At 36.9% G+C, this 71642-nt stretch overlaps 4 protein-coding genes across 8 annotated transcripts in view; 1 reads left to right on the forward strand and 3 right to left on the reverse strand.

Moving 5' to 3' along the window:
• Positions 1–1690: 1690 nt before the first annotated feature.
• Positions 1691–24978, reverse strand: gabrr3a (gamma-aminobutyric acid type A receptor subunit rho3a). 2 transcript variants are annotated; one of them, XM_038277253.1, is made up of 9 exons: positions 24868–24978; positions 19135–19247; positions 11514–11581; positions 11204–11427; positions 8894–8976; positions 6530–6667; positions 4260–4412; positions 3131–3324; positions 1691–3032 (listed from the first exon to the last, which is right to left on the reverse strand). In XM_038277253.1, the coding sequence occupies exons 2-9, from the start codon at positions 19229–19231 to the stop codon at positions 2730–2732; spliced, it is 1260 nt and encodes a 419-aa protein (XP_038133181.1). In that variant the 5' UTR covers positions 19232–19247; positions 24868–24978; the 3' UTR covers positions 1691–2729. The 2 variants fall into 2 exon arrangements, with proteins under 2 accessions (XP_038133181.1, XP_038133171.1); XM_038277243.1 differs by lacking the exon at positions 24868–24978 and adding an exon at positions 19738–20145.
• A 9458-nt stretch (positions 24979–34436) lies between these two features.
• On the forward strand, positions 34437–58064 carry phldb2a (pleckstrin homology-like domain, family B, member 2a). Of its 2 annotated transcripts, none has more exons than XM_038277267.1 (17): positions 34437–34597; positions 40698–40798; positions 41894–42861; positions 42934–43257; positions 45186–45320; positions 47398–47535; positions 48175–48321; positions 49339–49449; positions 49531–49620; positions 49705–49842; positions 50193–50292; positions 51196–51394; positions 54275–54365; positions 54454–54600; positions 54679–54898; positions 55007–55092; positions 56724–58064. In XM_038277267.1, exons 2-17 carry the CDS (start codon positions 40747–40749, stop codon positions 56862–56864), a joined length of 3087 nt encoding a protein of 1028 aa, XP_038133195.1. In that variant the 5' UTR covers positions 34437–34597; positions 40698–40746; the 3' UTR covers positions 56865–58064. The 2 variants fall into 2 exon arrangements, with proteins under 2 accessions (XP_038133195.1, XP_038133203.1); XM_038277275.1 differs by having other exon boundaries at positions 51199–51394.
• Positions 58065–62897: 4833 nt separating this feature from the next.
• si:ch211-244c8.4 (APC membrane recruitment protein 2) lies at positions 62898–66859 on the reverse strand. Of its 2 annotated transcripts, XM_038277298.1 has the most exons (2): positions 65344–66859; positions 62898–64266 (listed from the first exon to the last, which is right to left on the reverse strand). In XM_038277298.1, exons 1-2 carry the CDS (start codon positions 66655–66657, stop codon positions 63739–63741), a joined length of 1842 nt encoding a protein of 613 aa, XP_038133226.1. In that variant the 5' UTR covers positions 66658–66859; the 3' UTR covers positions 62898–63738. The 2 variants fall into 2 exon arrangements, with proteins under 2 accessions (XP_038133226.1, XP_038133217.1); XM_038277289.1 differs by having other exon boundaries at positions 62898–66858.
• Positions 66860–67757: 898 nt separating this feature from the next.
• The window catches only part of LOC119778171 (organic solute transporter subunit alpha-like), a 6518-nt gene continuing 2633 nt past the window's right edge, over positions 67758–71642 (reverse strand). For both annotated transcript variants that reach the window (XM_038277309.1, XM_038277317.1), the window contains exons 6-8: positions 71424–71570; positions 69406–69511; positions 67758–69305 (exon numbers count right to left, since the gene is read on the reverse strand). In XM_038277309.1, coding sequence (XP_038133237.1) covers positions 69145–69305; positions 69406–69511; positions 71424–71570 — 414 coding nt within the window. In that variant the 3' untranslated portion in view covers positions 67758–69144. The remainder of the gene's footprint in view (positions 69306–69405; positions 69512–71423; positions 71571–71642) is intronic.

Below are 71642 nucleotides of genomic sequence, written 5' to 3' on the forward strand. Positions count from 1 at the left end.
ATTTTTTGTCATTTTTATCCCTGCTGGTGCTGGTGCCTATCTCCATCTGTCAACGGGCAAGAGGCGGGGTACACCCTGGACAGATCACCAGTCTATCGCAGAGCAACACAGAGACACACAACCATTCACACCTAAGGAGAATTTAGAGAAGCCATTTAATCTTACAGTCATGTTTTTGGACTGTGGGAGGAAGCCGGAGTACCCGGAGAGAACCCACACTCTTCAGTATGTGTCACTCTACAATGGAGCAAGTATTAATAGAAGCTTTCTTATTTGTGTACCCGAGTGTACCCTGCTGATTGTCTCTCTCTCAGCCTAAAAGGGAGAACTTACAAACCCCCAGGCTGTGAATTGAACCTGGAACCTTCTTGCTTCAACGCAGCAATGCTACCCACTGCTTCACTGTGCAGCCCAATTTGGGGGGACAAAAAAAGTAAATGAAACAAATGTTCTATAACAAGATACCCGATGAGTTAGACTGATTTAAAATGGAAAAGCTTAGCAGTGAAGTCATGTATTCACTGAATCATCAGCTGTGGAGGTCAGGTGATCATATTAAAAAGGAGTTCCTGACAAACTTACTCTCCTTATTCTCCCATTGGCTGGTCTTAGAGATAGGGTGGCAAGGTTAATAATTGGAGGCAAGCTCAGAGGTGATGCCTAACAACCCACCCTGACAGAACAAGAGGAACAAATGTCACTCCTGTCCTTCGATAAGATGCAGTGTCGCAGGGCAGAGGCGTATTTGGGTCCTCCTGTTAAACCTGCTACACTCATAATGATCCCTGATCAGTGTAAGTGGCAGATTATAAATGGACTGATGGACACAACACCACAAACACGTCTAGGTGGAACAAGATCTGAAATGATTCATGATTAAGGAAAACACTTAAACATGTCCTTTTAATTATAACCATGATCGTTGAGACATTTGTATTCTATATATTAAACTTGATGCATATTGAGCTTCATAAATCAATTCAGATGAACTGTGCTGTTTCCTCCTGCATTACCCCTTTTCTCCACCAGAGGTCCCAAAGTTCCTTTTAAGAAACTTACCTGCTCATAATTTCCTTCAACTTCTTGTGGTTTTTAGTCTGTGCTTTGGCATTCAACATAGCCCTGATATTTTTTTTTTATTTTCTTTGAAGTCCTAATTCTCAGGCCACTGGTTTATTTTAATCCTGACTTTTATTTGTAGGACAACCTGTCAGCATGCAGTAATACCTTTAAGCTGATGTTTTGTGCCGCTCTTCAAAGCCCCATCTGTCTCCCTGTTTTTATGGGTATTTTAGATCTTTTATTTTATTTCTAAACAGCCCGACCTTATAAGTATGAATAGTTTAATGCAAATTCAGAATATAGGGCTTTGTAAATTTGGTCAGAGGGATAATATTGGTGGTAGAGTGGATGTGATTCCCTGACGCAATTTAGGAAAAGATTTTGAGTTTTCAGTAATAATACAGAAGCTCTTTACAGGTACATCAATTCTACTTGCAGTCCAAACTATGAGTATTAGGTTAATTGATCACTCTTAAAGTCCCCTCAGGGTACAAGGCTGTGGGTGCATGGTACTTTGTCTCTTTGTTACCCTAATGGACCAGGTTTCTAAAGTCAGCATTTAATTTTAAGAGCGTAACTAGGAAAAAAAGATATTAACATGATTGGGCAGAAATAAGTATGACACTCACATATGTAAGAGATTTATTTGTAAAGATGTTGAGTAGGATAAGGGTATATTATCCTTTTTGTATAGGTTCCCATTTTACTGATTTTATACATGATGTAGGCTTGCAAAGAGCAAACTATGCAAAAGTCATCATAAGTTCATCCTTTTTGGAGCAATGTGGCCCTCACACATGTAGGCAACCACCTTCTTCCTAATCAGAATCAGAAATACTTTAATAATCCCAGAGGGAAATTGCTTTAAATGATTTGATTTAAATGATATGCCTGAAATCCCAAGAAAAGACACATAAATACCAAAAAGATCATATTGCGTCATGCCAAATAAAGCACTACAATGAATAAAAAAATAGGGTTGAATAATGTTGGTTAAATATTTTTTTCCCTCTTTTGACAATAATTGGCAAATTACACTTGAACACAAAGCCAGCAGCAGATCCTGGGAGAATATATTTAAAACAGCCTTAAAGTAAACAAATCTCCTTTTTCTTTTTTTTTTCTTTTTTTTTACAATAATATGCACAATCCTTACAAGAAATCTTTGAAAATAAATATCCAGAACCATGTGTATCTCTGATTTAAGTTTACAAAAGTGCTAATTAGGCTGTTTCTAGAGCTGACAAATTCATAAAAATCATAAAAATCTTTGCTTCTATTAATATGACATCACAGTGAGATCAGCGGCTACCCGCCTGGGGAAGGACCAATGTTTATCTTGCCAAATAATCAACAGGACAGATGCATGTACAAAAACTTTTTTCTTAACATCAGATTTCATTCCCTCTGAGTGATTGTACTAAAAGTAAACATTTTTCTTTTATTTTAAGGATTTTTTTATTATTATTTCTGTATAATTTTACTAAAGATGCCATTATATGATGTATGCTTTTTATTTTCAGCAACAGCTGATCTCAACATCTTGAATGCAAAAAGACATAAATTTTCAGGAGCAAACGTTCCAACAAACAGTAATAGTGTAGGATTAACCAGCATGTAGTCTTATTGGAAAGATCTTTTTTTTTTTTAAGTCTTTTTAACAAAAACTATGCATACAAACTCCAGTAAATGATGTTGAACAGTAGATAGGCCATAGGAAAGACGACTCTGGAGCATGAGTCGATCATGTAGCTGTTGCTCCGGATGAAGCTCAGGTTGTATTTAAGTGTATTCCTGCGACGGAGACGGGTTCCCTCTGTGGGTGTAGAAGCGGTGGAGTTTCGAGACTGGGTGTTTCTCTCTGTGTTGGGGGTGATGGCGACCTCTGGGAAAGAAGCCAGGTCAATGTCGTTATCATGGAAACACCCGTCGAAGGCCATGGCCTGGGTGGCATCGAAGGTCGTGGGGATCTACAGGCACAGAAGAACAGAGCAGAAAAATGTATAAAACAACAACCCCTAAACAAGCAGAAAAATATTAAGAATAAACTAAGAGGGAACACATAAACCTTTGCATTCTTCAGCTTCTTCATCTCCTCCACCGTGGTGAAATAGTTGACAGCAGCGTACTCGATGACGGACAAAAACACAAACAGGAAGCTTGCCCACAAGTAGATGTCTACGGCTTTGACGTAAGACACTTGTGGCATAGAGGCAGATACACCAGTGATGATGGTGGACATGGTCAGAACGGTCGTGATGCCTGCACAAAAACACACGCACATTGAACACACAGTTTTGGACAGACACATCTATCTAAAAAAGACAGAAAATATCCATTGCTTACTCATACATTCGCAGAAATGTTAAAATTGGTTGCAAAATCCTTGTTGAAAACATATTGTTTCATCCCATCCCTACTAAGCAACATTACTAACTATTGTTCAAAGAGATCCCCTCACCACCACACTTAGGTGGAAGGATTCTTAGTTTCATTTAGTTTGCTCCAAATGTTGACTCTAACAGCTGAGCCCTGCAGATGAAATCATAATTTTTTATCCCACATCATTTTTTACTTTTTTTCAATTTTTCATCCAATTTGTGAACAGTAGCCTAAGTTCTATTTTCTGGGATGGCAGGAGAGGTACAAAGGCTGTCCGTCAGCCACCAGCTATAAGGTTCATCTGATGTTACCTTGAACTAGTAGGTATTAGAGCTAATGTACTCCGCAGTCCTCTGACCTCTGATTATGAGGCAGTTTTATTCCCTTCTTATTTTGATGTTCTTAAATGCTTTATAAATAGATGAAATAAATTTCCTAAATGCACTTGATTGCTTCAATCTGACTGGGATTCAGGTTGGTGGATTTTACAACAATGACTACTTTTCTTTTTCTTTCATTCATTTCATTTTGTTTTTCATTTATATACTTATTTCAGACTTACATGAAATAAAGGAAAAGGTTGGCGACAAAGCTCACATTCATATCCTTAACCTTGTACCTCCTTGGAAACTGAGAAGGGGATAAAAAAAAGCCCTGCTTATCTAACTTCAAGACCCTTAGGCAATACAAATGAACGTTATGTTGTTAAACATGTCGTTATTTTCAGTTTTATATCTCCCCCTCTGAGTGATATTTGACGTTGGAACAGAATTTTCCTTTGTTCTTTTTGCATTTGCTGTTAATTTTCTCATTACCCAGTGAGACACGGGCAGGTACGGCTCTTCTGTCAATCCAGAAAGACACCCATGACAGCATCACCATCAGCATGGTAGGAAAGTAAGTCTGAAGCATGAAGAAGAAGATGTGCCTCCTTAGGATGAAGTTTATGTAGAGTCGATTGTACCAACCTGAAATAAGGCAGAAATGTAATAAAAGTAACTGTAAGAAAAAAGAAAACATGATTAACATAAATCTGGAAAACAAGATATTTAAATAATCTTTTAGTTTAAATGGTTCATTTTCTACTTTAGAGACTGAACTTTCCCTTTTGATCTAGCTTGTAGATGTGTTGGTTTGTTTTATCAGCAGCATACTGTAGTTTTCTGCTAGATGTCATTCTGAACTTTTTCCTCACTTTGCTACTTTCTTCTGTTGTTCTCCAATCAAGCAGTTATTTTCTGCTTCAAACTTCTTAATATAGCGCTTACACCTGAACCAATATTTCCGTATTCTGCCATGATTATTTGTTTAGAGTGAGATACCGTCAGAGGTGTCAAAAGTATTAGTATATATTCCTCATGTAAAAGTATAAATCCTACAGTTTAAAAACATTTTTGTAGAGTATCAACTTAAGTTTTTTACTCATGTAAAAATGTAAAAGTACCATTTTTAAAACTACTTAAAGTATGAACATAAAAGTAGTGCAGGAAAACATGTTCTGACATATGCATTAAACTTTATACTGGTTACTAAACTACCCAATTAAAGGAACTTTTCTGGATAACTTCCTTATACTTAATTTTCTTAATTTTATAACTAATGGTAACAGTGTCAAATTTTACTTTGCTTTACTTAAAAAAAAAAAACTATTTATTTCACCACTAAGTCCAACCATAATGGAATTGTCTGGATGAAACAAATGATTTTGAGTTTTTTGTTTAGCTGTTTTTATATCAAAAGGCGATAATGAAAATGAGCTTAAATGAAACAAAGATAACGGGCCTAATTTTAAACTGTAAGGAGTAGAAAGTAGAGATAATTGCATTAAATGTAAGGAATATAAGGAAAAAGTTGTCCAAAAAATAATCACTCCAGTAAATTTTATTTTAAATTTTATTTTATTCTAAAATGTGTTTTAATTGAAACATTTATCTTATTCTATTTTTATGTGTTTATGTATTTTAGCCTTAGCTTTTATCTCATGTTCCTTAACTGTGATTCCTGTACCGCACTTTGGTCAACCCCGGTTGTTTTAAATGTGCTTTATAAATAAAGTTTGAGTTGAGTTGAGTTGAGTTAAAGTATAGATAGCCAAAATTTATACTTAAGTAAGGTAATGACGTATTGGTACTTTGTTACTTGACACCTCTGGATACTGTAAAGCTATGAAAAGCTTTTAATTGTCATTATCTACCAATGATATGTTTGTTTTGGTGTTTCTTGCGTGACAAAAGCTAAGCAGCAGGCTTTATCTCCACCAATTGTATGCATTCTGCTTTTAAGCCAGTAGATTGTAATTTAACTGTATTTCTTTCCTAGATGAACTCTGAATAATAGCAATGGTTAGAACTTCTTTACTTTTCTAAATTTATCTCAAACATAGAAAGAATCATGAATAAGTGTTTCCACATTTCAGGGCAAATTATCTTTCTTCTCAATAGGCCATACAATCACAGCAGAAAGCTGCTCATACCATGCCAATCTCTGCTGAAGTTTCTGCTTAGCATTTTAAAGGAGTGTACCTTTCCATTATTACAGCACACATGCTCAAAATATGGCAAAGTTAACATCTTAAATTAATCACCAGTTGACTGCGGTTCTACTGTATGCTTGTTCAGGTGGAACAAGCATAAAAGATAGAAACTGAACCTGTAAGCATTTATATGTAGGATTTTTGCTAATTTCTTGATAATTAATATACTAACATCGTTACAGATTTGTTGTGATTTCGCACTTTATAAAAACTAATTTGAAAAAAATCAACAATAGATATTTACCTGAATATTCTTTCAGCAAAAGTCTGATAAATAAATCTTCATTCTCTAAACATGCCAGCAACTGATCTCCCTTTTCCGCTGTTCAGAAATTATTGATTCAAAATAATAATCTGAGCTCTGCTTGCCATCCGTTTTTGCGTAACATAACACAACGTTGAAACTCAAACTACTATTTTAAAAAGATTTATCAAAGAAAATATAATGCAATTACAGCATTTTTACTTGCTTTATTAGAAAAGAGGGCAGGTCAAGAGCTCTCTGGTTGTCTCTGAAGTGGACACAGCACAGAGAGCCCCAGCCTCACATACCAGTGCTGCTGTAGAAGGCAAGCCCAAAGGAAGGCTGGAAGTCTTCAATAAAAAACTGAGAGAGCACAATCTCATCAGTCCTTAATGAATCGTTCCCGTTCTTCCAGTAGAGCATTAGGTCGTTCTCATTGTAAGCATCTTAAAGAGAGGAAAGAAGGAACAGTGGTAGTTTTGCTTCTCTTACAAGAATCATGGATGTGTTCTCAGAGGAAGGACAGTTTTTTTTATTTTCTTTTTCAGTCCAGTGTCTGTCTTTCCTCTAAGATCATGCTCCATGTTATAAATATATAACAGAGTAAGAGAAACAGAACTGAAAACACAAAACAACACCCAGAAAAGTTCAAATAAACAATCCTTAATTGCTAAAACTGAAATATGGCATTACAGTTTGTTTTTTTCAAGAAATAAGTGTATTTCCATTGATTTGAGCACACACATAAGACACTTTGCCAATAGAATAAGATGATATATGCATAAAGTCTAATTCTCTTATTTTAAGGGCAAAAATACAAAGTTCATTGGCAGATCATTTTGTTAACCTGTTCAACTTAAGGGGAAGTCTATACTTATTTATACTTATTGTATTTATTTTCAATTATTCTTTTGCATTGTAAAAGACAATACAGTCAAAAAAGGTCTATTAAACCCTAGATCTAAAAGACAATCATCTACAGTGCCTCTCAAAAGTATTCATACTCACTGAGTTTTTCAACCTTTTATCAGTTTACAAGCAAGACTTCAATGGATTTCATGAAATTTACATCATAAGCCAATACAAAATATTACATATTGGTGAAGTGGGATATTATATCCAAACGTTTTTAAGCTGTTATGAAGCCTAGGTGAAAGTTCAACTGAGGAAACTAATTGCGCTCCTACATCCACCTGCGACACACAATCAGCTTTGAACCACACCTCCACGAAAGCCAATCAGCATCCAAAGTTCATATTAAAAGGTCTCCGATCCGCAACTTTTCCTGCTTCTAGTGCGCAGGTGGTGTATGTGCTGTCTGACTTCATTCAGATGACCCTGCTTCAACCTGTCCGGCAGAAGGCCGCCATGTTGAGCCTGGTTCTACCAGAGGTTTCTTCCCAACAGGGAGTTTTTCCTCTCCACTGTCACTTCATGCTTGCTCATCATGGTCAGGTTCTCTCAACCTGTGTTATCCAAACTGGACTTCCATCTTCCAGGTCCCTGAGTGTAGCTCTAGTGTCAGCTCACGCAGTCCACTGGATCTCCCCATAAAGCTCAGCAGACCGTCTCTCTAACCAGCAGTCTACAGACTGACCAACTTCATATGTCTCCACTCTACCACCAGTTTCAGGCCTAGGGGGGAAACAGCTCTATTCTTTGCTCCTGTTCATGCATATCTATCAAAATTAAGCGCTATGTTTCCTGCCGAGGTCGTAGCGCCAAAGACAAAGTAATGGTATCAATAAATTTCATCTAATTTTCTCTTCATGGTAGTTTTTCAGATTGAAATGTCATTAACAGCTTTATACATCTGTTGGCTGAAATGATTTCCCTGAGCTATGGTCAGTCCGTCGCATGCATATGAATGGCTCCTTTTATTTTTCTAATTCTAACCAGCTTTCCATGTCCTATTATCTAACATAAGTTTCCCTAATGCTGCTAGGTTGTTATGTTACCATAGAGATGTTGTGGTCTCTGCAGGGGAATCTCAGTTTTCCAGCAACCATAACATTTTGCATGTCAGAAAAAAAAGCTTAGCTTCAGATCAAAGCTTTGCATATTGATTTATGTTCTAACCCAGTTTTAAACTTCTCAGTGTTTAGTCTTCATGGTGCTATTTGTCCACTATTGTTTGCCAACAAACCTTAATAGAGGTCTATTGGATTGAGGGGTTTCAGAGTAAAGGAGGTTGATGTGATGGAATATCTTAAAAAAAAAAAAAAAAAAACTATTATTCCATTCATGCTTTTGGTTCCACTTCAAAGTTATGCAATATCTTTGTTGGTCTTTAAGATAAAGTCAGTAAATTAAAGAGAAAGTTGGATGTAACTTAACAGAATATGAAGAGTTTGGGTAGGGATCTGCATACACAGAAACTATACAAACTGATTCAGGTTAAAGACTTTTTTTTTTAGATAACAGTAATATTTCAAGTTTTGTTAGTTATCGATAGTGGTTTGCTGTCAAATACAATGAATTAACAGGAAATTCTCTTGTATACATCTTTAAATAGAAACCTACTGGCTGTAGAATGATTTTTTTTTTTTATCAACAAAACAAGTCTACATTAGTTTGGTTAATAATGGAACTATGTTTGTCACTGAACAGAATCAGATCTCAGAGGAGTTGATTTGGAGGAACTGTTTCCTAGACCTCTGTTTGATACTCACAGCTCTCCAGCTCCAGAGAGCAGTTCTGTGTGTCCAGAGGGAAACTACTGAAGTCCATCGAGCACAGAGCAGTCACAGTGATCCTAAAACACAACTTAAAGTTATATGAACACTCATGTCATTCAAATCATTCAGTCTTTAGTAGAATGCTCATCCAGAAGCAAACAATTAAACTGTGTGTGGTATTATGGGGGCCTGTTCCGATGACACAGATTGGGACTGCAGAGAGAGGAAGCAAGATTGTTGACATCTGCAGATAACGCTGATCTTACAAATCCTGTTAGAGCTAATTTTCCACCTTCTTTTACTCTGCTTACTACTTCTATCTTTTTTTTATACTACATCTTTCTGACAATAGCTGCTTATCTCTAGTACCCAATTATCTGAGACATACCAGTTAACATGTCTCAGTAAGTATTATAAGAGGAATTCCTGTTTTGATGATAATATTTTTTGCAAAGCCAAACAGCGCTTTAGCCATCTTTAGTAGCCATGTACAGATAAAACACTTTTGAGGTTTCTCTACGTATGCGTATAGTGAGAAAAATTAACTCTCCATTTTCCTGAATAAAAAATGTGACTTTGACAAATACGAGAAGGCTAATCTTTTCTCCAACCCAATATCTGTCCCCCAATCGCAACATAAAATACGCATATCATTAGTTTATCAAACAATTGAAGTGTATGAAATAAAAACCCTCCCACACCTTTTGGCCAGACTGTTCTTCACTTGCTCTTGCTCCAACAACTTTTAATTTCAGACTAAGAGGATTTGGTCAAACATAAAAAGGTGTTTTCAAATGATTTCATGGGGAAAAAGGAGTATAAGAAATGTTATCTTATATGAAAATTCCCTTTCTTATGATTAAATCCAATCAACTACGGTATATATGTCTCTGCTTTCATTGGTCACACCAGGTCTGAATATATTACCTGACCTGTAGAATAAACAGATGACTTAAGAAGAACCTGTTGGACAACAGGAAGTAGACTAAAATATATAAAAAATATATATATATACATCCTACTGCAGTTTTTTCAAGAATTAAAGTTTACCAAAAATTTTGGGACTCCAGTGAATGACAATCAGATCCATTATCCACGAATGAAAAAACCCCATTAAACAGTAATCCAAGATTGCCTCAGTTATTCACCAGAAGGACACAAAAGAACCCAGAACAACATATAAAGCAGGCCTCACTTGCATCAAAAGATCATATTTCAACTGTTAAAGCCAGGCTGGTAAGATCGGTACAGGGAGTGGCAGCTTGACCTCTGTCTGGCTGCCTAGGCCAGCTATGGATACAGTGGCTTGTCAACATCGACGTGTGTGTAAATAGGGAATTAATGAATGTAGAAATGCTCTGGAGTCAACAGATTTTATTAAAGCATCATACAAGTATGGACCATTTCCCTTTTTTTAACCTTCATATGGTGAAAATGTCCTTATTCTGCCCTTTCTCCACTTTTTGGTTCTGTTCTACTTTTTGAGCTTTCAGATAGACTTTAATTTATGTCATTCTGTGTTTTCTGGGTCATTGGTTTCACCTCCATTTTCTTTCATTCTCTAATAGTTTTGTAGTTATATTTAAACAGTGTTGTATTTGTTTTAGTTACTTCTGTTGGCCCTTGTGCTAGTCTCTTTTTCGCTAGCTCCCTTCTAGTTGCTTCTATCAACACCTGCTCCCAATCATCTAATTAGCCCATTCTTTTTTTCTCCCATATATACATCCTCCTGTGCAGTTCCTCATTGCTGGATTCTCTTCATTAATTAACACATTCGTTCCTTTGATTTATTCCATTTAACTCGAATGTTGATGTTAAATACAGATGACAAGCTGACTTAACAGGGCTTATTGAAAAGTTTCCAGCATCAGCTTGTGAAAACATAACTGCATGGTTTATTATTAGATTTTTTTAACAGATCAGATAAAATAATTTTTTTTTCTCTAAATAAATTCAATTTTGTCTTTGTCAGTATTTTTTTGTTTGTTTAATAGCCAAGCCAAGTGTTTCAAAAAGTAGGTGGAAATAAGCAGAAGTTCAAAAATATTTTTAGTAGTTGGTATATTAAAGGTTTAAAATACAAATTTCCATCCCTGTTCCCCATCTGTGTTTGAGTGGGTATGTAAAAAGGAGATCTAGCATGAGACATGCTGCAGCTTTTTACCCATTAGAGTTAATAATCAATTACAAGCACCAACAGGATGAAGATGTAAGTCAGCATAATCAGTTCTTATCTATATAATGAGCTAAAGGTTGCTATCAGAGGGACTTCTAAAAGGCTTCTTTTTTTTTTTTTTTTTTTACCTCACACTGTAGAGAATATTTCCATCTGGGAAAACCCTCAGCATAATATTCTCCATAGTTGTATCATGGATAAATGAACGCTTTGAATGGACAAAGAACACGTCTGGGACCCAAATTTTCTTGACAAGTCGTGCATCGAAGGTTCGACTTTTGTTGCTGCTGGAGGGAAAAGCCAGCCGATCGTCCTGCCAGTAATGCCTCAGATAGAGGGTCATGGTGAAATCCTGCAGAAAAGTTAAAAGGGAAAAAAATCAGCACGTAAGCTGAGCGCTTCATCTTGGTTAACTGCAGGAATCACAGAGGTGCATACCATGTTTACTTCAGATATACTGTCAATGCTCTCCACCTGGACATCTATTCCAACTGGAAGAGCGGAACCTATAACAATATGGAAATAAGAAAGAAGAAGAAAAACACTTCAAGAAATATAGAGAGCTGATATTCTTTACATTATCTGTTACTGTACCTTTCGCTGCATTATCCTCTAGTGGGAAAATTACTCACAATAAGTCCTAAAACAGACAAACATACCTAACACAAGAAAGCTCAGTACCTACATAGTCCTTAATGAAAAAATGAAAACAAAAAGTACTTTGAAGATATTTTAGTTTTCTCTTGTTTGAAAAACCTTTAGCAGAAGGATGTAATGGATTTCTTAAAATTTGTTTTTTTTAATGCTGGCAGAACTTCATGACTTCTGCCAGATGGAAACAACTGAAGCACTGAAAACAGAGGATGAGAAATATGCATGAATCGGCTTACTGGCCTAACTGATCTGGCTCATTTCTATTAAATAAAGGCTATTCTACCAAGGTGTTATAATAATGGAGATCTTTAGGGTATTTTTAAAGGGTTGCTTAATGGCATTAAGGCTTATTATTTTCACTGTAAAGGGAAAATACTATGCAAACCATTTTTTTAGGCCTTTAAATGCATTCTATGTATGTAGTTATGTTATGTAGTTATGAGTTGCTAGGAATGCAAAAGAAAAAAAAATCTCTCCAGGTGCTGTGCAAATATAATTTCACAATATGGGGCACAATCTGTTCAGTTTTCTCTACTCCCATTACATTTTTGGACAATATTGTCCCATTTTTTGCTGCAATAATAAAATGGCAATAACACAAAATTTTGACACATTTGTTTAAAGGACTGGCTCTGCAGGTTTGTCCTCTTAATTATCCTCTTGCTCTGTGTTAGACCCTGCCTTGAATATATGTAAAGATGAATGGACAAGCCTTTTTGTTGTTGATATCTTTTGTTTAGATTTGGGAATAAAACGTTTCTTTGCTGCCAGATAATCAGATCTCTGGTCTCAAAATGCAAAAATAACCAAACAGGGTGGAGAGGAGTTGCACTATGTGGAACCCAGCTGAATGGTTAAAATGTGAATAGGAAAGATTTAAAAGTGTGATATATATTCACCTTTAATGAGAGTCTTTTTGAATTTCTTCAAGAATAATTTGCAGGAAATTTGGAACATCTTGGTATTTAAAGATTTACCCAGATATTTAAGTTGAGTTACCTACTTCACCTTCTGACATTTTCTATTTGAATACATTTTGATCCTGTAGCATGTAATATGCCAAGTGTAGAGAGAATTGACTTACTCAACATTTAACTGAGAAGCTCTGGGAACCAGATTGTTAAATTATGGAGTCTTTGTGTTATAAGTATATTTTTGCTAATCAATTATTCCAACATGCCATAACTTCAGTGAAATAAAAAGTATACATAACTAAATGTTGTATGCAGGTTAAGGAAGGACCAAAATAACAAAAAAAAAGTTATTACATTTGTTAGAGATAAATTAAATGCATAATCTCCAAGGATCATGCCATTGATTTGTAATTTATTTATTAACTTTATGGTACAATTCTGCATCACTACCTTAATTTATTCAATCAGTTAGCCTCCTGCTTCACAATTAGTTTGCAGGATTGTTGTCAGAAATTTTTTATCTTTCTTCTATTATGTATTAATTTATCCTATTTACTCACTATAAAAGTTTTCACTCAGTCTGTTTCTCTCTCAAGGCCACACATTTCTCTCCAGGCTGGTGTTTGGAGACCAGACATTGCTTCTTCCCATAACAAATCAGGTTCCTTCTCAAGGTTTATTCATAACATATTACTGTTATCCAAAGTGTGTGTAATTTGTTATGACTCTGACTGCTTTCCATTGTTGTAAGTAGGGGGGGGACGAACCCTGCCCAGATCAGAACAGGGCAGAATGCTGTGCCATGAAGGCTTCATGATGAACTGTTCTCTCTTTGCAAAGATATTAATAAATGTGCCGACTGAGTGAAATCCATCGATCTCCTTTTATTTAACTAGGGTGAATAGTTGAATACTTTTTTCCCACGACAGGATAGAGCTAGATAACATAGAAGTTAAAAAGGCAGTAGTTAATTTCATTGTATACCAAACCATGGGATCTATAAAATAAATAAAAACAGAAGTTTTTATACCCTTAAAGTTTAAGTAAAGTCTTTGTTTGAATTTAAATTTCCTAATAATTACATTTAATTCTACATTAAATATAATTTCATTTTTGAATTGATTATATAACATTTAAATAATAATGCATATTTTCTGTAAAGATAATAAAATATGTAGTCATTTTATTTTAGCTTGAATCTCTTTTTGAAATTTTAATTTGTAGTTGTATTGGTTCTCAGCACTTGACTCACATTTTCACTTCCTTTTAGCCAGCGTTTTATTTGCAAAAAAAGAAGGTTTGCAAAGGAATAAAACAGTAGAGAGGAAGACCATGCAGGAGGGCTGCAGTTTGCATTGATTAATCCAAATTGTCAAGAGTTTTGCATTAAATAATCCAAGAAAAAACATGCTTCAGATTGATCTATCATACTGAAAATAAACGTATCTGCATATATCAAGCAGCAAAGTTGTTATTAACATGTTTTAACCGATATTGTAAAGGCTCAGTTCTATCATTTATTATGAGAGATGTTAGGATCTGAATAGGCTGAAGGATGATGCATCAGTGGTGAACCTATGACTGATTTTTCAGCTCATAATGTTTCCCAAAACTTTTTTCATTCTAGAAATGTGCTCCAGGCTTTTTTGATTAAACATTTAAAAAGATACATAGTCAAAAACCTGCATGGATTTAACATGTTTTATTATTTTGTAGTAAGTTTATGTGTAGCTATTTCAGTTTGAGTCTTTACCTAATCCTTCATACAGCAACAACAACAACAAAAAAAATAATAATCACTGCTTATAACAATCCCATCAGCAAGACTTTCAGCTCACATGACCTGAGTAGACCTGAGGACAACACTGGGAACAAAGGCTAAATGTACAGAGAGGCGGCAAAACAAACAGAGCTGGATGAGCTAAAGCTGGTTTAAAAGAGTTTTAAACACAACAAAAGAGACATCAAATACCACTTAAGCTGTGCATTAAATCTGTAGGTTTCTCTACAATGAACATAATGCTTCCTAAGGGATCATCTAAAACAGAGAACATGGACAACATATGATGTATACTTTATATATACTACTGTATTCTCTAAGTGCCATTACCTAATGAGGATAAACCATCAGTGTGCAGCAGCAATCTAATAGTGAAATAGAATGGATTATATTTCAGCCAGAAGGGGAATAAAAATTAAGTTTATTTATTTATTTATTTTCATCAGCATCAGTGCAGACTCAAGGAAACAGTAGCAAGTTAGAGTAGGTTTCTGCTAAAGCTGAAGTAACACTTTTGACCACTGCAGGCTGCCAACCTGGGCCCCTGAGCAAGACCATTAGCCCCAAGTTGCTTCCTAGGAGCTGCAAGATTCATGCGGCATACTGCAGGGATGCAGAAGACATATTTTGTTGGAATGTACAATTACAATGTCAATGTAAAAAATTAGTGCTGTCAAAATTATCGCGTTATTAACGCGTTAACGCGAGGCCATTTTAACGGCGATAATTTTTTTTACGTGAGATTAACGCTATGTGGTTTTATGGTACAATTTTCCAAGTACATCCCGCTGCAGCCTGCGGGAAGGCGGGGCTATTTTCCCCCAGTGTATGCATTTCACATAGGCTTCTAGAGCGGAGCTCCTCAAGGAAAAAAGACGCTCATACACTGGGTGACGCTAGTGCCTTTTCTTTAAGCCCCACCACCAACAAACAAGTTGAGTGTCTGGTAACTAGTAGCAACCTGAAATACGCTGAGAAAACAGATTACTGAGGTGAAATGGAATCTGCTACGGCACTCTTGCTGTCTGTGTACGCCACAGGTCGGTATCGTGTGTGTGTGTGTGTCGGTGGGTGTGTCTGTGTGTGGGTGAGTGGGTGTGTGTGTGTTCTCATTTTTGTTAAGAGGCTGAAAAGTAACTTTCTAGAGCATAGACTATTTTGATGTATTGATTGAAAATTGTTCATTATTATCTTGGTTAATTAACATCTAATGTTAACTGTACTACATTTTATAGCAGTAGGGTAAAATGCTTGTCTTTGTTCAAAAGACTGTATTAACTGTAAAGACTGTCTTTTACATCAGCCTGTTTTCAGGGCCTTTTTTTTGGCTATATATTTGTTATTTTTTGCTACATGCCTCCCCATCTTCTTGCCATATGTTTCTATGGCATAAATCAGTATCTGTGACCTGTTTTCATTTTAAAAAAAGAACATTGGCACAAACCTAGCCTGTATGTATTTTTTGTATGTCATCGAGAGTATTTAAATGATTTTCAATCAGAAAAAAAATTTGCGATTAAAATGCGATTAATCGCGAGTTAACTCAGGCATTGATGCGATTAATCGCGATTAAAAAAATTTAATCGATTGACAGCACTATAAAAAATATAAAGCTCTGCAACTGAAATGACAAAGAACAGGTGAAATGGAATTATAAGAGTTTGATTATATGATAAACTCAGGGAGCACAACTGTATCCACATGGCAACAGTTTAAGGGGGGCACGTTTTTACCAAATATGTTAAAATCTAATTTTTTTTAAGTACTAAAAGTAAAACAAAAAGTAATAAAAAAAAATCAGAATAAAATAACATGAATAAAAAGAATATGTAAATCATTAATGATTTTAAGCATAAAAATTATTTCATATGTTTTGTTATTAAAAATAAAAGGCATGCAAATCCTTCATTTTTCATGTTTTTGGGATCTAGATATTTGCTGGTGTTTTCTCATCAATAATATTCATATATAGATTACTATTCAACATTTCTTGCGACACCTTGCCTAGTTTGGGTGCAGCCAAGTCAGTTCTAGGGTAAACATTGCTCCGTGTTTGTGGTCCAAAGTTCTATACAGCCAAAATGAAAGAAAATTCATTGCTAATTTTTTCCAATTTTTTTTCTTTTTTTTTGTTTACTTTCACAGGATTTAAATGAAAAATAAACACAAAGGGTCTTTATGGGCCCTCAAAGAGCAGTCATATATAATACATACATAACCAATATCCTGACATATTTGATAAAAATCAACTCAGAGAGGACAGTTTTGAATCAAAAATAATTATGAATAAACATAATTTAAACTTTTAGGATAATAGGCTTTATTAAATAGTTGTACAGTTTTATATTTGTATGGCTCTTTATCCACATAATTCAAGTTTGAGATATTTAACAACAGATGGAAATAAAGTAAAATGTATTACCTAACCACATGTGCACAAAATTATATATTCAAAGTGATGGAATGGAAGTAGGAGGAGACATTGACCCACCTCAGATGTATGAAAAACTCATCAATTATGGAGTTTCTCCCTTTTTAATAAATTCTGTCATTTTTATTCTGACATGTTGGGAATCAAGTTGTTGGAACGCTTCCAAATAAGAAGCCATTCTGGTCTCATGAGGGCTCAGAGTCCATTGTTAGCTTCTAATAATCCTGCTTCTTTTGAGAAATTACCAATGATCCTGAAATCCTTCTGCATACAGCATCACCAGCTTGTATCTTGATAGTTTTTTTTTTTTTAGGAGGAATGTTTTGGTATTTCTCAATATTGTTTGGAGTTTTTTTTTTGTATGATATAATTCAGAATACAGTCATGCTTATTGGTTTGTTGTAACTTTTTGGCTTTTATAGATATCGAGTCATTAACTCCAAATCTTTTTCAAATTTTTCGTATTGTAATAAATTAAAACAATTATTATATTAAACATTAACCAATATAAGCTTACACAACAAATCTTAAAATCCTGATCAATTAATAAATAAGTCAATCAAATGTATTTAGAAATGAAACACAAAATATACAATGAGAGAGTAATTTAGATTGTCTCCATAAAAACATTTAATTTAGGGAAAAGTATTTGCATAGGTTTTTTTTTTTTTATCCACCATGGTAACGTGCACATTATCTTAAATTTAAACTTTATTTATGCAGGCAATCTCATTGAGATCTCATTGATAGAGTTTGCATGCATCAACTCATGTGCAGCCTGTTGCAGATGTTCCCATTTAAAGCTACAGTGTTTAATTTTCAGCAAAATCTAACGTCCAGACTGCAGACCGCAGCAACATGAACATCTCCCCCCCACCGCTTCTCCCCCCCAACAGTACGGCGAGCGTTACGGGACAAAATGTCTTCCACGACGTCCGCATCACCTACCTTCTCAAGTGATGAGGTTTGTTTACATAGATAATTTTACAGATAGTATTTCATTAGTCTGTGTAGGGTATAGATTTCAGTTCATCTCTCTCAACTTGCCGTAGTTACTTTCGAGCGTAATGGGAGATCTCGCAATCGCTAGTTTGTTGGCTCTGCGCTGCCGTAGCACAAAGATGTCTGCCTCCATGGCTGCGAGACCCGCTCCTATGTAATTATAAATAACGAATTCTAAGGCAACGCAAATATTAAGGTTAAGAGGCTGAGCTCGTAGATGATGATAAATAACATAGTTATGTATAATATATTACATTTCTGACTGTATATCTCTGTAATTATTACACACTGTAGCTTTAATTATTTGTTCTTATTCTTATATTATTTTATTCTTATATCTTATTTTACACTGTATAGGAAGGGTGCAACTGTACTTTTTGGATTGTAATTTTATTTACTTATTTTATTCTGTCTTATTATATTATATTTTATTTTGCTCTGCTCTATTTCTGTAAACGGTTGTACTGCAGGAAAAGAATTTCCCGCAAGAGATTAATAATGTAATTCTGATTCCTATTGAGATCAATATCTCACTTTCAAGAGACCTGTTTAATGAAGCAATAATATTTTCAACTGCAGGAACAAAACACATAATAAAAACATTTTTATCAATTCAATAAACTTAAGCAAGTTGCAAGTGAGAATTTTTGTGCTAAAATAAATGTACTTTGTCCCCAAGGAATCCATCTAGATCACTTCAACTTTAGAGTATTTATGCCACACTGAAGAAACGGGTGTCTGAATAGCGAAGTTTGAAGCAGCATCGTCTAAGTGTCAGGTATTAGGTTAGGTAATGCAGCAGTAATGCAAGAATTTTAAAGATGCACCAGCCTATGGATTGCTATTTTTACTGCAATTTGCCAAGAATTTTATATCTGCCAAAAAAAATTACACGTTTTTACTATGCAAAAACCTTGCTAATTAAAGAAAACTGCCTTTAAATGCATATGAAGGAAGGGAGTTGAGAACATAGTTCAGATTCTTTTGCCTGTACAGCTGCTGCCTGAAATCATCGTCTCATGCATGGATAATCTAGGTCAACATGTTTTTTTCTGTGAGGCACTGCTTGTTTAGGGAGACAAACATGATAACCTATATCTAGTTGACTACATGATGTGAAAACGTTAAATCTAAATAAAAGCAATAAATTAAGTTGATGGTTGGACCAGTTGAAAGATTACCTTAAAAAGCATTTTTTGTGACCTTAAAAGTGGAACTCTGCTGTGTATGAATGATATATAGAAATCAACTGAGCTGTATTTTACTCAGCTGTATTACCTCCAAAGCCTGGACGCATTGCAAAGTCATGATCTTCAATCCGAAGTAGCTGTTCAGATTTAATTAGCAGGGATTTTGTGCTGTCCAGCTTTTTCATCTTAAGATCCACCCGTCTGAAAAAACAAGAAAACAACCAAAAAGAGCAAATGACAGTTCAGTCATTCTCTTTCTAACAAAAGCAGATTTAAAGCAGAAGCAAAATCTGGTTGGGAGAGTGAGTGGTGGCTATTTGCACTTTAGCTCTGATTAAAACGAGAGCCTTGACCCGAATAAAATCAGTTCACTTACATTCAGGGTTCTGGCACTTGTAATTGGGTCAAAGATAATGTGGGAGCGCTCTTTTATCTACCTCCTGTGGTGATTAGTGTCTTCCTAGAAACAATCCAAAGCTGACTTTAATCGTACACACGACAATGTGTGACAGAGGGAAATTTCAGATCAAAAAATACCTCAAGAGTCACACGATTTACCGCCTGTTCTGACCTCGACCCATCAACATGGTATTAATGGGGTCATTGGGATCAATTATGCACGGAGATATCAGGAAACAACCACGTAAAAAAAAAAAAAAGTTATGACCAAGAGAAATAAAAGATATCTCACCCTCCATGCTTTACTTTATTGCTCTCCCCAACGTAGACCTCTTTGTGCCTTTTCTTGTTAGGGAAGGTGCTGCTGTTGAGCTGAGTGACAGGCCACAGCCAGGCCAAAACCATCAGTCTCAAGGCCAGGAGGGCCAATCTCATGATTGAGCAGGGGCTTCAGATACAAGAGGAACCCAAACGTCCCTCCCAGTTTGTCAGTGTCTCACCCAGACACGGATCTCCTGGTGTCCTATCGGCACATCCATGTCCCGGGTTCACTCATTCTGTCCCACCAGGCAAACGCCAGCTCATATCTGCCTCATATTTCTCTCTCATGTCTGGTAACATGGCGAACATCAGTGGAGATATCCAGCGGCTCAGCCCCAGTGCACGAGCATCCTCCTGGCTGAGTGAGCCTGTCACTGTGCCATCCCCCCTGTCCTGACGCAACACGTTGCTCCAACCCCCCCGCTCTTCCCACCCCACTGATTTAAAACCAAATATCAATTTGTTCCTATAATGACAAAGGAATACCATTAATTCCTCTCTAATCTTCTTTTCTGCGGGTGGTGAAATCTTTCAGTAACCTACAAACTGGAGGCAGTGCAGGGCGGGGACAGCGCATAACACAACCTCCAGTTTCATCATCGTCCAGGCCAGATGAAAATAAAAGCCCTGTAGCCTAGTTTTTTTCGTTGCAGGATTTTCCAGCACTAAGTTGCAGTCGGCTGTGCAGAGAGGAGATGGATGATCCCATCCAGAGGAGTCAGATGTGAGCATATGTCTGCAGTGGATTCTGTAGAAACTGAACTTATGGCCTCTGGCTGTATAGTATGCAAGCCTAACCATATGATCCCACAACTGGCACTTCATCTAGGATCAGAGAATTGAATCATATTTGACTGATGTCCTCTCTTTACATACTTTTGTTGCTCTTTGTGATTTCAGAAAATGAACTGATTGCATCCTAAGCAAATATCAGTGTGCTTTTAGAGCAGGATTCACTGAAATGGAGGGAAACACTCAAATGATATCAAGCTCGTGCCTGCTGATGGACACATGATGGGAGAGATAAAACCACAGAGCATTTGGATTTATGTAAATTAAAAATCTGCTGGCCGATTTGCCCTACTTAAAACTCCAGAGCTAGTTCAGTGACTATTGGAGTTGTTTGGATTTTGGATCAGGCACAAAAACAACAGCAGCGTGTCCCAATGCTAACAGACTTGCACTTAATGACTTTTGTTTTTCTTCCTTAAATGTGGAATATTTTCTCTTGATTAATTCTGTTTTTTACTTGTAATATACATGTTAAACACTATACAACTAAACACACAATCACCATGGCTCCATCATGCTATGGGAAAGTTTTTTTTCTGAGAAGGGACAGGGATGATAATCAGGGTCCAAGGGTTGATGGGCGGAGCTAAATAGCAGAAAATGATCAAAGGCGAACTGTCAGAAGCTGCAAAGGATTTGAAATTAGATTTACCATTCACACAGCAAATTTAGAACTGTTAATTCAACTCTTATAGAAATAAATTGAACTAAAAATAAAAATTTAAAAATTTTTGAATAGTTAACACACTGACTGACTCTGGTATAGGTATAATTCTAACTATTATTTTAATTCAACGCTTATCAGGTTTGATTTTTTCATACACCAAAGTGAAGTGACAATAGTTTACAGCACACAGTAGAGTCGATCATTCATAGTGATTAGTGGTAGAGCTAGACTGTTTTTGTTTGTGGAGGCAGAGGTTATCTAATGGGAAGAGATTTACACATGAGAATACATTTGTTGATTTGCATTAGCAGTTTGTAGCTTTAGGAATATTCAAGAACATTGTAGTAGGCACAAAGGGGATAGGATTTGAGTAAGTAATAGGCAATAAGCAATGTTATAAAAATTTAATCCGAAAACTACTTGGAATGTCTTAATAACAGAAGCAAAATATAGTGCTGTGCAAGTATGGGCCATTTATCATTTTATACTTTATTAAAACTTTTGTCTAATCAATGAGAGACAGACAATTTTAGAGTTTATAATCAAAGATTTAATATGGTTGTGTTTTATTTTTCACGTAATTCACACAAGAAGAAATGTTTTAGAGCAAATCAGATACAAATACAACATGGTGGTCATGGCGCTAGTGGCATGCTCCCTTTAATCTGGGATTACAGTTGAATGAGGGCAGAGATGAGCAACGCCATCTTTAAGAATCAAGCACGTGGATCTTGGCACACTCATACATGTGACCCTTTAGGAAAACTTTCCACATTGGGATGTGCGCCCCCTAGAGGCCCATTAACCCATCCAGCCATCCATACAAACTTTCAGGATTAAAACATACTAAAACTAGATGCAGAAGTTTAATAAAAGCATTATGACATTGAAAACCATTTTAACTAATATGAAATTAGTTAATTTTGTTCATTTCTGTTGATCATAAATGACATGTCTTTCCAATTTTAATCACATCAAAACTTTACTCTTTTGATCACTGCGGTGCCGACCACACATATTTACTATAGTCATGGTTCAAATCAATTGAAATAAAATCAAAAACTTTTTTTATTATATGCAAATAAACAAATGTTCCCCCATCCAATTAAATTCTTTTGTCCACATTTGATGCCAAGTGGTTAGAGCATTGCAATTGAGGTTCTGAGTTCAAGTCGACACACTCCCATAGACTGCCACTCTCAGTCCATGAGGGAGACCCTTAACCCCAGACTGCTCCATGGGCACCACACAATGGCAGCCCACTGCTGCCCAAGGGGATGGGTTAAATGCAGCTGTGAATTTCTCCAGTGTGAGATCAATAAAGTTAAATAAAAAAAAATTCTAACAAAAAAAAAACACATTATACAACACCATATAATTAATCCAATGAAATAAATGAACTGTTCTTTATGTAACATTCAGTAGTGAGAACGGTACTGTATGTGGATTTATTTGGAGATCAAAACAAAAAAAAGTGTTTTTGTTAGCAAACTATTTAAGAGAAGGTGTTAAGTGTTGTGCCGTGCACCATGAAGCTGGTTAAATTGTAACCTGCCTGGTTAATTAGTCCATGTTTCATTAGTGTTAGGAAGGATGTAAAGTGGAATTACACAGAAACAGTTCACTGCACACTAGTGTGTTTTCACACACAAGCCTAAGACTGTTACAGGTTCAACGCCTTGGCAGAAAGCGCCTGGAATGGCAGAAACACAAGGATTTATCCTCAGCCTGCTGGTTTTCTCAGGGAAGTTTTGGTGGACAAGTTCCAAAGGTATGTACTGTAATGCTTGACAATTGCTGCCCTAAATTTGGAATATTTTTTCACAGATTTTCATTTATATGAATAAAACTGTCCAGGAACTGCAGCATATCTATTAGGACTGGTTGAAAAGAATGATCTAATGTTCTGAGACATGGAGGAGAAAGCTGTTTATTAGTAAGAATGAACAATCAAACTACTCTAAATCAGCACATCTATACTATGGAAGCATATGAACAAAGAAGAGAGCAGGAAAAATAAGCTTTGGGAAGCCAAATAAGTCCAATGTTGAAGCCCAAATAGGTTAAAATGGAAACATTTCTTTGAATTTTACATAAAAGCTGCAATTATTTTAAGGAAATTTGAGCAGAAAAAGAGTCTCGGAGTCATAAAAAGGTAAGAAACTAGCAAACCCAAAACATTGGACAAAGGGTTGAATAAAATCAAAAAGACTTTGATGAAAACCAAACACCAGGCTCAAACTGTAGAACCAGAATTCTACCACAAATAAGAAAAATAGATTTTTTTCAGATGGTAAAAATGAAGCAGGCTTTTTAGATGTCTGACATATAACGAGAGTCATGTGCCTCTTTGGCCTATGATAGGCTAGGCTAATCTGTTTAGGATACATTCTGCATTTCACCGAACGTCTGCTGGATTTAGGCACAAGTTTCTTTGAAGGAGAGTTAGGTATGGACCATCAATAGATTAATGTACATCTCCTGTTTGTATGTAAAGGTTTCTGTTTCACTTTTCTCCACATATTTAGTCTGAGTTATTTGTTTTATTTGCACCATTCCCTAAGTGGACGGCTCTGGCTGTTGACTCCCTTTGTCATTTTAGGTTAAAATGCTTTGCCTGTCTGCATACACCTTGTGCAGTTTTAATCTTAGTTTTAAGGAAACAAAAAACTTTTCCAATTGTTTAATAATCTCATGGCTAAAATGCAGCAAAGTGACGTAGTAATTTCAGTGGGTCACCTTGTTTTGTTTTTGACTTCATCCCATCTCTGCATCACAGAAATTTGGCCTAGATTCACCAAATAGTTTACATTATCCAGACCGTCATCCGTATATCAAAGTGCATTTTTGTTTAGAGTTGTTTGAATTTAAAATCTTCCTTTGTTTTGAAAAAGTGCATTTTGGAATTACCTGCCTGCTTAGAGCAATAACAAAGTGCCATTCATTTTATAATTACTACTTATTATACTATAAATTTAAATGTTATTCCACCTCTGAAATAAACAAATATGTTTTTAGTTGAATGGATGGACCCAAATACAATAACTGGATCACAGTTTTAGAATTTCATTTCAAATCAGTTTAGATTATGATCCATTCATCAACCCAGACTTAGGCTTAGGGGAATAAGCAGACAGGTTTTATTGAATGCAATATTTTATTAAAAACAACTAACCAACTGCATTCATGCTTGTCTATTATTGAGTAACTGCTACTTAGACAGTTATCTTAACAAACACAAAACTGAATATTTCTTATAGTAAAAGCAAACTATAAAAACCTACTATAAAAACTAAACTTTTTACTGTTTTCAAGGCTGCACTTAAAAAAATATGACATTTTCTAGAGAGCTATTCTTAACAACATTTCTTTTTGTTTACACTATATATGTATACAAAATGACAAATAAAATCTGTCTAAACTAATTTCTCATGTCATTCAGTCATTTCTCATGTACAAAATTATGAAATTAAATTAACAAAAATAAGTGAATGTATAACACGTTATATAATCAAAATTACTTGTAGTAGCCTGTCTTTGCATGTTGTGTACAGAATACTTTTAACTAACAGAATAATACAAATTAACTGTGCTGTTATATAACTGCATCTTTTCAGTCTTGTTACCAGAACTGAACGTCACCTGCATCATCCAAGATGACTGTGTCCTGCCGTGCAGCTTCAGACCCACCGGCACCGTGGTTATCCACTGGTACAAGCAACAAATCCCTGTCCACAGCTACTACTACCACAAAGATCAATTTGGACTCCAAAACAAGCACTTCAGCGGCAGAACATCACTGTTTAACTCCCACATATCTCAAGGCAATGCTTCGCTGCTTCTCAAAAGGGTTAAAGTTCAGGACAAGGGCAAGTACAAGTGCTACACAAGCACACGGAAAGGCAACCAAGAGATATTTGTCAACCTGGACGTAAAAGGTTTGTACAGTCTGTGAATTTTATATTTTGTTTGTTAAACAATTTGTCTGTCCTGCAACATCTCAAATAACTATTTTAGTTATATTATAGTCTATATTATAGTCTTTAAAACCGTTAAAATGATATGCTCAGTAACTCTACCCACAAAGAAAAACACAACGCCAATTGTTGTTAGCAGGAACATTCAGCACTTTGCCTATTTCTACAGGATACTGGAACTTTATTGCAACAGATCATTTAAAAAGTGAATTTGTAAACTAAATTCAGGCATTACAAACAAATAACTAAATTCAACCAGTTTTGAATCAAAAGAGATGGGTTCCTTACACCACCTGCTTTAAAATCTTTAGAACCTTTTTTTCAGGCATGAAAATATAACTAATAAAGCCCGTTCCACTGATGCACCTTGTGCCACTTGTCCGTCTGTACGGATCGGGCTGGGTACATCTGGACTGCTCACCAGTCCACTGCAGGGTAACACAGAAAATGGTCTCTGCTTAAAGACCAGAGGCTGGGCTTCAAACCAATAACCCTTTTTTCTCTACTGCAAAATGTTACAAACTGCAATACCATGCATCCCAGGCTGTAGAAATTACAGTACGCATGTTAAGCTTTTGGTAACGACTGCCTCAACTTTGAGTTATCAAAACAGATTAAGATTGCATTAATACCTCACATGTTGGTTCTGTTAATTATTTCTTTGTGAAACGTTAGATTTTTTTTTTTAAAAGTGCCTCATTTATAAATATAAAAGCATAGAAACAAAGTTGGTCCTATATTTGATAATCTCCTGAATGATAAATCATAGATAAAATATAATTAACTCAATTTCTTCTAACACACAAAACTGATTACAGTCAGACTTGCAGAATCAGGAAATTGCCTAAATAGAATCATTCTGACAACATAAAGCAGGCTAAACATACCAGGACAAATCATGTCATGATCTAGAGAAATTAAATTAGTGTTGAGAATAAAAGTTATTGCAATCTAAAGGTATGAAGGGTTTAAAAGTAATTTCTAAGCCTCCATGTGAACCTTCCCATGACCAGTTTAAATTTCTTGTCTGGAACATAACAATTCCTAATAAATCTGAAGCTTTCCTCATGTTCCGACATGTATCTTTGATCATTAATTACTAAAGATAAGCTTCAGGTCTTTGAGGGAAGCCCTCAGTGCCATCACCCTAATTGATTGATCTCTCCATAGATTTTATGCCAGATTAAAATTGGTGCTCCAGCTGGGCAACTTGAAAACATTGATGTTTTGGTTAGCTCTCTATAGCGCTGCAATTTTCCTGTGTTTTTGCCATAGTGTTACATCTAAAAGCCGAGTACTGCATAGGACCCAGTAGAGACCCAGTTATGGCAGAGTTTGAAAAATTAGAGGGCAGATTTCTTGTTCACTTTAATTGTTGTGTAGGGAAGGTCCAGCTGAAATCTAACAGTGGGTTTAAAGCTTATGCGGTTTGTCTGCCCCATTAACCTACTGCAAGAGTAGAAAAGGAGGGCATTAAAGTGCACCATAAAGAGAAGATTAGAATGAAACAGTTGTTCTACTAAAAGCCAGCACTGCAGCTGTAAAGTATATCTGTAAGCACTAAGAATAGAATAAATCTTCTTTGTCCGTCCTTCTTTGCTCCCATTAAAACAGTGTCCTGATTCTGTCTGACTGCCTCTAAAAGTTGCACCAAAATAGATTTGAAAACGTTGACTTTTTTAATTCTGCCTTTCACCTAGCTCCTATCCAGTCAGTAACCATGGAGATGAGTGACGAGATGGTCATTTGCACCTCTCACAACATTTACCCAATGCCGCGGGTAATATGGGCCACAGAGCCCACGTTGGCTCAGGAAGCTCTGGAAAATTCCACCATCAGGACCACAGATCACAAGGGTCTGTTCACTGTGGAGAGCATGCTGAGGATTGTGGGGAATCTATCTGAGCGCACCTACTTCTGCTCTTTCATGTCAGCTGACAAAAGCCAGGTGTGGACAGCCTCTCGGAAGAATCAAGGTGCATTCTGAAAACAGTATTAATTAGTCAAGCAGAGACTTATCTCTAATGTATAGAATGGAATTAATACCATGTTGTTGTTTTTTTTGTTTTAGATGATATAACCCATGAAGAGGGTCAGCCGCTGTCCATCTCATGCATGGCTCCACACAGTCTTCTGAATTTTTCCCTCACCTGGACCATCTCCAGTCCCATGGAGCAAACTCTGATTTTAAAATTTGACAACAGAACAGGAAACATGGTCAACCTGTGGGAGGACCAAGCTGTACTTAACCAGGACCTGCTTCTGCAAGGGGATGGGTCACTCCTACTCAGCAAGCCAGACAGCGAGGAACACTCTGGAACTTACACCTGCACCTTCTCAGGCTTGCAGGGCAGGCACATCGTTCAGACAAAAGTCAACATCACAGTCGCATCTATCAGTGAGTTTTAAATTTTCTCTCTCTCTCTCTCTCTGATGGATTTCTTAATTTCTCTTGTTTAAGTGCTGCAGTGAAGAAGCAAATGCATGGTAGTAAAATAAATGTGTTTTTTGCAGATGTGGATGAAAAGAACCAGCAGAGGTCATGGTGGAGCACTGCAGCTTCTGCAGCTTTTGTCCTGTTCACAATAATTATTGCTCTGCCTCAATGCTTAAGACAAAGAGGTATGTATGCAATCAAACTCAAAATAATACATACAGTAGGCCTACCTATATGCATTTCCAGTACCAGCAGAAATAGGCCAAGGTTTGCTCAGAAGTGTTTGAAGCAATGTTTACCCTTCACCGAAATATGACACCAAAAGATGAATGCTGACGTAAGGAAACATTTGTTCAATTAAAGATTTGGACCTCTCTATCCCCGATTAATGCCAGAAATTATTTCCCCCACTATAAAAATATGCATCATTTGGGTTTTTGATGCAAATCATATATTAGATTAAAGAGCGGTTATTAATTTCAACATTGAAGCCATTATAGTATAAATTTTAGAATAAATATAGGTATGAAGCTAATTAGTGATGCTAGGCATCTAGGGAACAAAACAATTTTAAATATAGGTATATTTTGCTTATACAAAGCCTTTTGAATGAGCATTTACTTTTTTTTTTTTTTTTTTTAATGACCTATTGGTGGAAAGTCAACTTGCTACACAATTCCAGAGTTTTTGAACAATCATTACATTATAATTATTACAATGTTTTATTTTAGCTAAATACTTCATAGTTTCATTTACTGAATTTTCCTGTTAGCTGCTAAAACTCCTTTATAATAAAAAATACGTGTCAGACGTGTAATCAAATTTCTTATTTGACGATCCTTCTTTTTCTTGACACCCAGGGTTTCAAATCCAGTTAGATAATGAAAAGCACTTTACTGTAAAGTCCTAGGAGTTTTATGTTTTATATTAATATTTTCTATTATTGTAAATAATTATATTATAAATTAATCATTGCTGTTTTCTTAATTCTATATTATCATTAGATTCTTTTTTGCATAAAAGCAATAAATGCAGTTAACAGACATTTTATACAATCATATTTGAATTATACATATTACTAATTTTACTAATCTATTTTCCTTAGTTGCCTAGTGAAGTTGAAAAGCTTTGCACTAGAAAATTTAAAATTAATTTGGGAACTTTTTGTCATATATTGTTCATCCTTATATATCAATAAATGTATTTTTTTACTGCACAAACTAATTCAGATGTGGACATTTCACTGAATTTGTCAGCTAAATTCCATGTGGTCTCACAGTGAATTTTGGTTTTTACATGGATCAGTTTTAGTTCAAACTAATACTGAATTTACTAAATACGAAATTATATAAAAAACACATTTCAAGCTTGACTTAGTACCAGAGGCATATGTGTATAGCTAATTAGCTTCACCTGTCCATAGCAAGTTAAGAAAATGGACCTGAGTTAATATGAAATATATTCTACTGACCTAAGTTATAGAATAAGGGTTGATAAAATGTAAATAGCCAGTATGGTAGAGCTAGGGAGATCATTAGGATCACACAGCGTGGTGAGGCTCTGTGAAAAAAAATTCTAGAATAAATGCAAAAAAGTGATCAAGAATGCATAATCAGAACATTGTTCCTGTTCCTAATATTTCATTCCTTTCAGTCAATTAGTTGTAAGGGTTGTCCTGATATTGCTGTTTTATGGCTTTTTAAAACATGTCACTGTAAGAAAAGAGTTGCAGAGAGATTTCCTGTATAATAAAACTGAAAAAAGAAAGAAATGTAAAGGCATGCACATATATATAAAATATAAGAAGTCTGTTTGTTTAGCTGATTTTTGCTTTAGTAGTTGGGCTATAAGTGTTAAAAACCGGAATTTTCCTTTAAGGGTTCTTTACTTTTGAAATTAGTACACATTTGACCACAAGGTGGCACTGTTTGTATAAAAACCTTGGCTTTGTAAGACTGGGACCAAATTTGTTTCTGCACCAAACACAAAATTTATGTTTTTATTTTTTATTTTTTAAGGCAAACTGAAAGTTATAGTCTGGGCTTTAAATGTTTAACTGTACAAACATTAAGTGAAAATACCAAATAATAAAAACAAATACTGATTTTGGCTGCTCAGTGGGCAGTGGGTAGCACTGCTGCCATGCAGCAAGAAAGTTTTGGGTTCCATTCCCAGGCCGGGGTCTTTCCTCATGAAGTTTGCATCTTATCCCTGAGCATGATTTCCGCTGGGTACTCCGGCTTCCTCCCACAGTCCAAAACCATGACTTTATTTTGATTTCTCTAAATTCTCTTTAGGTGTGTGTGAATGGTTGTTTGTTCTGTTTGTCTCTGTGTTGCCCTGCAAAAGACTGTCAACCTGTCCAGGGTGTACCCCGCCTCTTGTCTGTTAACAGCTGGAGATAAGCACCAGCACCCCTCGTGACCCAGCTAGGGATAAGCATGATGGAAAATGAATGGATGGAAATACTGATTTCTTTTCTTTTTTTTATGCAGCTCTGGAGGCCAGAAAACTCTCATACAGATACAATGGAGCTGGGCTCGTTGAAGGCGAACCTAAACTTAACAGAGATCCAAACTCCTCAACCTCATGCAATGGAGAGCAGCCTGGTGCAGAACACACGAAGGAGCAAGCACAGGCTGACACACATGATGACCAATTCAATGATGCTCATAGATCAGCAAGCTGCAACGGGACATTAGGTCCAGATTCAGAAAATGAAGAAGAGAAAAAACAAGGAGAATGTCAGACAGAAGAACAGGATGTTTCAGATTCAGAAAGCTTTGAGCAGAATGGTTTTATCAACACTGAGCCTGAGCTTCATTTAGCAGAAACAAGCTCTAGACCTCAGGCTTAAAGTGTGCAAGCATCTGGTTGTTAAGAAACATGAAGGCTTTCCCTAATTACACCCATCCAAACAGATGAGTCCTAGGAGTATTTATCACTAAATGCATCTATTTATTGTGCATGTCTTTAATGTTACAGTATGTGATTAAAGTTGAAATTTGTGCTTTTCTCTGTACTGCTCTTAAAACGCAAATAAATCTTTATTGCTTATCTGAGTGCAATTTTTCTAAAAATATTGTTGCAGAGGTTTAATACCCCGTGATAGAAGAAAATGTACAAATAAAATCAGAAGTGTGTGCATGCTTTAATATTTGGCATTCTTTACTTTGATTTTATGACATAAATTCTAGTTCAGCCAAAAAGGTCACCAGTTAGAGTCTGTATGTGTGTTATTTAATCTAATATAAATCTGTATATATTCATCTGTTCTGTATAGATGAAGATGTTTGTTGGAGCAAATTAGCAAATAGACTTAGACAACTTTTATTCTCATTTGGTATACACAAAACGAAAATTTGTTTTGTAAAGCTTTCATGACATTTCCATTTCTTAAAGTGCAGTAGTGATCAAATGAAAACTGTGGGAGAAAAAACATGGTCCAGAAAAGATGCTTTGATATGGAAATTCAGAGCATTAAGCATATATGGTGCAATTATGCAGTGTTTTGGTTTGTTGTTATCAGTTTGATGCAGAGTCTGTGACATGATTTAGAGTTTTTTTAACAGTTCAGCTACTGATGGCAGTGGGGATGAAACTGTTGCAGAATCTGCTGGACCTACTTCGAATGCTGAGAAGCCTCTTCCCTGAGGGCAGCAGGGAGAACAGTCCAAGGTGGGGGGGTGAGGGGTCATTGATAATGTTACAGGCTCGGGACACGCAGCACTGGGATGAAATGTCTTTTATAGAGGCTTGATGAAGACCAGGGAACACAAGCTTCTGTATCCTGTTGAGTACAAGGAATGACAAATGACAGGTCACCTCAACCAATAGAATATGAACGAGTGGCAGAGATCCACTGAAGAGGTAGAATAATCTCTGGATAGGACAACTATTATTTCTTATTTTGCTTTCATTTTTCCACTAGCTATGTAATGAATAGAGCTAAATAAAAATTGGTCAGACAGGAGCAAAGGAGAGTTTTTTTACATAAAAAAATTATGGTGTTAGCATCGTGCTAAGGAGATGCTATTCTAAGTAGAGAAAAGAAAACTTGTAAAAGTTAGTGGTAGGATATAGTAGAGGCCAAGCAACAATGGAAGAAAAGCTGTTAGAGAAAGAGTTCACCTGCCCTCTCCACTCACACTAGTCAGAACAGTCATTATTGATTTATGAATTATGAACAGAGCATTACAATAAACAGAAATAGACCATTTTGGTATCATTGTAATTACAAGATCTTTGATTTTATTTATTTATTTCTCACAAGGACATTGCATATTAATAAAGACACTGGAAAAAAAAATCGAAATTAAGTCATTTTTTCTTAAAATAAGTGCATTTGTTCTTGGATTTAGGAGGTAACAGCGACATTTTTCCAATGAAACAAGACAATTTACACTTAAAATAAGAAAACGCAATTGCATTGTCTTATTTCAAGTACATATTATCTAATTATCTTATTATAAGAGTAAAAATACTCACTCCATTGGCAAGCTATCTCATTTATCTAATCAAATTAAGGGTAAATACACTTAATTTAAGAAATTTTTACTTATTTATAAATTGTTTTTCCACTATAGTTCTGTCAATACACCAGAGTTAGCCATAAGGCTATTCTTTACCTGCATTCCCTATAAACAGATGGCAAAAGTCACAATAAAAGAACAAAAATAAAATTACATATTTACATCACAACATAATAGATTGCTTAAGCTATAATGAACACTATAAAACACAAGAGATCAAGAATTACACAGTGAAAGATAAAGAAATGAATACACAGGCACATACATATACACGAGGTACAATAGCAGCAGGGGGCAGTGAAAGAATTTGTTTCTACAATGCAAAAAAAACTCTATAAATAAGTAAAGATTTCTTTAATTATGTATATTTACCCTTAATTTGAGTAGGTAAATAAGAGGATTTGCCAATGGAATGAGCATTTTTACTCTTAAAATATGGTAGTTAGATAAAATGCACTTGAAATAAGACAATGCATTTATTATTTTTTTTATTTTAAATGTAAATTGTCTTGTTCCATTGGCAAAGTGTCTAACTTACTGTAGATCCTCAATCCAAGAAAAAAACCCACTTATTTTAAGAAAATACATTGAAAATTTGACCATGTGTTTCCAGCCCTGAATCTGTGTTTTTGCTATGTTGGACAGTGACAACAATGCTTGGTTTCTGATTCATAATCTGTCAAAACTTTGGAAAGCTTTTACTGTGGGTTCAACCTGACCTTTGCCAATTTCCTTCCTAAACTAAGTTTGGTCATCTAAATTAAATCTGTAAACATCTTTGGGTCACATTATGCTAATTAGGCCATCTGCAAATGCAAAAACTACTTTGTGAGAGCATATGCCTTTCAATGATAGTTTACTAAATGTTTGAGGGCAGAGACGAAAGCTGGAGGTAAAAATGTGAAGATTGATCAGTTTGAGCTCTAAAAATATATATATTTAAAAAGAAAACAATAAGATTTAAGAACATTTTAAAGGAAGCTTAAAGAACTTTCCCATCAGCTTCATTTTGTATATAAACAAGTGACAAAGAATAAACTTTTTGTGCAATGACTCAAACTTCCCTACAATTACCAGAGATGATCAGGCACCTCCTCCCACAATCTAACACAAATCTCCCCCCATATTCCTCTTTCTGACTTTCCCACTCTTCTCAGAATTCCTCTTTCCACATGGTTTAGGTCTGCATACTAAATAAGTCTGCACACACAAGAGTTAGAAAGAATCTGGGCCAAACCTCAAAATGCGCCATTTTTTATGTTTTTGGAAAGGACGTTGTGTAACATTCCAGAGCTCTGTGACAATAAAACCTTTGTTTCAGCAGTAAATTTAGAGTATCCCACTACTATTTTTCCGTCCCGAAGCTGTAAAAAGAGTATAGCTTGTCAGACTTTTGAGTGTGTGTTTTAATGACAAAGACCCTGGCTCTGTATCTGGAAGCAATCATCTCGTCAAGGCCCTGCTCAACAGCCCCCTCCCTATGATGTAATTTGGGGCTGTTTCTTTTTTTTTTTTCGATTATGATCCGACAAAGTTTTAGGGGATTTTTCTAAAAGTTACTGTTTCATTTATTTGATTTCCTCATTGTCATCAAAATATATAAGGTTTTATGGCAGCAGGTATGCCACAAGTTGCATTTTTATCTGGGTTTAGCTGTTTTTTCCCCTCAGTAGTACCCGAGGGATTGAAGTTGGCCCTGTTTCAAACGCAGCCACGGGGCCTCAACCCTCCTCCACATATACTGCTGAAACAACAATCTACTAATGCAGCCACCTTTTCATCCATTAAACACAATGTGGGAGGGCTCCACTGTGTGGTAAAATTCTAATTTGGGTGGAGATAAAAAACCCGCCAGTAACATTTGACAGGAGATTTGGTCTAGATGGGGAGTTTGAAAACAGAGAGTGGACTCTGTCACAAGACGTTTGCACAGTTGGATTATTTCACTCAGAGTCTCTGTGCTGCAATATGATCTAACAGTCACATGATATTGATCAGTGCGAGGTTAAAGGTCAAGACCCACTGTTTTAAGAAACAACATCTCTTGGTAGTAGAGATTAAATGTTCATGTCTCCTCAAATCTTTTGATAACACCACCTTTAAGTCATTCCTTACTATTTTTATTTTTTTATTTTTTTATGGTTTATTGAGCAATTCCCTGCACGACCAGAGCGGGGCAGAAGCTGTGCCTCCTTCACGCAAAGTAAACACACCCACTGTCTCCCTTGCTCCCCTCCTGGAGAGGGAAAATCTCAGCAGTGCTGAGGGTGGGAGGGGACAGGGTCTCCTGTCTGATCTTTTGTCATGGGAAGACTTTCCTCTGCTGCTCCAGAGCAGAGAGACAGACAGAAAGAGGACTCCAGCTTCAAATCTTACAGACGGGCAGCAGAGGATTTTAAACTATGTAACTTGGGGAGAAAACAAAGGTTAGTTAATTTTCTTCTCTATACTCATTGTAATCACTTAATTATGTGTATTTTTTATTAAGAGAGTGATGCTGCTGAAAAGTATCACATTTCACTCTAGCTTGCTCTGCTCTCTTCTGCACTGTTTATATCAGGGATTCATTCTCAGCAGATCTGTGCAGCTCTCAGGCTGCACAGAAAATCAGCTGAATTTTATTAGGTTATTATCATCTGTCTGCTGAATGTGTGCAAAAGGTCACAAAAATTAATTTCAACCACATTTATCGTTTCTTTTTTTTTTTTAATCCATGCTGTTTTTCCTTCACCTCATTTCAAAACAGAAGACTAAAACTATTTACAAATAGGAGAATAAACATGGATTTTGAGCAAATCTCCTAAAACATTGTAATAAATGTATTATTTGTATTTAAAATTAAAAGATTAAGTGAAATATCTGTTTTTTTATATTTATATACATCCATATACTTATATTTAATAAGTCCTTTTGTCTCAAAAGTTCAGAGTACACTCTTGTTTTTTTATGTAAAGCATTTGTTGAATGTATGTTTAGTATCTTTATCACAGCCATTGATATATTTAGGCTATTATTTATAAATTGGATCTGAATATTAAAAAGAGGTGTAACAGTCCTATTTCTCCTATTATTATCAGGCTTTGAACTAGCATGACTCACTTTCCTTAATTCTGATTTTTCTACCATTGCAAAGGTAAATCAAATAAAATTGAACTATCCAGTGTTGTAAGCTGTGTTGCTGGTTTTAGCCCACGTTATGTCCATATATGTCATTGTATCCTTGGGCAAGACACTTCACCAGCCTTGCGTGCTGTTTGTGGTCAGATGCCCCAGTGGCACTGATGTATGACAGCCTCACTCTTTCAGTCTACCCCAGGCCAGCTGTGGCTGCAGTGTAGTTTGCAACCATTAGAATGTGAATGTGTGAATACATGTAAGTACTTTGGACTTGGGCTTGATAAACTGCTACATACATGTCATTATCATTTATCTATTTATCTAATTTCAATTCACAACTCATGTTATCTCAATGCACTTAATAGAGTTGATTTCATATATTTATTAAGACAGATTGGTTAAAAAAAGTTTTCTTTTTCTGGAAAACCCAGAAGATTGCTTGTAACAAAAAATCAAGAAATTGACTCTAAGATGAGCATGTAGCAACATTGGGTGCTACTTGCATTGTATTGTTGACTTTGCAACAATCCCTCATAGTAGGCATGGATTTAGTGAAGGTGGAGAGGAAAAAGTAATCTTTAACAGGAAGAAACCCTCAGCAGAGCACGGCTCAGTGTGAACGCTGTTCTCCCAAAGCTGAATAGGTGAGAGAAAAGCAGAAAGTTAGTTGTATCGGTTGTATCGGTGACTACTGTAGTGGTATCTTGGAAAGCAAACCTGATGGATCATGATGTCACCAACGACAGCAGCCCAGCCAATGCTCTCCTCCTGGACGGACTTTTAGCTGAACAGAACCCCCACCCAGATGTAGCATGGAACAGAAAAAAATCCACTAAGTTCAAGGCGAGGTGATGTCAGTCCTAGTTAGAGACGTCAAGGGCAAACAGAATAAGAGGAAGAGCAGCATTTGGATATTTGTTTCTCTATCTCCCGCCGAAGGCCCTCATTATTTATTAATGTAGCAGAGGAAACCTTACACCATGTGTGAGAGAGCCTTCACTGTAAAACAGGGGTTCATCATTATTTCAAAACAAAGACAACAATTATGACATCATTAGCTTGGGTTAAAAATAAGTGCTCTTCGCTCCACAGTCTTACAACAGTCTAGATGCTTGCCCTAGAGTAGAGGTCACACAACCTCATTGAAGCTATATATATATATATATATATATATATATATATATATATATATATATATATATATATATATATATATATATATATATATATATATATATATATATATATATATATATTTATATAAATGTATATATATAAATAGTTGTGCCTTTTTTTAGGAAGATGCTCAAAGGGCCGCTCATGTGGTCTTTCAGAACACCCTGTTGCCTGACTATGTTGGCGACCCCTGTCTAACCTTTCAAATCAGTGATGTTCCATAACAGGAAGCAGTGATAGCTCAAAGCATATGTAGTGTAATATATAATGAATTCTCTTTGGTGAAAATGCAGCTCTCTCTGACTTTTTCGCAGCTTAAATGAGCTGCAGACATGTCTTAGCAGTTGTTGGAACACCAAGTTTTTTTTTTTTATCGCTTCAAACATTTCTCTGTTTACTCTAACCATGATTGTTTGATTGTGAAGTTTTTTCCTCAATGATAAAATCCTCTAAAGACTGTTAGTGCTTAGTTTGGACATTCCTAAAAAAAACAACAGCTCTATTGAACAAGGTTTTTATGCCATGTTTCTCACAGATGTGCCCCCGAGCTTTGCTTCTCCACTGAGTGAGACAGAGAAGATGCATAAGGGATGGGGATACAGGGTGCAAATTTAACATACAAATACCTCACAAAATTATCTCAGTTGTCAACGCTGCCTTCACCCGAATGTCTACTGTTCAATGGTATTAGGGAGTCTTTGAGATTTCCATCATTCAAAGAATGTCAAAAATTGGCTATAAAAAAGCTAATCTGAGGTGAAGAAAACAACTCCATCTATATAATGGATTATGGAATAATATTTCTTAGGAAAAATATGTCATTTAAGTCTCCTTTATAAATGGTAAATGGCATGTTAGGAGACTTGACCAAAGCGCTTTACACTACATTCATTCACCCATTCACGCACACACTCCCACACTGATGGTGGCAAGCTACATTGTAGCCACAGCTGCCCTGGGGCTCACTGACAGAAGCAGGGCTGCCGTACACTGGCGCCACCGGGCCCTCTGACCACCATCAGTAGACAATGCAGGTGAAGTGTCTTGCCCAAGGACACAAGGACACTGAAGTCGGAGTCGGGGCTTGAACCGTCAATCCTTTGATTTTCAGAGCAAACTCCTACATCTAACGCCACTATCGCCCCATAAAAGTTCTTATAATTTATAATTTCATATAGGCATGTCAAATTATTTGATAAATATTTGTAAGTTGCGTAGAGATAGTTGTAAAATAATTGATATTTTGATTGAATGTTTCAGTGTAAATGCTCTAAACCCAATTATCCATTTCATTATTGGCAGGACCCAATCAGTCACTGGGGGATGGCATCTTGAAATTAAACTAATACACAAAAGCTGTTTTAAACACTGTTATGTTACTATGAGATGGTAGTGATTGGGTATGGTGTGGTCATTAACGGAAACATCATGTTTTTTAAAGATTTTCCATTTCTTATTCGTTTCCAACCATGGGAATGTAATTGTTTTTCACTGAACAAATGGCGAGGAAAGCAAATCAACTGCACTTTGGGGTTTACTTGTAAAAATACTTTTCTTCCAAACAGGAGATGAAAGTAACCTTATCAGACGTAATTCCTCAAACTGTTTACATGTGCACCTCCCCGCTGACCTAAAGCGTGGGTGATACAGCCAACATCTCCTGCCTGCCTGTGATTTGAGGTTGTGTGTGGGGAACTTCTCCCCCACTCTTTTTCTTGGAGGTCTGGGGAATGAACTCATGCTGACTAGATGCTTGACGGTGTAAGAGGATACCCTGTTTCCTGTCTGTGCTCTCTCCAGACAGCGGGACTAAAAAACTCTCAGATCAGTCATCTCTGTCTTACTCTGTGAGTGTGATGGGTGTGCATTCAGGAACAAGTAACGTCTGACTTATTTTTAAAAAAAATGCGTCTCGTCTCTGGAGCTAATTAAATCCTCATTTACTAAACACTATAATGTGCATGGATTGATGATGGATTTCTCATCTGTATTTGAACAAATGCTTACTTGTAACTTAAGGATAATAAAGATTATACTTTTTTATTATTCTAATGAAAAAAATATAATTTCAATAGTGTCACAAATAAAAATGTAAAGGTAACAAATTGAAGGAAAAGACCCAACAGGGAAAGGAATTGTATGAATGTCAGTGGACTCATTATTCACTTTATTGGGAAAACTGACCAGAACCAAAAAAAAAAAAAAAAAGAGAGAGAGTTCTGTTTTTATACTCAGACATTTGGAAAGTCCCCCTCCTCCTTTTACTCTGAAAAAAATCCACATCTGGAATATCAGCACCGGTGTTCAAATGTTATGAAGCATAAATGAAAGGAAGGGATTTTGTTTCATAAATCCATACAATTGATAAAACAAAACTGCTGATTGGTGTCAAGTTGAGATGTAATAAGGAAATGATTCATCTCTGTTACAAATTTTAAGTGGGTAATTTTTAAGGCATCTTATGGTTGAAGAAAGATATCAGTTCTTCAAAAAGTTTACCTCATGAATCTTATGTTTTAAAGGTGTGTAACAGATTTTTTTTTTTTTTTTTGGTGATAAACCTGTCTGGGCTGATGATATTAAGAGCTATGAGGCATAAATATTGCACTACTCTTAGCTCTCAATTATTGTTTGAATATCTCTTTTGAACCACAATTAATCAACTTTCTTAAATCCAAACATGCTGGTAAAGATTCTCAGTCATTCAGGTCATAGTTAATCCAAAAAAGTAAAAAAATCAAACAACAATCCCCTGGACTTTGTTTCTAAGTTTGAAGACCTTTCGCTTCCCATCCAGGATTCTTTTTTAATTCAAAATGTCAGAATTAGCGTTGAGTGGCCTAATTGGGCAACAAAGCCAACAATTGCCCCTAACGACCCCCTTTTAGAGGCATAGCCCAGTATCAGGTATTGCAGGCTAACAAAGAACCCAAAACATCTCCCCGTTCCTAAGGAGGCGGACCCGTTCTTCTGATTCAATTTGCATGTTTTCTAAGCCAAAACAAGTTTTCTGGCTACTATATGAACCTTCGAACTCAACGCTAATTCTGGCATTTTGAATTGAAAAACCTTCCTGAATGGGAAGCGAAACCTCTTCAAACTTGGAAACCAAGTCCAATGAATTGTTTTAGTTTTTTTTTTTTTTTTTTTTTTTTTTTTACTTTTTTTGGAATTAAATCCAAACAGATTCAATATTAAACACCCAGTGCTGTGGAAAAGTATTTTTCCCCTTACACAAATCTAGTGTTTACTTTAATGTCACACTAGTTCAGATAATCAATAAATGCTTCCTAAACCCAATAACTGGTTGTTATATAACTGCCATCGGATAATCCTAACTAGTAATGAGTCTTTTACATGGCAAGTAGAGAAGGAATTTTTTTATCCCACTCTTCTTTGCAAAGTGGAGAATGAACAGGTTACTTTAAGTCTACCTACTTTAACAGTCAGAAGTCCAATCATTTACTGGGCCATTACAAAATATTTACATCAAGGAAGGGTTATTCAATGAAGTTGTTTAAGTCCTGAGGCGACAAAGCACTTGACATCCATCACACTACTACTATTCTTTTCTGAAACGCTGCTGCTTGTAAAAATACCAATTTATCTCTTGTCAGCCTATAGTATTCTTTTCCCAAAAGTTTCAAAAATTTGAGGGGAGGACTTTGAGATGGACTCTTGTTTTCTTATTCATCAGCAGATGTTTTTGCCTCAGGATTTCTCAGATGGATGCAATTTTTGCCCTGCCTGTTATTGTTCAGTCATGAACAATACCCTTAACTAAGGCGAGTGAGACCTCCAGGGCCTTAAACGTTGATGCCCTCTGGAAGTACTTTTGTGAAGCTAACTTCTCCTTGGAGGTTTAGTTGCTTCTCTGTTTGCTCCATCTGTAAGTAATGGTCGACACTTTGGACTATTCCACCAACACGGTTCAGGGCCCGCGGGTTCCTGAAAGTGATTTAGTAGCATATTTCCACAGAAAATAAAGAGGTTCCAGGACATGAAAGGTTTCAACTTGGGGAAAAGAGAATTTTTTTTCCCATGTAAACTGTGGCAGCAGATTAAAGCTGGAAACAACAGAAACAAATATGGCAGCAAAGAAGAAGAAAGTATTATTCAGGAAGCTTGGCATTCATCTTTATTCTGTGGTTTGACAAATTAGTTAAATAATGTCCATTTCTGTTGTTCTTTTGCTCTGTATTTAGTTTGTGTTTTCTGTCTTTTCTTGTGCAGATTTCGCTGAATTCTTCATCCTTAGCTGAGATTCTTTGAGGTCATTGTGATGAACATGCTTCCTCAAAGGAGCGCTGTGGCAACACTGGGCTATGCCTCTGGTAAGACGAAAAAAAACAAAACCTTATTGCTTATCAGTATTTCATCAATTATCAACAGTAAATCTGTATCAGTTTAATCGAATATACATTTCCAAATAGATTAATAAACACAATAAAATGGTTAAAATGAAGTAAGATCGGAAGAATTGGAGCCTAAATTAAAAGGTTTGGTGATAGTTGCTGTACATCGGACTGATAGGTTAGCCAGAATTTCTCAATAGGTCAACAGGTATGGTGTTCAGAAATATATCCATCAGTGTAAAGTTGACCTTCAGATGAATTTGAGCTCAGCTTAAAAAACCACTTATGCTGTAGATATCTGTGTGCAGGGGTCTCCAATCCCTGTCCTCAAGATATGCTCTCCTGCTGATTTTAGATGCATCCCTGCTCCAACACAGCAAATTTAAATTAATTGAATTACCTCTTCAGCATGTTAGCAAGTTTGGCAAAGCCTGGTAGCAAGCCATTTATTTAATTCAGCTGTAATGGAGAAGGGATGTATCTAAGATCTGCAGAGCAGTAGATAGAGGACCAGGGTTGGAGACCCCTGCTCTAGTGTATTGTAGCATGTAATACTTTCTTGGTCTTTGAAGAGAACACTATAAATAAGTGTGGTAACAGAGCCCATCTGTCATTAAAAACCCATAACAGATGACAATAAACTAAAACATCTTCGCTATAAATTTAAATATTGTTAATGTTTGTACTTTATATTCAGCATCTCACTCTGCTGATTCATCAGTCAGTCTACTTTCATCAGTCTGCTTGGTTTGGTATTTGACTCTCTAAGGATATTATTTTCAGTCCAGACTATAAGTATTCGGTCTTGTCTTGATTCACGAACATTCTTCCATTTTTAGAAAAAGACCAATGTCTGTGCCAGTGTTTGTACTGGCCTCAGAACTGCAGGAGCGTACATTCATCAGTGGTTTCCCCTCCTCTTACCAAACACATTAGATCTTGTAGCTCAGCTGCGGCTTTGTGGATTAAAGATATTAAGTTAAATATGGCTGATGGTACAAAGTATGAAGGCTTTTATATGAAGCCCAACAAGGTCCAGGATTTCATGCTTTGTCAAATCTCTGTTTTCTCTAGACTGTTTGAAAATGGAGCACAGCAACGGCAGCTCAGTAGGGGGCACATTGCTGAGGGGCTCCCGCTCTAAAGCAGAACTTCAGGAACTGATGGAGACCCTGCAGCGCAGAAAGAGTGCTCTTGAGGCCAGCCTGAGGGCAGCTGAATGCAGTCGCAAGTACCTTAGCGTACCTGCACCTGTGGGTAGCCAATCCAGCAGGCCGCTGTCCATCCTCAGCAACACAGAGAGACCGCCCTCTGCCTCCAGAAACTTTTCTTACATCAACAGCAACAGTGTGCCTCCGTCGCCACGTCAGGGTGAGCGCCAAATTAGCTCCAATGGCTTGCTTCGTCATCCCTACTCTCGCCACCAATCACAAGACAGTCTGCTGCTCTCTCATGCTTCCGATGGAAGCTCTCTGATGTCCTCCTATGGGGAGCCAGTACCTCGTTCTCCCAGGGTCAAAAGTGGTGCAGCCAGTATGCCATCCAGCCCTCGAATGAGCCGTAGACTCAGCTCTCAAAGCAAAGCCATCGGTGAGTCAAGGCAGAGGAAATACTCCACAGGTTCCCTCAACAACCTAGGGATGCATAGCCGTTCTTTGCCACGACTTCACAATGCAGCAGACCCGCCCGTTTTGTCACTGCCTTCTCGTCATTCAGTGGGTTCCCATAGAGTGGTGGTTTCAGCAGGACAGCGGCGCAGCCTTTCCTCCCTTGAGCAGCCCCCAGATGTGACAGTGCCGGCAAGCATGCCTAGCACATCTAGGAGGTCCAGTCTTGTTTCTCTTAGCTCTCTGGGTGTAGAAATTGATGGAACAGTCCTGGATTTGGGATTAGGAGAGAGGAGGTTGTCATTTGGGAAAAGTGGGCTAAGCCCAGGACAAAGGGTAAGCAGCATCAGTTCTCTCAATGGCAAAGAGGAGCTTAGAGACTACCACCAGCATCAGAGAGATGAAAGACTAAGGGAGCAGAGAGTGCAGAAATTGGTGAGCTTATTATCATTTAAATTCATTGTTTAAATTAACAAATCATTAAAAGATTCATTCTGCTGTTTGCAGGAATGCCAGCGTCTAGAGACCATCTTAAGCCTGTGCACTGAGTTTGGACAGGTGGTGCGAGAGCCAGCGGGCTCAGCTGTTTCTGATCTACAAAAGATCAATAAAGAGCTGGAGAAGCTGCAGGTGTCGGACGATGAGTCTGTGTTTTCTGACTCCCCCAGCAGCACTGCTCCAGACACCTGTTTTACTGCCAAAGCCAGAGACCTTCAGCTGCCCGAGGAGCAGCAGTCCATCCAGCGTCAGCCGGGCAACTACAGGTCCCACTCACCTGCGACAAGCCTGAATAGCAGTGCCCCCTCTCCTTCTACTCACCACAGATCCAAAGTAAGTTATATCAGAGCAAAGAAATATAAGTGAAGATAAGTGGTGTGCACAGAACTTTTGAAGGGCAGAGGCAGTATAAAAAGGTCACATTGGTGGTGCATCCTCGCCACTGTAGGAACTTAGTGTGCATAAGACTAAAGAATCAAAAGTCCATTGATGACAGAGTCAAAATATTTTTGAATTTTTTAAAGTGTTGTATACCTGGTGTTTAAGTTTTTACAACAACTAAAAAGTTTGTTATTAGGCCTTGCTGCCTCCTCTTACAGATTTTGGAAAAATCTACACACTAGTAAAGAATTTTTAGTAAAATAACAAATGAGGCTCTCCCTTACAGTGGAATGCAGCTAGTAATGATGCTGACAGACCATTTATCTGTGTCTGTTTACCTTTTGTATTATCTCAGAATGTTTTTCTCCAGCTCAAATAAATTAGCATTTCCTATCCGCATTCCTACTTAAGGACAGATGTAAGAGTTTCCAGGAAACAAAATTTGAACAAATTTTAAAATATCAATGAATCAAAATAATGCATTTTACTTTACAGAGGAAATCTGGACAATTTTAAGAACACTACAGTAGATTCTATTTTGGTGTATTTCCACCAAACGTATAAACATAAATGTATTTACCAAAGCATTTTTAAGGGCTATGTATGTAGTAGACTGTGCATGTAGCAATTTGTACAGTTCCTGTTTATGTGTATTGGACAGACTTATAAACATTGAAATTAAAGTTGCCCAAGACTTTTTTAGATTTTGAAGTCAATACAATCTGACCTCATTTTGATTCCACCACCTTTTTAGGAGATCCTAAATTGGAAAGCTTCACTGCTCTTTGTCAAAACTAGATCAACATGTTTAATGCCCAAATACAAAGTATACCGACCATTTACCAAGTTGTATGGGTGTTTTTCTACCAGAGAGTCCAATTTTCTTAAGTATAAGCCTTTTTTTTCCACTCTGGAGCAGTAACTTCTCAGTGTCTGGTTTTAATGAAGAAGTTCTAGTTTTGTTTCAGCAATGAACCACTCACACTCTTGAGGTGGGAGGATGGGGTTGGGGGCAGGAAATTACTTGATCCAGCAGTGAATTAGTGTGTAGATTTTCTTGTGTGTATGCGCAGCTGTGCACGGTTGTGCGAGTGGAAGAATGTAAGCCTGCGTGCATGACGAAAAACATGCACTTTGCCAGATGTTTACCTCATCTATGCAAGTGAAGGAAATGGAGAAGTGAAAAGTAAATAACCCAGGTAATAAAGCCTTTTCATCTTTAATAAAACTTATACTTTCTTTAGATGCAGCACTCATGATATGCTGGATCCAATTGAAGTCCAGATTTTCTGTTCTGTTTCAGTTGTGACAGTGGTTTACAGTCTTCAAATAACCCTTCTTCCATCTCCAACATTCCTCAGGGGAGTATGTGCTGAACAAAAAAGCACACATCTGAGGAACTATAAATCAGCTAGAGTTGCTAAACACACACGTCTGAATAGAAAATAACCCACCTGGCTCCTTTAAGGAAGAGAACTTTTATTTTAAGATATCTTACAAATTCACATGATTGTGACTGAATATTTAGGACATTCTGGCAGATGGTGCAATATGTGAGAATGCTTTGGCATGGCTGGTAGAGCAAAGCTCTGATAGAGATTTCCATTGCACAAAGTGGAAAAGAATCCTGCCCTTGTTGCCAGTGATCCTTTTTTGGATGAGTTTGACTGCAGCTGTTTTGTGACTCAATGAAAAACGAATCTATCCAAAGCCAAACGATTCTAACAGCATAAACACGGAAACCGTTTCTTATCTTCCTCAAACTTTTTAGTGTGATGGATGGTGATGACATGTTTTTGATAACTTGGTTGTCAAACAGTTGTGTTTACTTTGCTCTATAAGGAGCCAGACATTTATTTTCAATCCTAATGTCATTACAGGCCTTGGAGAGCGTGCAGCTGAAACAGGAGGTTACTCATATAGAGGAAGAGAGAATTCAGGTTCTGAACAACATTGAGGAGCTTGAACAGAAGATCAAAGACCTGGATAACCAGATGGAGGAGTCTCTGCGTGAGGTAAAGAACATATGCACACAGCTGACATCTGAAGAGCTCCTTTTTTTTAAATGTTATGGATAGAATGATTGTAGAGTCGAGATGATTTCTTACCTTTTTTCTTAAATATTCAACAAATTTGGCTATGATTTATTGACTATTGACTATTGATGCTGTAATCAGAACACACTAAGATTGCACTAGAATGAATAATGTCTGCCGCCTTGAGGCTCAGTTTAAAGTTTAAGACATTAGGAGCCTTTTTTAACAATGGCTTTTGTTTAAGCAATTGTGGATTTTGAACATCATCAGATGCATTTATGCTGTTTTTTTGTTCTTTCATTTGGTTCAACTGTAGTTCTTCACAGAGTAGAAAGGTCCAAACATTTCCTAAAACTGCTCTGAATGATAGACTTTTCATCTGATTGTTCTTTATCTTAATAAGGCTCAAAGCCTAATAAAGAGTATGGCTATTTTGAAAATTTCATATTTGTGGTAGGTCACACCCGATTGTGTTCAATGCAACCCTTATTCCAGGACAAATCTCAGCAGGTAGCAATATAGCCTCATCTGCCAAAATATGTTATGCACCTAGCTAGTACCGTTTTGCATTGTCTTCCATGTTTTAGGCACAAATGTCATCACTGATGTTTTGAGATTCTGATCTATATTGACAGAGTCAAACAATAATTGCAGATTTTTCGGGTCCACATCCATCATGCCAGTACACCGTTCCATCACGTCCCAAATTTGCCAGACTGGTCTAAGATCCTGAGACTGCAGAGTTCATTGAACTCCTCATCATGCTAAAGAATGCAGTTCAGTCTTTGTGAAATGGTTCATAATACTGCTGTTTCTAATCATGGTTGGAAACAATTATAAGTCTGGTTGTCTTGTTTAACCCTTTACAGGGCACTCAGTGAAATACTTTGAAAATCAAAGTTTCCAGCCAATAGTGTTATTGGAATCCAGGACAAGACCTTATTTAGTACCTTTGTAACATTCAAAAAATATGGATATTTTGATGGCAAAAATGAATGTCAATGTAATAACAAGAAACGTCAACCTGCCCAAATACTACTACTATACTACTACTATAAGACATTCATGAAAAACACTCTGAGAGTGAAAGAAACACATTTTTTTGGCACAACATAACCTTAGAGGCATTAATGCTGATTCTGAAACTTGGCTTTTTTTCTAGTTTGTAAACCTAAATATAATTGTTAACAAAGCTTATACTCCCTTTAACTTTACTTTTTAACTTTTTAATTAGCTTTTTACCTTTTTTTTTTTTACCATGACTAAGCTTTTTATACAAGGCAGACATGGGTCCATGGATGAACTGAGAGGAGAGGCTATATGAACTTTTCTTTTGTTGTGGTCTCTGCTTCAACGTTTGACAATGTGTGCCTTCAGAGCGTCAATTTTGTACATATTGCCTCTAATAAATTATTATTTTAGCTGCTGTTGCCTGCCTATTATCATAAACCAGTCACCAAATTCATCTTCAACCTCTGACTTAATATATATATATATATATATATATATATATATATATATATATATATATATATATATATATATATATCTTTCCTATATATCTTAGATATATAGTATAACTTTCCTTGATCAGTGTGTTAAAATCCTTGCGAATGTTTAAAATGCTCTGACCAGCCAGGTCAAAAACAATGCCATGCTTAGATTCACTTAAACCTCATTATGGTTCATTTAAACTTCAGCAGTTTGTTTCTACTCCTTGCAATGGCAAACATATTATTATCTATGAAGTTTACTTATAAAATTTAAATTAGAATATTTATTTCCCTGCAACTAGATTAATTGAGCTTCAGCATAAATATATTTCTAAGGATCATATTTTATAATAAAGTTATCAAATTTGCAAAACATTTACAGCAATATTACTTGGATTTACACCCTAACAGTTTAAAAGCAATAAAAAAATTCCTACATGAAATTGAAGCATTGTCAGATAGAATGATTTTTAATGCTTTCAACAACATTTTTTTTTTCTTATCTGACCAATGAAAGTAAGTTCAAATAGAGAATTCCTCTTATTGTCTGCTTTGTTCTGCAGATGGAGGTTGAGTGCGCCCTGCTGGATGGAGAACAGGAGTCGGAGATGGCCCAGCTGCAGAGGGAAAAAGAACAGTTGGAGGAACTCAAAGCAAAAATCCAAAGTGTCGAGAAAAAAAGCCATAATGAAAAATCTCAGGTAAAAAGTTCAAAAAGTGCTGGGAAGGTTAGGTTTTTTGCTGGAGAGATAAGCAATGTGCTGTTTTTGAAATAAGTGAACTACACCACATAGAAATGAACGGGCAGCATGAGAGCTTCTCGTTGGGAACCAAAACCCGCAGCACCAACAGGTCGTCAGAGATCAGTCCAGTTAAACCACTGCATCCTAAAAAAGAGGTTCTGTTACATTTACTTCAAAACCAATTTAAACAAGTTCTTTAAAAGTAAATAATGAAAGCCCCAAATGAAAAGAGGGATCAGCACAATTATCAAAGCAGCTGAGAAGCCAGCTTCAGGCCCCCACCAACTGTCCAAATACGGAAATATAAGCACTTACAAATGAGGCCATAAAAAGTCCAGTTTAAACACTCCAGGGGATGGTTGGCTCAAGTGACTCTTAAGCACCTGTACTAACACAAAACCAGACTGTACGGTTTTAATTTTCACATTCGTGCACTGAATCCTTTTCCAATGCCTTCATGATTAAGTTACTCCTCTCCTTCCTGACCTTGTTTCAATAATCCTAGATTATGTTTTTCATAGTATTTCATTATCATCAGTTATTGTGCTTAATTGGTGTGAAGTATATATCTGATATACCTGTGATGTCTCTTCTTAGGAAAGTGAGGAACATACAAAAACCTCAGAGGATTTAGAATTTCAGAAGCTGGAAAGAGAAATCAACCAGGAAGAGGAGAAGGAGAGTCAAAGCCAAAAGCTGCTACAGGACATCGCCGAGTATCAACGTCTCAGCGTCACGCGCAAGGTAGAGCCAAAGAAACTCTGTTCTTTCTGTGTCCATTGCATGTCTCACTTCAAAAACTACCGGAAAGCCTTAAATGAAACATAACAAAAGTACCCTTTGTATTATACAATGAAATTTACTATATTCAAAGACACAAGCAATTTCTTAAAAAAAAAAAAAACAGTGATTTTCTTATGCTTTGAACTGCCTTTATGTTATACTTTATTGTTTATCCTCCTACATATGTTGCATGAAACGCTGCAAACCAGGAGGTTTTGCAAACTGGATCGATATGTTAAAAAATAATTAACATAAACCGATATTTATGCAGAAAAATTCAATACTATTCAGATTGGGCCAATTTACAATAATGTCCTCTCAAGGCAGTTTATAGTCTATTCAGTAAAATCTTATAGACAGGTTGGGTAAAAGTCTTCTATGAAGGTATACACTTACATTAGACTCACTAAGCCTTCCTGAACACTTCACTGTGAGATGCTCAAAGCTTGGACTATTACCTACAGACCTTACCCTGATTTAAACTCATCCACAACTTTATGTCTGAATTTTCTTCTTAAACTATAGGTCTTATATAATACTGTTCATTTTCCACCATAGCTCTGTGGCCTGCAAACTGTATTTATACTGAGACACTCAAGTGGACTCTTTTCCATAGTTAGTTGACTTTTTAAGGCGATTAGTTGGGCTTCCCCATTTTAAGATGTAGATTTATTTACATATCATTTACTTTCTCTCATGCACTACCTTCTCGTGGCCAATCACAATAAATTTTGATTAAATGTATTACTAATTGGGATCATAATGTGCCAACACACAGGGAAACTAAAGGGGAGGTAACATACTTGCAAAACCTCACATTTATAGGCTCCATATGTGTTTACTTTGCTGCTAACGCTTCAACCTGCAACACATTTCCACCCACATTGCTAACTTTACTGCATTGTTTTTTCCCAAGATTTTTATAAAAGTCAGCAGATATTTGTCACTGATGCCTCCTTGATGATTGTAACCCCACAGGAAAGAATCCTGACTCTAAAGAAACAGTCCTCGCAGATCACTTCACAGGCTCAGCAAGAAAAAGAAAACTTCCAGAGAGAAAAAACCAACTTGCTTGTCATGCTTCAAAAGGTAATGAAAAAAAACAATCTCTGCCTGAAGAGCTCAGAAACATTTCTTTTTAATGAGTTAAAGACGGCCTGGTGTCTGCAGGAGAGAGACAAGCTGCTGTCTTTGGATGGAAAGTATGCAGAGTTGTCTGAGGGGCAAACTCTACCCAACAGTCCTGTTGCCATCAAAGAGGTAGGAGTCAGTTACAGAAATACTGCAGCATTTTAAGGATAATTTCCTGTTTTGTGATTGCTCTGGTATTTGTGATTGCTACAGCACTTGGCCTCCCTAAAGGAGAGGAGAAGAAGCAGCAAAGAAAGCTCTTCCAATCCTATTGAAAGTACGCTTCATAAGAGAAACCAGCAGCTCCTCGGCTCCTATGGCAGATCTCTGGGACGCACGCTTCCTCCCAAGGTCTAATCTACACTAATCTATCAAAACCTATGAGAGGTGTATAAAGCAGTGGTTAAATAAAGAGAATGTTAAAAATTCATGTTAAAATGATTTCAGTTTATTTCTATGAAAGCTTACTGCAGTGTGCTAAATTGAAGATTTAGAATGACACTGATTATTCTGTTTTGAGGTTTTAGAGGAGGGGTCTTTATAGTCTTATCAATTTACAAGGGAAAGCTCTTTCCCCTTGAGACAGATCCACCCAAAACAGGAATTCTCTATTTCACTTTTGCTTGCAACACTCAGTGATATTAAGAGAACTTTGGAGAGTTTGGTCCTAAATATGTGTGTGTTTCCAAATTGTTCCTCAGGCTCATCTGCCTTTATCCCAAAGCTCCAGCTGTGGCAGCGTCATTCCACAAGGCTTCAGCTTCTCCCCTCGGGACGTAAACATGCGTCTGTTGCCTAAGGGTGAGTCACAGTGACAAACTGGCATCTTGTTAAAAAAAAATCCTACTTTGGATGAAGTAGAATTTAGATTGCTTTGCTTTTTTAGAAGGTACCATCTTGCGAAACTATTCACAACCTTTGCACTGTTAAAGTTTTAACCATGTTACAGCTACAAAACCTCACTAATTTAATAACTTTTTAGATTTTACATGATAAAAAGTAGTGAGTAGCTGTGATGAAAACAAAAATGCGTACATATAGAAATCGTGAGCTTGGATACCCCTAAACAAAATCCGGTGAAATGATATTATAAAATTGTATTAGCACTGTTTAATCGATTGTCTGAAAAATAAGGTTTTAACACAGCAGCAGAAACAAGGCTGTGCATCTATAGAGAGAACAGGCAAGGAGAGCATTGATCAGAGAGTCATCTGAGATCTCTGGAGGATGTTTAGACATTTACTGCATCAACTGAAGCCACAATTCTATAAATGTGGACTTTACAGAAACGTAGAATAAAGAAATCATTTTTTTGTTTTTTTCTTGAATGAATCAAGAAGTTGGGATGATTAACATTAGAGACAAACATTGCAAAAATGTAGTCCTGATCTTTGTTTGGTCTTCATGCAAAAACTAAATATAGCAGAAAGTAGCACTGTTCTCTGAGCATCTCTTCATCATGATGATACACGGTAGTGGCAGCGTCATGCTTTCGGAGTGTTGTTCATCAGCAGAAACAAGAAAGCTGATTAGAATTGATGGTAATATGGTTGAAAATGAAGACGAAAATCAATCAGTACCTGCAGACACATCATGCTTTCATGTTTCTCAAAAAAAAAATAATAATATAAATCCTTTTCCTTCTGCTTTACAGATATGAAACTAAACATGCTGCTCTGCTGTCATGTTCTTATCCTCTTTCAGCAGGAAACAGCTATGTTCACATGAATGACGACAGACAGAGGCAAAGTGAATTTTGCAGCAGGATGGTCTCTGAGCCCAACGTCTTCCTGGACTCCTTCTCCTACCAGGACAACAGTCTAGCATCGGACACCGTCAGTGTGGACAGTTCAGACAGCTTGGAGACCAGCTTCTCTGCCTGCTCACCAGACAACATCTCAAGGTTAGAGAGTAGTCCCAAATTACAGAAGGTTCTTTATTGTTGGTTTAGCAGAGGAATCAATGAGAGTAATTAGTAAGCAGACAGAGGTCTTATTGCATTCTGCAGAGGACATTTTTTTTTTCTCTGACAGGAAAGATAATCCGATTTGGACTGCTGGCTTTTTTAACATTGTTAGAAGAGTTAAGGAAAAATATCTAATTTATAAAGCAGAGACTTTGATCGGAAATTAGGTAATCTCTTTAAAGGATAATAAGCAAGTATATAAGCACTATTTCTAATGAAAGAAAAATGTTTCATTCATATAGTTAGAAAATAAAATGATATTATTTCCTACTCAGTAATTATTGGGATTATATTTATAGTGGTTCAAACAAAGAAAGAAGTATAATAATATAATAATATTTATCTTAATCTGTCGATTATTTTTTTGATTAATAATCAGATAGCAAAGGGTTCTTTAAAGAAGATCTTTTACAGATTTAAACTAAACTATTTCTACTTTAAGAGTTCTGGATAGATCATATTGACAGACGAAAAAGTTTTTTTTTTTTTTAAATGCCAAATAATTACATTTTTTTTTTTTTTACAATTTTGATATAACGTCTACTCTGAGGGCCGGATTTATCAAAGGTTTGCGTGTATTAAAACGTGAGCTATTTCACTGCGCACGCTAAAAAATGTACAAACTGATCTATCAACAGCGTGCTAAAAGGATTTGGTCTTTAAAATGTGCTAAATAGCGCCTCTTATCCATTTAGTACTTTTTCTGCAATGAATATGCAATATGGGGCGTTTACACGCAAAAGTGCGTCTTGTGGGAGGAGAACATGTAAATATATTAATTTAGCACTCGCAAAGTGATTTATTAAACCTGAAAGCAATTTTGCTAACGGTATCTGACTCTATATTTAACACGTTTCAAAAGAAGGTGCAAATGGTCTGTATGCGTAATTGCGCACACATGGCAGCGGTTATTGTCGCAAGAAGGAGACATCGAAATGAAGCAAGGAGACGCAGAGAACGCATTTTTTCACTCCGTGTGAATATTTTTGCAATGAAGGAGGAAACGATAATCAAAACATATCGTTTATCCAGCATTGCCATTTTGGAGCTGTTGGGGGAACTCCGAATGGATTTGGAGCCAGCCACAAGGAGGACCCACGCAATACCAGATATCACAAAACTCCTTGCAACATTGCACTTTTTTGCGTCTGGGTCATTCCAGCGTACGGTTGCAGCGAGAGCTGGGATCTCCAAATCTCGTTTTTTCAGAAGTCTGTCCAAAGTGCTGTCCGACGGGGTCGGGGTTCTCCCCCTGCGCCTGTGGAGCAACATGCCAATGCTGCGGGGATGAGCCATTTGGTATGTGCATTTTTCTACAGGCCAATACAAAACACTTGTTTTTTTTTTTGTTTTGTTTTTTACTGCAGTGAAGTAGAAATTCAGCCACATACCACCTTAGGGAATAAAGGTTGCCAAAGTTTGTATATATATAGGCTATATATATATATATATATTTTTTTTTTTTTGGAGGGGGTGGGGGTGTCACTGTAAGATTAAAATTTCTTAATGCACTAGTTTGCACAAACTACAAACTACTTTGCCGCAAACCACAAAACGCGCAAAACCATCATTTAAATAGGGCGTCTCCAACAGTTTTTCACCTGCCACCAGTTACGCAATCGCTCTTGTTAAATCACCCGCAAACCATGGTTCAGCCCCTCGCGCAAAATTCCAGTTTGCGAGCGCAAATTACTGCACGCAAAATTGGATCTTGATAAATCCGGCCCTGAGTGGGTTGCTTTGTCAGCTAAAGGCATGTTTTAGAGTCTCTGTACTCCAGTTAATGATTAATCGATTACTAGATTAGTTAACGATTATTTAAATAATCTATTAATCACAATTAATCCAATCAATGGGCTCTATGCACAGCTCCACTACTTCCTGAATTTAAGGCAGCTCCTTTGTTTCCTGTCTTTCATTACTGGACGAACTGATTAATCCAGGTGTGTCTGGCCAGTTACTTAGGTCATACACACCTGGATTAATCAGTGCATCCAATCATGAAAGACAGGAAACAAAGGAGCTGTCTTAAATTCAGGAAGTAGTGGAGCTGTGCATAGAGCCTATTGTTTCAGCCCTAGTTTGAAGTCATTGAAGGATTTTGGTGGCAGGTTCATTCCTTCGCTCATCTTTGTTCATTTAAACAAATTCACCTTATTAGGTTTGAAGTTGCAGATTTCTCAACCCTAAAAAGCTCATCATATCATACTTTGTAAAAAACGAAGGTGCGCAACCTAAATTATTCCAAAAAAGTGGCTTAACAATAGTTAGAAATTCTCTACTGTAATTCTGTAAGAAAGGGACTGGATAAGGCCACTTTTGTCCTCTGCACGCTGGACTCAGTAGAGGAAGTGGCTGAAAGGACGGTGCTGTCCAAGCTTACATCCATCATGGAGAACACCTCTCACCCCCCTGCACCAGACTGTAGAGGAGCTGAGCAGCTCCTTTAGTGAAAGACTTACAGATCCTGTTTGTAAAAAGAAGCGCTACTGCAGGTCATTCCTCACTGCTGCCATCAGACTTTACTATGCAACACTAAAACTGAAATAACTTGTGCAATAACTAATGTGCAATCACTATTAAATACCCTGTGCGATAACCTGTACAATAATCCTGTTAGATAAGGGATTTCAATATATATACATATACGTGTGTGGTCGCACTGTATATACCCCATGCACGTTTTCCTCCTTTTGGCACCTTCTTTGACTATTAAGCCAATGTGACAATAAAGTCCATATTCTCTTATCTTATCGTAAACTCTTTTTTTAAGAAGACCTGATCATTTTGTGCTGAGCAGCTAGCTTTCTCTCCTAGTGCCAGCACTTCAAACGTGGCAAAGATCGAGGAAATGGAGCGTTTACTCCGGGAGGCCCAGGCCGAGAAGCTGAGACTCCTTGAGCATCGGGTAAAAAAAAAACAAAGACCTGAACTGGAACTGAAAGTATCTGTTTGTGAAAATTCATGCAGTTTATTTTTCCAATTGTTTTGTGCAGGAGCGGGAGATGGAGATGCGCAGGCAGGCCCTGGAAGAGGAAAGAAGGAGGAGAGAGGAACTGGAGAAACGTCTGCAGGAGGAGACCAGCAGGAGACAGAAGCTTGTGGAGAGAGAAGTGAAACTCAGGGAGAAACAGAGATCACAGGTAAACCACAAGTTGAAACCCTTCATGTAAATAGGTGGAAAACAGGTCTTATTAATTTTTAGAGAAATTTCTCTGCAGTCTCGGCTGTTGACTCGCTACTTACCAGTGAGGAAAGATGACTTTGACCTCCATGGCCACATTGAGGCAGCCGGACACAATCCGGATGCCTGCTTCCACCTGGCCATCACTGATAAAACTTGTCGAGGATTTCTGGTCAAAATGGGTGGAAAGATCAAAACATGGAAGAAACGCTGGTTTGTCTTCGACCAGAATCGAAGGACGCTCACATACTATGCAGGTGGGCGCCCCTGTCTCTGCAGCAGAAGACATCTGTAGACACATCTGGATAGTTAGTGGTGGCGGTGAAAATGTTTGATCATGCCTCTGTTTATGTTTTCTGCTGCAGACAAACATGAGAACAAGATGAAAGGAGTCATTTACTTCCAGGCCATAGAAGAGGTGTACTATGACCATTTAAAGAACGCACACAAGGTACATGAGCATGTGTCTGTGTTTACATTAACATCTATAGTGAGGGATGAAAGTGCCAGAATCCAGTGCATAAATAATAAATTATAATATTAGATCAGATGAATCAATTATTATCAAATAAATTCAAATAACATAATAAAATATATGTAAAACTATTATGAATAATATTTTTAGAACTCAAAATGGTTTAAAATATCTCATCATAGTTAATGTGAATTCAATACCTGCCAGCAATAAACAACTCAGTGATAAAAATGATAAGAAATAGAATAAACAATGACAAATAAAATAAAAAAGGCCAGTCACCTTGACTAACTTAGGTTTAGGCCTGATATTAAGACAAAATAAAAAACAAAAGAATCTTAAAAGTGTTTATGCTTTACTCCCATCTAGTGGTGCATTAAGGGAATTACACATGGTGCCAAGCTTTTAAGCATGCCACTGAAAAAGACTAGTCCAATCTGCACAGTGAATTAAACTGAGCAGATTGAACTCGCCTGGTTCAATGACTGGACACAACAAATATATGACTTGATGGCTCTACATCCCCATCTTTGTCACAGAATGGCATAACTGTAAAAATGTCAACATCCTGCAAAAGTGCAAGTGTTCTTTCTAGTGAAGAGGTGCAGAAACAATGTATGTTTTTTATTTTATTGATACCAATAAGTTACAAGTACATCCACCATGCATGACTTCTATGAAGTATATGCAACTAATAACTATTGCTTCAGGGCAAGTTCAGTGTAAGCTATCAAACACTAGCCATCTCTGCAGGGAGGACAGACTAGTTACTGAATTACACTGCCCTTTTTCTAACATACCACCAAAAGAAACTTCACTGTAATATTGAATTAACTTATCTGTACACCAGAAAGCCGGGAACCTCCACGTCTGTTTTAAAAACCTATTTCCTTTCAATTCCTCTCCGCCTGGTAAAAGCGACGCCACTGTAGACTCTTGTTTTCTCTTGGGTAGTTTTTTTTTTTTTTGTACTGGTAACTTCCTTTTCCCTTTACTGTGCAAAAAAGTATGGATGGTTCCTCCAGATCAACAGAAAATAGAAAGTAGAACGATTTCTGATGTTTTTTCCTGTTTTATTCTCCTCCACTGACAACAGATGTTCATATACAGGTAGAACGCCTAAGACTAACAACTTTTTTGCCCTTTCGGCTACCGAAATCAAAGATGGCGATGCAACATGGCGCAACTCATTGGGTGCAGCGCAATAAAAGAGCTTAGCCATGGGAAGGCTTTACTTTTATTTGATTCGACTTTGGCAGCTTATGTATTTATGAAAGCTATACTTGACTTTTACTAATGAAAAGCCAAATTAGGTCCCACTATCCCTTTTAATCAATAAAATAAAAAAATAAAGTACAGTATAGTACGAGAACTTTTAGGCTAGTTCACAGATTTTAGTTATTTAACATGAATTTCCCATTTTTCTTAGATGTTGACAAACAGCTGATTCACTTGATGGAATGTGGCACTTTCACCCTCAGTACTTCCCTTTGGGCCCAAATCTCTGTAATCTATCTCACATTTGTTTATCTTCTTGTCTCCCTCCTTTCCTGTCTCTCCATCACCATCTTCATATGTCTGAAATCCCACCTATGTCTAAACAACAGAGCCCCAATCCCTCTCTGACCTTCAGTGTGAAGACCCATGATCGGGTATACTACATGGTGGCTCCTTCCCCTGAAGCCATGCGTATCTGGATGGATGTCATCGTGACGGGAGCTGAAGGACACATGCACTTCATGGTGTAGCAATCCCGCTTCTAAATTCATTTTCCTAAACCACTTAAAGCAGTTTCACCACTCTACCCATGTGAGAGTAATGATCAACACGTGCGGATTTGGGAGGGATTTTAATCAGGTCAACCAAACATTAGCTTCTCCGTACAATTATAGAGATGAACTAACGAGCATGAGGGAAATCAGTCTCCATGTGCACACTTCAATATGCAGCTGTGTATAAAAGTAGTGAATTGTTTAGCTTGTTTTTCTCCAGTTGCTTATGTTCTGTGAGACGCTGCAGCGGGTTTTAATCTCATGCCAGGTAGTTTTCCTTTTTTTTCAAATCAGGGAAGATTTCAAAGTTTGAACTTGCAACATGTGCTGATGGATCTAACCCATTAAAGCTATTGTTTATTTTAAAAAAGCAGTCATAGGAATACAATATAAATCCACTTTTTTGCTTTAAAATGGTCTTTAATTTAAGGGTGCAAAAGCTTTAAGCCATCCCATTTTTACTTTGCTTTCAAAGACAATTTTTTACTTTGACAATCAAATATTTTTTATTGTTTTGTACGTCATAGAAAGCATGAACTGTTAGCAATTTAACTGTATTTGAGATAAGCTTATTTCTGAAAACTTCAGCAAAGACCAAATATAGTACCTCATATGCCAAATAGCAGTTTCAGCAGGAATTACCTTATTGAGGCTAAAATAACACTAGCCGTCTGTTAAAGTGTTTAACCTTGATATGTTTAATATTTTCAGGTAAAAAAAAAACAACAAAAAACTGTTGAATAGAGCTGCTAAATCGTGTTCTGATGGGATGTTTCCTGCTGTGTGTAGACACAACGCAGGTTCATCAGGTCTTTTTTTTTAAAGTAACGCAAATTTCTGGTACCGCACAGAGTCTTTTGAAAATAAAGAAATAAGCATTCCTCTGAGCCACTTTTTGAAATTTTATGAAAGACTTGATACATATTCTATTCTGTTTACCATTTTACAAGAACAAACTTCAGTTAATAAGAAAATTGGCGAATATTTGCTTAGTGGAAGATAAAATGAGAAATGTATTTTTTTCTAAAGTAAAATAGATTGAAAAGTGGCTGTATCCAGTAGTTTCCAACATATTTTTTGTCCTTGGTCAGAGACTTGGTTTGGTTGGATGGATTTCTTTAGGTCTGAACTTTGATTAGGCCATTCAAACAAATAAAAATATTTTCATCTAAGCTATTCCATTTTTGCTCTGGCTAAATGTTTGTAATATTTTCCTGCTGGAAGGTTAACCTTTACTTTAGTTTCAAGTTTTCAGGTCCCTAAGAAATGCTTTGAATTTCGCTCTACCTTCATATCAGATCTGACCTTTTTTCTTGTCCTTCACCTTTCGAGTGAGATGCTAATGTCATCATATTTCTCTGTGGTGCTATTCCGTCACTCCTTTTCTCAAACAGAATCGTCCGTCACCAAGCAGCTGAATTGTACCAGAATAAATTGACAGCAAGAGAATCTCATAAACATTAGATTAATCTGAATTCAAGTGGTTGCATCGCATTTTCTAAGAGTAAATCAGGCTGAATATAAATGCAGAACAGATTTTAAGGATTTTAGGTTGTAGGACGGTTGGAAAAGCAGTTCTTTTTTCTTCTACTTGACAGTTAGCTGATATATGTTTGGTTTGAAACAGCAAATTCTCATCACAAACATCAAAACTTCTGGTTGCAATTATTTATACAAAAAGTCCAAGACATGAACCTTTTCTAATGTATTGTTTATAAGGAAATAAGGGGCCAACAAAGATTTTTGCACGACACGGCACTTTTCTTCTTCTGATGGTACTTTTAAGCGTTTCTATACCACAAACAGAATCATCATGGGTGTCTTATTAGAATGTCAGGATGAGAGCTTTTTTTTTATCTCTCTGTACTGTCTGTGGTGACAAAAATGCACCTTTTATTTAGGTCAGATTTATGGTTCAGTCTCTTTTACTCCTTTCAGCCGCTGCTTTCTGATGACCAACATAAGCTGACCTTGTCTGCTTACCTTATGACAGGATTGAATGTCCACCATTGTTCTTCTTTTGCACCTCCTTCATTACCACAAATGCTGGAGTAATGAAGAGAAGATGTTTAGGAATCATTTGCAAGAACTAAATAAGGCATTGGAACTTCTAAAATCACAGTTGTGCTTAATTTTATACTGTTCAGCTAGCTCCCTCTGTCTGCCGTGGAGGCTGCAGGCCTCACATGATGAGGCCATGTTGTGCAACGGTGATGCTGGATGTTCCTGCGTCACCCATCTGTTCTTAAAACTAACGCATTTCAGCATTTTCCTCCAGCAGAGGTCCTCATTGCAGAGCTATTGCACTAGAGTGACGTAATGCTCTGCCTGGTAAGCTTAAGCTGATTTATATTAACGAGCATTTTCTGCAGGAGTATATGCCATATGATTAGTATTCTTTATACTACATATAAGCAGTCATATGCAGGTGTATGCAAAGCTCTAAATTAGCTTTTAGGCTCTTTAATGCATTGTTTTGTATATTCATTAGTAAGACAATGTGCAGAATGCAGGCTTAGTTTACCCTGCGCTGTTTAAGTGTTAATTAACTCCTGCAGAGAGATGAGCTGAGACTGTCACAGATGACTTGTTTCCTCTATCATCGCTGTCACTTAAACATCTCATTGTTATCCAAGCCTTGAAAATAAAATATATAGCATTTATATATTTTTAATACTTCTATTGTTTTGTATTTTGTATATAAACACATTAGCATTGTAGTTGATGGAATATTCCAAGTTTTATACTCAACTTATGTTATGAATAAATACTTCTGACCTCAAAAGTTTAGAATGTCAGATTTTTTATTATGTTTGTGCTATAAAAAAGATCAAAGTATATTTTCACAAAAAACTAAACTCCTCTTTTTCACTAAACCGAAACATGTGCCTGAGGATGCTAATGTTTCCTGTCGGAAATAGCACTGACAGGATGTTTAATGTAGGAATCAATACTCTAATAGAGTTAGATGCATCTCCATCAAGTACTCCTTTAAAGACTTTAACTCACAATCACTGTCTTATTTTGTTATGAAACAGAGATTGGACGACAGATCAGACCAAAAAAAAAAAAAAAAAACACAAAATAAATTAGGAAAAAAATGTAAAAGATACAGTTTCCCAACATGATAAAAATAGTTGTATTTAAATGACAAATTAAATAAACTGAATAAATTTTAAACTGAAAAAGCGAAAATGAACTATAGGTATTCTGTTAGTTGTGCTGCATTTGAACAAAGGTATAATAAATAACTTATTGTAGAAAGGAGAAGAAAGTTGAAAATGTACATACCCTCCCATTAAAGAAAATTAAAAATTCACACTAGTTGCTCACAAAATAGAAAAGTAATGATAAATAAAAATGTTCTAAATGATAATTTAGCACAAGAAAATATTGATTTTGATTTTATGTTGAATAAAATTGAATAAAAAAAACCCTTAGACAAATTAAGCTACTTAAACTAGTCATGAACAGTGAACAAACACGGGTTCAGAAGTCTGACTGAACATTTCCTGAACATTACACCTGATTTAAGTGATCGCCAAATCAATGTCATGATTTCCTTTGTCATCATATTTCTTTAATATTACTTTTGTTATTTACGTTTTTTTTTTAAAGGCAGCTGATTTTTTTCTGTCTTTAAAGGAAGGGTATGTAAACATACATGCACAAATGAATGTATATATTTTTTTTTTTCTGCAATATTCAAATAAAATAAATACGTTACTGTAAGTCGACAGTGTTTGTTTGTGTGTGTGTCTGTCTCTGTTTGCTTATTAAAGCACTGTTGTTTAGAACTCCTCCTTCCAATATGTGCAGCCGTCCAATTGGTTGACCTAGTGGGGTTGGCATAGAAACACAGACTGAATCATGCTAAATTAAGTCCTTAAGAAACACATAGACCCTGCAGTGATGGAAACAGACACAAATACATCCAGACCATAAAACTGTACGCTTTCCCTGAGCATTGATCAGTGCTTGAATTTGTATAACATATGTAGGACATAGATGATGTGGTGTAACAAAATCCTATAAACTAAGTGAAGCATAAAACTTTGTGTGTGCATGATCTGTGGTGGTTCTGCACTAACGCTGCTAGGTTATCACTTAAAGGCATGAAGGCCACATTACTGCAGAATCATGTGAACTTATCTTAACAACGGACAGCATTCACGGACTGCTTTTTCTGCCGTGGTCATATTTGCAGTAGTAAAATTCATGATATAATTCACCACGATGTCTCACCATGTAAGTCCTTATTAGTCTTCCAAATTCCTGTGCAAAACACATGAATTATCACACATCTGTCATCGGTTTCAGCTGCTGTCAAAACCCTTTAATCCTGCAGTACAGGTGTTACCTAAAAACTGTGGGACATGTTGCAGCAGAGCCTGGAGGTAAAACTGTTCTTTTTCTCAGCCTGTATCTGTGCCTAATGTGGAGAAGTCCTCGTGTTCTTCCAGTGCCGGTGGTGGCTCTTCTATTCTCAGCATAGAGCCTTTGGCTTTATGAATATAATAACAGTCCTTTTGTAAACCAATGAAACATTTAACCTTTGTTTTTTTAAATCTTTTTTAAAAATCAAGTGTTTCCAAACATCACCTCATGACTAAGATGAGCTCTTATCTTTAAAAAGATAATGCAAAAGGTTAGTATCTTACCTCTAGGAGAGAACATGTTTGCTACCTTTATATTGTACAAATCCAAATTAGTTTTTTGCAAGCCAAGACCATAGCATATCTCTACAGTCTTAAAAAATTCTGATCTCCAAAACCATAAATTCTAACACTACGTTATCATTTCATTCCCTGTTTGCTGTGTCTATCAGTGGATATTTACAAGGAAGTCTTTAAATATTTACAATGAAAGTAAAAGGAGAGTCTCTTTCTTTGAAACAGGTTAGAATAAAACAGAAGAAGCTATCATCTACAAGAATTCAATTTAGCTTTTATAGTATTTTAGATATTACATACAACTGGTTTTATCAGCCAGTTATTTGGACCAGGATACTGTTTGAAGTTTACTTCACCTCTACCCGATTTCCCTTGCAAATAACGTACTACATCACAACTCTAATGTAAACACAAAGAAGTTTTAGAAATTCAAAAAGTATAGTTTGCATGAAGTGTTTTTTTTTTTTTTAGGGTGAGAGCAATTTATGTTGTTCTCGACCTCTTTGAGGGAAACTGTGTTTTACCTGGGTTAATAGAGATTTGCTGGGAAATCTGGTTTTACTTAAAAAGCTGATTTCTATAATTGAAGATATAGCTAAGGTGGAATTGAAAGTCAGAATTTAACAAGTAAGCCTTATTGTCAGTGTAACTGATAAAAAAAATGCAAAGAAGGCGACAGATAAAAAGTATTTACAACTACTTCTGATGGTTTATATTATTCTATAAAAGCTACAATAATGCAACCATCAATTTTTTAACATTTAGTGATTAGATGCAAAACACTAGAAAAAGAATAAAATCATCTGATTCTATTACTAATAGTAGTTAGAACCAAAACAAGTAGTGAAGCCCTCTTCCTCTCTGTCTTGCACCTAGAGCATGCTCTCTTTGGGTTTTGCATAATTCCCAGATCAGATACCACTGACAATCTGAACCAAAAAAATAAAAAAATTAGTTATCTAATACTTGTTTTGGGGGGTATTTTTTGAATAATTACTTGTTTTATCTCAGTTGTAAAGACATTAAAATCTCATATAAAGCAGAAGAGTTATTCAGCAAATTCATTTCCTCTAAGAATAGCAGTGACACACATTCCCAAGCCTTTTTACTGATAATATGGTATGCATGTTAAGTGCTTTTCCCTCGCTGCTGATTGGCTGATCCCAGCTGACATTCAGAGGCTCGCTATTCAGGTCAGTGAGCTTGGAGTGTGAATGATGTTGGAGCGATGCTCCTTTGGGGGTAATCCAAGAGAGCAATACAGAGGCAGGAAGATGGGCTTACTCCTGTTTTGCTTTGAAGCAGCATTAAGGACATGATGGAACTGATCACTCCATCTAGGCACTCATGTTTTTTTTTATTGATTAAATAAGAAACAGAACAACACATATGCTTCTCTACACTGAGATATTGTTCTCATTTGAGCATAACTGAGTTTAAAGTAGACATGTGCCAGTGTATGAGCCGGAGAGCTAATCTCATCACTCCCCCTTGTCTCGCTCAAACGTCCACAATGGCCATTCATAATGGCCTCTGTCCGTTCCACTGAAAGAGCGATTTCCACTCCTCGACAACAACAAACAGTTCATGATGAGAACTTATAACGTTACATATAAGCAGGCAGGCTGTACAGTCCAATGTCTTGTGCAAAACGGATGGCACGTTTTCTGCTACATAGATCCATAGAGAGGTGTGGAATGTAAATTTCATTGTTGCATTCGTTTTATGCTGATCTGCCAAAAATAGAAAAAGACAAAAAGGACGGAAGCTTGAAGGAGAACGCCCCCGACCCCCTACCAAAAAAAACTAAGTTTCAGGAGGTTACTACAAAAAGTGGAAATAACAAAAGTTAAACCAGTGTAGAAAAGACTGAAGAAAATCTGAGTCTGTAGGAAAAGCACCTTTGACAAGGCACTCGCCCTGTTTGTTTCCTCATCCAAATATTCAGGTGTGACCTTTGAACCTTTCCTGAGTGCACGCCTGACTAGTGAAGCACCAAAGATAGGGACTCTTGCTCCAGCTCCCCATAGAGATGTTGATTTGTGCTTGAATGCTGCCTGGCTCATTTCTATGTTTCTCCTTGGTGTATTAAAGTAAAGAGAGAAAGTTACAGCATTGAAATGGGTTTTAAAGAATGACAGTTTACATTAGCAACTGCTTTAGTCCAGTTTTATTTTTTACTTCCTTATCTGCATGCTGCTGCCAGTAGTGGCAGGTTTATTAGCGGCTCTGCGGACGGGCACTTTGGACACGGGGATCTTTGTACGGGGGGGTTCTTTAGTCTGGGAGACCTGTGATGCAGCGTGGAACTGGGTGTCGTGCTTCAGAGGGATCTTTGAGTCACGCGCTGAACTTGTGACAACCTTTGACTGTTGAGGCTGCTGATGCTCCACCGGGTGATGTTTTGAGGCCGGAGCATTTGCCTCAGGTGAGACCATTTTCTCTCTGCCAGCTGCACTATGTGAGTTAAAACCGTGTTTTTCTTCTACAACTGGCGAAGTGGGGTCCTTGCTCGGTTCGTAATGGTGAGCTTCCCGGACGGGCTGTCTGCTGACTCTTCCTCCACCAACCACTGGTATTTTACTGAGACCCGTTGCTTTTGATTGTGATGTCTTCTTTTCTTTGGGGGGCAGTTGTTCTTTTGTTTTGGACGGCAGCCCTTGGATCACCTGTTCACCTGCTCCATCCGGACTATCTGGCGATGCCTGCACAGAACCCCTAACATTAGCAGAGGATGGTGCATCTATCTGCCAAGAAACAGGTGGAGCAGAAGCAGTTTGTGGTTCTGGAGTTTTCGGTTGGGAAACTGGGGCAGGTGGAGAAACTGGGAGAGATTCAGGGTGGGGGCTATCTATGGATGATGCCACTGGGGTTTTGGATCCAGAAAATGTGGTCTGGGCAGGTGCTGGAGGAGTTTTAGATACGGAAACTGGGATTTCAGCAGGGGAAGTAAGAACTTTAGATGAAGACTCCTGCATTTTAACATGAGTAGAGAGTTCTTTAGATAGAGAGTTTGGGATCTCAACAGGGAAGGTAGAGCATTTAGAGGAAGATTCCTGCATTTTAACTGGAACAGATTGATCCTTAGATACGGAAACTGGGACTTTAAGAGGGGCAGGGCAGATTTTAGATTGACAGATATCAATTGGAGTTGGAGAGGGAGGTTCTTTTGATGCAGGAATTGGTATGTTAGCAGGAGAAACTTTTATCTGATCCGGAGCAGATGCAGTCGCCGATGATGTTGGAGCAACGTGAGTGAGGGGAGCTGTTTCTGTGCGCTGTACGGCGGGCATCTTATCTAAAGCTACTGATATTGCAGTGGGTTTAGTTGTGGGTGGAATTTTATCTAATGAAGCTGAAGACGGAGACGGAACAGATGCAGGGCTGACTTGGGTTTTAATTGCAGCATTGGAGGTTGAATAAGGGCCGGGGTCAGAAACTGTTTTGTTAAGGTCCAGATGGTTAGGGGTTAGGGTGGGCTTGGAAGGGGCCACTGATGCTGAACCAGAAGTTGTGGTTGATGCGGTGAAGGACGTGATCTTTGAGGAAATGACTGGGGCGAAATGTGGGGATGTGGTTTTATTCGTAGAGGGTACTGATGATGCTAGGGAATCTTTGGATTCTCCCACTGCTGAACTTTGAGATTTAATGTAAGTTGACTTTTCCAGGTTAAAACTACTATTAGTGGGAGGCTGGGTGATGGGGATGGGAGGACTGTAGGTTTCGGCTACAGGTTTAGATGATACAGCAGGTGAAATAGATGTACGATCAGGTTTACTTACAGGTGCTTTATTTGGAGCGATCTCTGTAGCCATGTAGTTAGCGGTAGAGGTCAAAGTCGGACTGAATGAAGAAACTTTTTCCACAGTTGCAGATGCATTTGCAGGGGGTGTGGTTGTGGTGGAGCTTGGAGTGGACTGAATTGTCTTGGAGATGGAAGATGTAGCTGATGACGATGGAGCTGTTGAGGGTTTCGTTAAAGAAGGAGCAGGAGTTTGTTTACCTTGCATGGTGGCAGGAATAGAGTCTGAACTCAGTTTGACAGGATGAGAAGTCAAAGTGAAAGATGAAGATGAGACAGCTACAGAAGAGGGTTTAACTGTAGCAGTGGAGCTGACTGTTGAGGAGGTTGTGGTAGAGGAGGAGAGGGTAGGTTTGGAGAACGGAGACGTGGATGATACAGGAACATTAGCATTTAGAGCACTGCTAACTTTACCCCACTCTGCTTCCACATCAGCCATGATGTCTCCACCCCCTGAGATTGAGTCAAATGTCAGGAGAGAGGAGATATCTGCCAGCAGTGAGCTAAGGCTGTTATCACCAGGTACCAGCGGGGGTTCTGGGGTAAGCAAAGGGGACACATGCTCTTTTGTAGGACTCACAGTCTCTGCAGATTTCACCTGTGGAGCCGGGGTCTTTGACGCGGTCATGGCTGAACTTTCTTGAGTAGTAGAGCTCTGGACAGGCTCTGTACTCTCGGTTTCAGAGCTGTCCAGCGTGCGAGGCTGGCATTTGGGTGTGAGTGTCATGTCATCTTTGATGATTTCCACACTGTTAGTGCGGGATGACTGGAGAAGAGGGCTCGGAGGGGCTTCCTCTTTGTCTTCCTTATCCCTTGATCGGAGCTTGACGTTGCTGAAAAGGCCCTTGAGGCCACGACGCTGCCGAGCCGGAGGCTGGGTCACTGTTTGGGCTCTGCGGTCCCCCACTGCCCTTCTTCCACCCCTCAACAGTGAGAGGAAGCTGAGGGACTTGGCTGAGCTGGCTGAAGAGATGGAGGTGCGGGCAGGAGCCGTTGCCAGAGCATCATCTTCACCGAGTGCTTCGTCCTCTGGCTGCTCCCCATCTTCTTGTTTCACCTCTTTTCCATTTTCCTTATCTTGCTCCTGCTCTGAATCCTGCGTTGAAGTCTCAGATAATCCCTCAGATGTTTTACTCCGGCTGACAGATGACTTGTTGTTTCCGTCGCCTTTTTTTCTGATGGAAAAAATGTTACCTGGTTTACGTTTTCCAAACAGCTTGAATCCTTTTCTGATTTTTCCAGTTGGCTGTGATTCATTAGGAGGAGGGTCCATGTTTTCTGTCTGTACATCCATCCTCTCTGTGATTCCCGCCACCTATATCTAAGTCCTTTGTCACTTGCTCAGTTATTATTCCAAACCTTGTGATGGAGCATTTATATCCAGGGCTTTATCTCCGTCTGTAGCCTTGCACTCTGCTGCTCACACTGCGTTTCTTTATCAGTCTCCTGTATCCCTCCCTCCCTCTGTGGTTCCCATCCAACCCTTTCTCCTCTGTTTCTCCCGCCAAAGCACCGCCCCTTTGCCTTGCTCTTTTTTTTTTTTTTTTTTTTGGTCTGGCTCCTCTCCCTGGCTGCCATGGCAACTGAGGAGCTCAGCAGCTTTCGTCACCAATGCAGAGCCAGAGGCTGTCATCAGCTAGCTCTGAAACACAGCTTTCTTTTTTTTTCTGTCTGATGACTGTGTTTACATAAACAGGAAAAACAAACGCTCCATTAATAGATTCAAAATCAGACTTCTAAATAACCTGACTAAAAATAAAATAATTTGATGCAAATTATTGCAAATAAGCTGAAGGGACTTTCAGTAGCAACATACATTTATTTTTACCTTCATCAAATCAGAAAAAAAGGGAAATTCTATAAAATGTATACAGTATATTGTAAATGTATTTGTGAGCTGCATAGTTTACAATGTTGGGGGGGTCATTTTGCATGTTTACCTACAGGAAATTTCTTGTAAGTTAATTTTTTGTTTATGTTACTTCAATAAAAGCATAACTCTAGACTAAATAATTGAAATCCTAAAAAAAATGTTACAAACTATAGTAGGTTTCTGACATTTCAAAGAGCAATACATCAAATATTACAAAGCAACTAGAATTTTATGCAACTTTTAAGTCACATAATGGCAAACAAAATAAATGAAGAAATTATTAGTATATTTAAAAATGCTTTGAACTAGATTTGAAAAAGATTTTGAGGTCACTCTCGTGCGACCTCTTGTGGTTATGTTAGGAACAACACACGGCCGTAATAAAAAGGAAAGGGAAAAAAGAGGGCCAAAAATGAAGCTGCTTTCTCATCCACTTTCTGCCAGAATGAGCCTGTGTAAGTGGGTCAAAATTCATACTGTATATGCTTGAGTTACTTGATTTCAAAATGTGACACACATGCTTTATGAGGCATTAGGTATATTAAATATATCCTCATCACAGACACAATGATTCGCTTCAAACATTTCTCTTAATTTTGGAGAGCATGGATTGCTGTTAATGAAAATCCAAAATTCACTTCCTCAGAAAATATAAATATTACATAACACCAATAAAAATACTTATTTTATCATATGCAAATATTTCTTTATGGCCTTTAGTGTGAGGGAATATTGCTGACTTAATAGTCCATTACATCATTCTCATAGAAAGCAAGTCATAAAAGGCCATTGCTTTAGAAGCTGGAGTGTTGTATTCAGGAGCGTGCTGAGTGCTGTACCAAAGCATAATAAGAGAAAATTAGAAGAAAGGAATAACATGGTAGAAATAGCTGCACAGGCAATGATTGAGAAGATAGCATACAAGAGTTACATCCAGATATACAGGATGTATACTGTCTTAAGTCAGGTCTTTGGAAGCCACAACAAAGAGACATATTTAAAACATGGGCTACTACTTTTGCCACAAAACTAGGAAGCAAAAAACAGAAAGAAAAAAAAACAACTGAATGCATTGCTCTGTTATGATTCTACACGAAACCTACTTTTTAATTGAATTACAAAACTGAATCAACTTTATAAATGATTATTTTGTCCCTTCTGCATCTGGTAAGATGCAGAAGGCATAGGTGCTTTGATGCACTTCCAATGTTGCATATAATTTAAAGGCCTTTAAATGCTGCCCTGCAAAGAAAGCTGATATAATTGAAGCTGTAGACTTTAAAAATAAATCAGAGGGACATACCGGTAAGTCAGTTGCACACTATGGAAGTTTTCATCTGTGTTGCATTGTAAGAATATATAGCTTTATAATGATGCTGAGGTTGGTTCTTGATTCACAGCTTCAAAGTAACTAAATAAAAAGCTTATTTCACTGTTTGTCATTTTGGTCTTGTCTTTTATAATCTATTAAATTAAATTAGTCCATTTCAATCTTAAACATATGTCTAACAGAGCCTACTTAAAATCTCTAATCGTAAAGTCTGTCACTAACATTAGACAGACAAATGTCTTTTTTTATATATTGCTTTGTTTCTAATAAGTTAAAATAAACTACAGCAACCTTTTGTTTTTCTCCAAATGACCAACAGTTGAATAGTGTTCACTTTTTTCTTTTTTTTTTGTATTTTAGTTTTCAAGACAACCAGTTCAACTGATGTGCAAAAAAATCTTAATTACATCAATGCAGAAAAATTTTGAAAATACAAAAATGATTCTTTAAAAATGACACCTCAATAAATAATATGCACTCAATTCTTTAACAAGATGCTAAGGGTAAATATGACATATTCCATAAGTTATACAGTTCCAAAATATGTTAGTTGAAAGCGTTGACATTCCTGGTCTTCTTTAAACATCATGCTCCTCCAGAGGAGCCTGCACGATTGCCTTGTGGTTCAGCACAATCTCTTGCTCCTCAATTTCAACTGGATCGTACAAGCGACGGTATAAATACCGGGTGAAAAGGCTTATGATGAACATCTCCATGATCAGCATCTTCTGACTTAACACTGCAGATACCCACAAAATAGACAGAGAGAAAAGAAGACATGATATGAGTTGTAATATTTCAGCTGAAGTGGCTAAAAAGTATTCAGAGTTGTTTCTTACTAAATCCGCGGTACTGAGAGGAGAGAGGAGGGGAGCAGGCGATGCATCCGTTTGCAGCCAGGATGTTGATGATTGATGTCTGCAGCTGGGTCAGCACAAATGTGAGCTGAAAAGCAAATAGATAAATCCTCATTATAAGCATGCATGTGGAGGGAAAATGTTTGCAGTGCTGTAGCTTTTCAATTCAATTCAGTTTATGCCTATAGCGCCAATTCCCAACAAAAGTCATCTCAAGACACTTTACAGAGACAATTCAACCAGATCATCCAGTCAGATCTGTTCAAACTTTTCTATCCATGGAAAACCAGCGGATTGCATCGACTCATTGACTCGAAGGCAATCCCTCACATTAAGCATGCCTCAAAGCCAGTACTTTAACATGCAGAACCTCTCTTCCACATTTTGACACATTACAATGAGTGAAAAATTGGATGATGGTGCTTTGGATGGATGAGATCAAAATCTATTTTTGTCCCCAATAATAACAATACATAGGACACTTATTATACAAGTGGTAGTATAATGTTTTAGGGATGTTTAAAGTTACATGGGATTTAGTTATAGTTGGAGGGAATAATAATAAATAAATTGATTTAAACACAGAGTAACCATGGCAGTAAAATTGTTAGAGATTACAAAAGGTTTAGGCCTTGGAAGGGGATTTACTGCCAAGAATCAGAGAAACCCTTAAAATACTGCAAGAGAATGGTCCTGATCAGGGATTCCCAAACATCCAGCCTGTAACCCCCACAATTATACATATAATTACTTTGTTCTGTATTAGTTAAAGAGTAGTAATTATGTTCAATTCTATTTTTATCATTATTAATGGATTTTTAATATTTAATTGGACATTTAATCATTTATTTGTAAATATGCCCAATTTATTGATATTTTTGATCATTTATAATGTATAAAAATAAATAAATAAGGGTTACATATACCTCTTTAATGATGCACAGAGGTGAGTACATTGTACTCAAGTAAAGGTAGCACTACTTCAACATATTTCTACTTGAGTAAAAGTATTATTTAGCTGTCCAATAAATTAATCAAGTATCAGTTAAAAAGTTCTTTAGGAAAAGGCTACTCAAATTCTGACTATCTGTTTACCTTTCAAAATGATTTAACGAGACTGACTGTAAATAAATGTGGACATTTCTTTTTTCAAAGACTATAATATGATATTTAATACAACGAATAAAAACTCAGACAGAAGAAAGACTTATTCAAGTCCCTTTTGTTAGTATATAGTTTTTTTTTTAGTTCTTTAGCATACATACAAAGCTATTTACTTACAGTATCTATTAAATATATAACATACATTACCTTAATTTAATGTCATACGGGTCTAAGTAAACAGGTAAAACGCAACAATTTTCTACAAATAAGAAAGCTAATTTTAATCAAACTTTAATTTTCTATATTAAAGTAAAGTAAAAAGTATGGTGCAATGAAATTACTCCTAAATGTACATTTTTGTCAGAAATGTATTTAATTAAGTTTAACTGAGTAAATGTAACTAGTTATTACCCACCATTGATGTTAGATGTGTTCATTTTTATGAGATATTTACTTTAATGTCTTTCATATGTTTGCCCTCCATATACCTCACATCACAATCATTATAAAAACGTCTTACATCTCCCCAGTTGATGTCTAATAATCCCCCAGGGGGTCCTGACCCCTGCTTTGGGAACACCTGGTCTAAACCAAATAAAATTCATGAATTAAAATGACTAAATCAAATCCAAATATAAATCTATTACAGTAAGTATTAAAAATGTGGTAAATTCTACAGCTTTATCCCCACAGATATACTTTTATTTTTTTTCCTCTGACTGATTGATTTTGAGCTATTTGGCAAGCTGGCAAAAACCTCAGGGAAAAGTATCCCTAAAAAGGTATCTCCTTATTTAACATTGCTTTATTTTTTCATTTTACAGTTACATGTAGTATTGGAGCCTAATTTCTTTATTAAGCAAAAAAACAACAACAAAAAAATAAAGTTGACTTACTTGGTACATTGCATACTTGGGAATAATTTTCACGCTGCGTAAAAGGATGTTAAGGTTCATGAAGACGATGCCGACTGGCCAAAGGGAAATTACGGTGAGAACACCAACAGACAGGTTGATCCAAAGGGTTGCACTTCTGATCCCTAGCTAAAAAAAAAAAACAACACAAAGACATCTTACATTTTTTTATTCTTAACAAAAGGATTAAAAGATGTAATT

Source organism: Cyprinodon tularosa, unplaced genomic scaffold (assembly GCF_016077235.1).
Source record: "Cyprinodon tularosa strain WSP-4 unplaced genomic scaffold, ASM1607723v1 ctg101, whole genome shotgun sequence".
In the NCBI taxonomy this organism is placed as follows: Eukaryota; Metazoa; Chordata; class Actinopteri; order Cyprinodontiformes; family Cyprinodontidae; genus Cyprinodon; species Cyprinodon tularosa.

Bases quoted from the DNA above. Each gene is read 5' to 3' on its own strand.
- gabrr3a (XM_038277243.1), bottom strand. From the start codon at position 19,880: ATGAGATTGGCCCTCCTGGCCTTGAGACTGATGGTTTTGGCCTGGCTG. The intron at 11,582-19,134 runs GTAATACAGCTG...ATATTGTTATAG, and splicing joins AATGCGTCCAGGCTTTGGAG to GTTCCGCTCTTCCAGTTGGA. The intron at 11,428-11,513 runs GTATGCACCTCT...ACTTTTCTGCAG, and splicing joins GTATATCTGAAGTAAACATG to GATTTCACCATGACCCTCTA.
- phldb2a (XM_038277267.1), top strand. From the start codon at position 40,747: ATGAACATGCTTCCTCAAAGGAGCGCTGTGGCAACACTGGGCTATGCC. The intron at 45,321-47,397 runs GTAAAGAACATA...TTTGTTCTGCAG, and splicing joins TGGAGGAGTCTCTGCGTGAG to ATGGAGGTTGAGTGCGCCCT. The intron at 49,843-50,192 runs GTCTAATCTACA...ATTGTTCCTCAG, and splicing joins GACGCACGCTTCCTCCCAAG to GCTCATCTGCCTTTATCCCA.
- si:ch211-244c8.4 (XM_038277289.1), bottom strand. From the start codon at position 66,657: ATGGATGTACAGACAGAAAACATGGACCCTCCTCCTAATGAATCACAG.